We start from the raw sequence: 72,089 nt of genomic DNA on the forward strand, positions 1-72,089 counted from the left end.
ACTGAACTGTAATTCCAATCAGTTTTAATTTTATGTATCAATAAATAATACAACCAAACTGATGACTATTAATGTCTTAATTGCGGTTAGAAATGGGAAGTCGTTAGGATTATTATTATACTTACTGAGGAACCTGACAGTTCTGACCCTCAAATAACTGTGGGGGATAGTGGCAAAAAGGTGGGGTGGCTGCTTAAAGCCAAACACAGATGAATCCCTTTTTATTTTCCACTAACATTAAAACTCAGTCATAGCTCCTATGTAACATGTACTAGGTCTGCCAACAAAGAGATGTAGAATTTTTTGGGGTGGGGGGTGGGGGGAGGCAACTAGTTTGAGTCAAGCCACTGCTGGTACAGTGAGCCCAATGACTGGCCAGAGCCTAACTGTCCAGTTGGGGCGCTCCCCTATGTTTCAAACTACAACCTCCATCATCCCCAACTAATATGAAGAAACAGGTTATAAGGTCAAGAAGCTCAGTTGCATTTCTAATGGCTTCTTTTAGTTATATTGCTTTCTGCACAACTGGTTTAATGCTTAAACACCAAACTGGAAGTCTGACAGGACCATGTCCCAGCCTTTGAAAAAATTACATCAGGAAACATGGGTGGGGGTGGCGCTAAAGCACTAGGTGAATGACAAAATCCTCTTTGTTCTTATCAAGGCTAGTCAAACCCAAGGCTGTAATTCCGCTCTGCAATGATCCATTTTGCTTTAAGCAAGTCCCATGGGAAAGAAGAAACGGCAGAGCCCACTTTCTATGTGCGAAGCTGAGATTTCAAAATGGCAATGCCGTTTGGGGCATATGGCTTGTTGAGCTATGTTTAATAGAGCCACATTTTCTGTAAACTGGACTGTCTCTTTCAAGGACATGCTTCACAGCATCCAAAATTGAAACATGGGAAAAACATTCTCATAATAAGTTCACATCTTTTCTGTTCATGATGGAAGGTGTCTCCTAACCTTTTCATACCTAATTAGCTCCGTCTACATGTGGCCATTGGAGAACTATGTGACTTAGCATGAATACATGCTTGTGTTTGGCTTCTGGGCTCTCGTTAATATTCTGCAGTGGTTCAAAGGGCTTGTGTCTCTAAAAGAGGCAGCAAGAGAGACCCCATTTTAGATTATTGACTTTCCATTTAAATGCTGCCTCAGCTGCAAGACTATTGTGAATATGGGAAGGGAGACAATAAGAATGCCATGCTCAAGATCACCACCTCATAAATCAGGCTTGCCACAAGAAAGTTGAGCTATTTTTTAAAAAATTGTTGTCATGATTATTTTTATTTCTGCTCTCTAGCAATCCAAGGACTTTTATGTATTTCTGAAAGCAAGAAATAATTATAAAAAATAGATGCAGTCACCTTCTTGACTTTTTTGACCCCCAATGCCCCTCACCTGGAAATTCTAAATATCAGAATACTAAAGTTCTGTGTCAAACCATACAATTAGTGTTTTAAGCCACCATAGGTTTAACATACCATAAAGTGTTTTTTTAAGTGTAGGGGAAAATCAGGAAAAAAACATCACAGTGACATAATAAATCATTTCTAATTGCTCCATTCTTGCAGCCTTTCTCTGCATAAAAGTTGTCTGCCTCTGATTTGTTTTCAAGTTCTAAACTTCGGTTGCTTGTTCCTTAGAGAACTGACAAATCTATCCAAGTTGGTTTCTCCCACGTTTTGTTCTCCATTTCATTTAGTTTTTTGCTGATGCTGATTGACTAATGTTAGTAAATTCTGTCATAAACAGTTGAAGTTATTCTTCCAGCACAGGGAGAAGTGCATTATCCTCCTCTAGCTGTTAGGGATGAAGAACCTGTCAGGGGAAAAAAGTGGTAACTTTGACTCAATACCATTACTATAGCTGAATCAAGAGAAGTTCAACCTATGCCCCTTAAGCGTTTAAGGCAGCCTTCCTGGTGCCCTCTAAAGTACACTGGGCTACAACTGCCCTAACTGGCTAGGAATCTATGGGAGTTGAAGGTCCAACACAGGGAATGGTTGGCAAAGACCAGTTGAAGCATTTATGGCACTGAGCGGGGATGGGCTAATCCAGCCATCCCAATCTGATACCGTTTGACTGCGATGGGACTACAATTCTTAAGGTAAAACTACTTGGAACACCAGGAACTGAAGATAGGAACTTCTTCCTGCCACTAGCAATAATTGTGTTTCTACCAATAATAAATCCTCAAGCTATGCACCTCATATTTTAGAGCAGGGATAGGGAACCTGTAGTTCTCTACTTGTTCAACTGTAACTCCTAATATTTAGGACCACCATGTCCAATAGTGAGAGATGGTGGCAATTACAGTCAACATCTGGAAATTCCCAATCCCAGCTGTAGGGGAAATTCAACTTCCTCCAGAACAGAATTAGTACTATTCAACTAATAGATGAACCACCCAGAAATGGTTTCATATGGATCTAGTACCATAGAGAGGGAAGGCCTCACATTCAAATAAATGGGTGTTACAATATAGAGATTATTAAATAGGAGGATGTAATTCTGTACTCTACTATATATTGGTGGAGTAGAAATTGTAGCTTGATGTGTACAGTGTATCAAAAGTTCTGTTAGAGAAACAGCTGTGTGCATATGCTGTTAGAAATCCTAGACTTATTCTAAAAATAGCAGTTTCCAGAATCACTTGCAGAGATGTGCACAGGGGAGTCAAAAAAGTCAAGAGGGCAGCCACAACCATGCAATCAACCATGCCCAGCCCCTTTTTGACATGTCATGATACATGTTAAAAGACAGTGTGGCTTTGATTCCATCTTGATTTTTTTGATCACCACCCTGCAGATATCCCTGATCACTTGGAACTAAAAGTGGCTTAAAGTGGTCATTCCAAATCTTCATGGCAACCCTTGATATCAAGTGAAAAAATCCTAAAAGAGGACCCTAACTGCATTAGTTGGCATTAGGAACAGATGAGTCTATTCATATTCGAGACAAATAAGCAACAGAGACAAGCTAAATAGGAAAAAATCCTTTTGACACATTGACAGCTCATTTGTAGACACCCACCCACCCACTCTCCCTTCACACCACCATTCCATCATAAGGATTCAATATGCCTCTATAGGCAGTAGAAAGACAGCTGGCTTAAATTCAGATGCTTCCAAAGAGACCCCTTTACAGGCTGGATGGGAATGAGCCCCAGATCTATTGGGTGGGCTGCATTTGCTCCAGCTGCCCCTGGGGAACTTTACATCCTACGTAGACTGATATGTTGCTCTGCAACAGCTACTTGACATATCTGAAATAAGTAGAATAATTACGCAAGGATGGATACTTTTGATGTATCGAATTTAGAGGACAGTTTTTCAGGGCAGTTGCCTTCCAGGTTATTTGCTGTCTCAGCTTTACTTCTTCACAGTTGGCCCAAACTATCCAAAGCAGTCTCTGGGCAGCTGTTACAAAACATGAAAAATGCATTCTAACCAATTGTGTAATTCTTAAAAAAAAAATGCTTGTGGTCCAATTTACTTATCAAATAATTTTTTTAATGATTTAACTGCACACCACTCCCCAATATTTGGAATGGAAATTACCAGTCATAAATTGCAATTTATATTGCTTGTATGTATTTGGTTATATTTGGCATCTGTCTGTATTCCTAGAGAAAGGTAGATTTTATTAGGATTATATAGATGTAAAAAAGCATCTACAATTAACATGAAACAGATCATTTAAAAGTTGAATTTTAGAAACCAGATGATTTTAAAAATTTAAATAGCAATTTTATTAAAAATTACAATTACAAAGATAAAAATACAAACTAAAAAAGGAAAAGAATAAAAATAAAAAATAGTGCAGAAAAGACAAAAATAGAAAAATAGAAAGAAAAAATAATAAAGAAAAATATATAAAGAAATCCCCCTTCATCACAAGTATAAACAATTTTAGTAACTTATCACCTACTTTTAAAATGCAATAATGATCTTTTGTTCCCATATCCCATCTCTTATCTGTAAACAAATTCTTAAAGCCTCATTGTTTCAGTCCTGATCAGCAAAAGTCCATTAAGGGTTACCAGAGATAACAACATACCTATTTTAACCTCACTCAAATAAGCTTTATATTCCTTCCTTTTACTTTCAGCAATTTTGATCTTTTGTCCATTCAAATCATGTCCTAAAACCTGATTTCTTTTCATTTTTTCTTTATCCCTTTGCACAAAATTCTTCAAAACTTTAACAAGCCTCTCTTGTAAATCCAATATAGGAAAATTATCCAGGTCACTCTCTTAGTTTATTTGTATAACCATTTTAATTATTAAGACATCAGCCAGTTTCTTTTGTATGTACAGTGTAGCATGTTTTTCCGTATCATTCCTGTAGCGTGTCATTTTTAAATCCACTTTCAGATCAGTCTGTCTTGTCAGGTAAAACTTGTTCCTCTTTCTTACCATCTTTTAGACACAGTCTATCTATAGAGGAAGACACTCTTAAAATTAACTTCTGGGTCCATTGTTCGAAAATATTCTTCAATATGTGTAATGTTAGAATATTTTGCTTCATTCTGTATTATTAAGTCAGACTTAAGTGCTCTTCTCCTTTAATTGAAATCTTTTGTTTCCTCTGGCTCCCTCTAGTATCCAACATCAAAGTCTCATCCTATCATTTTTTTTTTTAAGACAATTCAAAACAAAAGCATTTTCCCATGGGAAAGATTCTTATAATTAATTCCAAAATCTTATTTCAAATCCATCTGGACCCTTAGTCCATTTGTAACTTTCCAAAATCAAAGTTCTAATCACCCTTTTGCTGTTTATTCAAAATAATATATTTCTTAAGTCCTTGAAGTTGTATTTAAAGCTTATTTCACTAAGGATTGAAGGAAACTCACATAGTGCTGTAAAACTTGATTCAAAGGTTCCTAATAGCTGAAAAGCAGTTAATTAGCAATTTCCAAAAGTGATTAGAAAAGGATGTGAACCCAGTGACCTTTTGAAGGTGCTTACGATGGTTTGAGCAAAAAGATGGCTATTCCCTCATCTCCCAGAGCTCTAAACCCACTGGTGACTGCTGTCTTGCAGTCTCCTCATGAGAAGCAACTGTGTGGAACAGTTGTGGGCAATCTCAAGCCCTCTCCTTGTCCAGAGAGGAATACAAAGAGCCAGTCTACTCGCTGGCTCATTCTGCCATGGTTGTCGGCACTGCTTTTAGTGGAGCCATCTTCAGTTTGCCATTTCTTCACCAGAAGTCCAAGTCCCTGGAAATCCAAGTGTAAGTCTAAGACAAATTCAAATGTGAATAAAATGGTGATAGAAGTGGGGAAAGCCTGCATTATGCAAAGAGGTTAAGTATACTCTGCTTAGAGAATTGGAAGATAGTTATTTATAAACAAAAGGCATTAAAAGATGTACACTTGGATAGGCAAAGAGTTTACATATACTCTTTGCTTACAGAATGATTATGTACAACCTCACAGGATTAAAAAATGTGGATGTCACTGCTAAGCTCCGGGAGAGAACAGCACTGTTTTTGAAAGGTATCAATATAAAGCGCAGAAGATGATAACCAGAATGAACCAGGGAGGTTGAACCCCTTTGCTACCAGAAAAGGCTAGAATGTTTGGGATTCCTATCTCTGAAAAGAACGCTAAGGGAGGACTGTTATCTGCATGTATAAGATATTGCTTACCATGGAAAGGGTGGACAGGGAGAATTTTACCTTTTCTCAAATACTCAGACCAGGAGTCATCCAGTCAGCTTGACTGGAAAATTTAGAAACAACAGAACCACTTGTTCACACAGTGCATAGGTAGGTTGTGAAATCTGTCACTACAAGATGTTGTGATCGTCAGTAACTTGGATGCTGTACAAGGGAATTGGAAAAATTCATAGAAATCAGTTTTCTAGAAAGAGAGTATATTATATAAATGGTATTATGCTGTATTACTGTGTTCAGTATTAAAAAATATATGATTGCATAAGTTCTCAGTGCTATCGTGCCTCCAGATCAATCTTTTCTTTCTCCCTCCTGCAACCGAGCTCTCCATGAATCAAGCAAAACAATCTTTATCTCCCTCCTTCCATTCCATCTTGCACTTTCCCTACTTTAAAACCTCCCCAGAGCATTCATGCATACCCACATGCCAAACAGGCAAGATTCCTGGCTGACAGAGCTATCCATATCCTTGGAGTTTGATATTCCAGTGTCAAGAGAAAAAGACCAGATACTTATTTATAGAATGTGTAAGACTGCCTGACCTACAATTTATAGCTCTGGGCAGTGCACAGCAATAAAATAAAAAGCCCAATCAAAATCAAACAAAAGAATATAAAACCAATATTATAAATCACAGTCCCATCTCACTGATAGTTCAAACCAAAATGGGATAGAGGCAAAGGGATCAACAACCAGATGGGGAGGGGTATTTCTGCAGCCAACTTGCCAAGCCACTGCCTCTAACTGCATCATCCCCAAGCTTAGCTTCAGGGCACTTGAGATTGTCCACATAGGTAGTTTTGTGTTGTGAGAAGAAAGGAAACACCATTTCCAAACTGGCAACAGGCTCAGCAATGGGCAGAGGATGAGATGGAAGGACATGTTCCTCAAAAACTGTTAGTAAAGTGTTTTTGTGTCTTGACAAGTAGGACATAAAGATGAGCTCTTAAACTGGAAAAACATCCTGGAAGAAGGCAACACCACATAATTTCCATATTGTTACCAAGAAAATTAAGGGATAGGTCCATGATCTCCTCTGGAGCTGAGCTCAACAGTGTAAATTTTACTTGGCAATATTTTGTGAAAGGTAGTTTCAAAATTCAATAAGAACAATTATAAATGTATATTTGAATTCAGTGTTTTATTGAAAGTGATTGCTTAATTACACTTAAATTTAACATTACTTCTTGCCAAAATGTTATCTACTTCATAATTCAAAAACAGTGTAACATATTTGTGATACTTTAGCAGTTTTAAAGATTCTTAAAAAAATAAACCTAAGAGATTAAAAATGATAAAATGTTCACATCCTTTATTGTTTGACAGGTAAGCTTCCTTTGTGTGAGGCCCTTAAAACTGTGAATAGAAAATAACTTATGCAATCCCATATGTAACAGTTCTAGGCCAAATGTAGTTTGTCATCCCCAAGTCCTTTAGGTTTTGGCACATTTTCTCTACTTTTATAGAAAAATCCTCTTACAAGGAAGAAATGCTGCCAACTTGATAAGCTATGGGGGTACTACAAGAATTCAGAATACTCCCCAGCTTTTATTTACCTGTTTTTTTCTACATTTTTAATAGAAACAGATGTTCCTTCAGACATATCCCCTCAAGCATTTAGCAACCAGTGCTCTAGCACTTGCCCACAAATATTTCTATAAAGGCAAATAATTAAATAAGCTCAAATTTCTTTTCTGAGCATTCTTATTCAGTAAGCAATGCCACAATAGAAGTGATTACCTATTAAAATTACCTACTCCAAGATAGTATCTTTGTGAAAATCCCTGAATGTAGCTTCATAAATTCTGGCCCTCTAAATGAAGAGGTAATACTTCTCAAAGAGAAGACGGCAACATAAGAACGTATTTGTGAAATCTGCTCTTTTGAAACGGGGCTAAGTGTGCCACCTTGCGTTAGTTCATGATATCAAGACACACATTTTTCACATCTCTCCAGCAACTGGCTCCTCAGCGTAAGAGACACAGAGGATATCTTCCCGCATTGTGCCTGATCCTGATGTAGCTCCATAGGACATATGCTCTACAGAAGATAAAACAGTTCTTTCAGTAGCAACGCAGTGCAGAACATGCGGAACATACATCTGGAATGGTAAGAGGTTTTCACATAATTAAAAAACAAGACAATTATTATTCCAAGTTATCTATGATCTTTAATCTTAACTCACTCCATGCTTTATTTCCAAGCACTTTCTACAGGAATAAAACACACACACGCAAACTCCATTACTACAGTTCCACAGGCTAAATTACATTTAGGTCTCACAAATCTTGCACTCCAAACATATTTATAAAAATAATAAAGGCGGGATAATAAATAAATAAATGTATGTATGTATGCAAATAAATATATAAATATTTGACTCCTGTTCCTATTCTTGTCTCAGTTGCCCACAAAACCTTATCTGCAGAGAAATGTTTTGCCAACAGGTCAGAATTCAAAATACAAATTCTTAGTATTGAAATCATTAACGCAAATGTTTTGCAACTTCAGAACTTGCTAATGGACACAAGCCCTTTCTTAGAATATTTATTTTCCCATGTAATAATATTTATACTCTGATAAATGCTTACAGAAGATTTTGGACCTGATGTGGAATCAGTTTTATTTTCTCTATCCCTGGACACATATTTTTCTTCCTGTAAGTATCAACGAAGAATGTTAAACCTAAATAATTTTCAAAATATGTGAACAGTATAACATAAAATTCTACAACTACAAATAACTATCATATTTATCAACATATAGGGGGTTCCTTCCTTTAACACATCATTTATGTGTTTAAAACAAGAATACTAATATCTAAAATATGGCTTTTCTAAAATTAAATGTTTGATTCATTTACCTTATAATTCATGGGGGTCAGATACCAGAACAAGCGAAAGCAGGTGTATCCTATGCAAACAACAATTGTTATACATACAACTAAGAATGTAAGTAATGTCGTAGGTGCATTAAATCCTAAAAGAGAGAGAAAAAAATCTGTCAACATCAAGTCATGATGCAGGATAGGATAGGCAGTGGTACAATCGTAGCAGTGACACAGGTGGCTGAAGACAGTAAATGCCAGCAGCAATATTTACATTTGGTTGGCCCCAACCCTAGTGGCATTTCGGAAAGCTTTACAGACATGGCTGTTTTCTTGGGCATAAGGGTAGGGAGTTTAATTGAGTCTGTGAGAATGATGTGTTATCTGCTGATGATTTAATGACATACTAGGTTGCCATTACATATATTACTGTTTATTTTATGTTTAACCCAATATAAACTGCCAAGCATCACTACTGCAGGATGGGCCACCGTATAAATTGATTAAACAAATAAACAAATCAGACTTGAAAGTCAATTATGTTAATAGCTCTGCATTTCCCTTTAGTTTCAACTGTTGAAGGCACAAACACTCACTTTGCAGAAGGTACTGGGAAGCCACTTCTGAAAAATGTTGCCACAAAAATTACATGGGCTTGCTCTTGGACTGACTCAAAGGACCGCAGCATCAATCACCCCTTTAGTTGTTCCTCTGTCCTTATATTTTAGGGTATTGTTCTCTTATAGGTAAAGGTAAAGGTTTCCCTTGATGTTAAGTCCAGTTGTGTCCGACTCTAGGGGGCGGTGCTCATCTCCGTTTCAAAGCCGAAGAGCCAGCGTTTGTCCGTAGACACTTCCTTGGTCATGTGGCCGGCATGACTACACGGAACGCCGTTACCTGCCTGCCGAAGCGGTACCTGATAATCTACTCATGTTTGCATGTTTTCGAACTGCTAGGTTGGCAGGAGCTGGGACTAGCAACGGGAGCTCACCCTGTCATGCGGATTGAACCGCCGACCTTCCGATCGGCAAGCTCAGCTCAGCGGTTTAACCCACAGCGCCACCGCGTCCCTTTGTTCTCCTATGCTCTCATCCAAATATATATCAACAGATTAACAGAACATCCATGACAAATAATGTAAAATATTTATCTGCTGCAATGTCTTCATTCTTTTTCAGAGAACCACAGATATTTACCTAATCTCAAAAACGAGAAAAAAAACAGCCAAAAAAGGCAGAGGATTGGAGCTGCTAGTGCCTGACTCACAGCTCCGATATGAATCTGCTTCTCTAGTTTGGTAGGAAGGAATTCGTAATAGAGGTTGTGGCGATCAACTGTATGTTTCAGCAACATATAAATTAACCCTGAAAAATAAGAAAAAGATGGCAGAATTAGTAAGAAGGGCTATAAAAAGTTTTAACAAAAATTTCTACCAACACCCAAAAGACTCTCTCAAGTCACACTCAACTCCATGATAAATTAAGTCGCAAAATGAACACAAAAGATTTCCAGGGTTCCTTTTGCTTTGTATAAATCAAGACATCAAAAAATGTATCTTCTAGTTCTATTTTATTTATTTATATTTCAAATTTCGTCACCACCCATCTCCCTCAAAGAGTGACTCTGGGCTCTACACACTAGAACTAGCAAAAAAAAAAAAAATTGAAACATAGATTGCATATATAACTGCAAAACCCATATTCTGACTAGGATGTGCTTTGATTTCATCAAAGTTCTCACTCATAGGATGGCATAGTATGGTACAAGAAAAAACCTGTGTGTGATCTTTCCATTTCATATTTGCTTGATATTAAGATGGCAGTTTTGTTTTAAATCCCAACCAAGTAGTAACTTCCCTTCCCTTCAAAGACCAACTCTGGGCAGTTTACAATAAAACCCAGATAAAACCAGAATAGTCATTAAAATGCAATACAATAAAACGATATTCTTAAACAAAAATATAATCCAAGATAGGGGTGTTAAAATGGTCTTAATTTATGGGAGTGCCTTCAGGGTGCTAACCACACCCAGGATTGGTTGCTCCTCCTCACGTCCCATGTGAGATGGCAGAGCCAGGTCTTCATTCCTTTCCGGAAGGCCAGGAGAGAGGGGGCTAACCTCTCCTCTGGGGGAAAAATGTTCCACAGGGCAGGAGCAATGGCAGAGAAGGCTCTCTTCCCGGACCCTGCCATCAACACTCTTTTATGGACGAGGTCCATTACATGCCCTCTGCCTGACCAGGTGGGATGGGCTGATGTAGTGGGGGTGAGACAGTCCCTCAGATAACATTTTTCATTGTTATTTATGAGTTTAATTATTTAATTATTTATTTATTTTTATTTATTATTTTATTTATCTAATTTATCCCTGCCCATCTCCTCCCGTCAAAGGACTCTGGGTGGTTTACAACAATCAATTAAAACCATCACAATAATACAAAAAGTAAAATACAGTAAAAAATAATATAAATATAAATAAAAAATAAAAAAAATAAAAAATCCAAGTGGTGAAGCGGGAGGAGGAGGTCTATAACAACCATCCCCATGTAACTTTATTCCCCTCTCCACCCCAAGCGAGGCGGCAGAACCAGGTCTTCAGACCCCGCCGAAAGGCCAGGAACGATGGGGCCAATCTCACCTCCGGGGGCAGCATGTTCCACAGGGTGGGAGCATTATGTTTTTGTTCATTGAGAATAAGCAATGTTCCTATCAACATTCTATACTAGTATGTGCTGATCACTTTTCATTGTTTAGAATTTGTAAACTATCCTTTTTGTGACATGATTCATTCAAATTTTCTTGCCAAACACTACCTTGGTCTTTAATGCATCTATAATCTGCATTGCACCACACAATCTACACATTTGCTGTAAATTTTCAACCAAACAACACTGCATTTTCTGTATACAAAAATACACATAAATTCATGTCCTTGACTGATGCATTATCTAATATCACCATAAGCTGTCCTGACTCCCAGGAAACACTCTGAGACAGGGAACTGGTCTCTAATGTTTTATTGCTAATACATAACAGTAATCCTAACAAACTGAACAAGCGTGGGAAAAACCCAGCCATATAAACCCCGCAGGTTAAGGCGGTCCCAATCTGTGCCTCTTGGAATGGCTCACCAATTCCTCAGTGCTACGCATGCGCTTAACAGTCTGGGAGCCCCCTGCTCGCCATCCTTACTCATGACATCACCCTCCCCTCCAGATTCACATTCCATTTCAGCCCCCTCCCCTCCAGAGTCTTGATAAGATTCGCCGTCTGCTTCTAAAGTCCCATAGGAACTGGGCAACGATGGAAAGTCTTCAAAGGAAAACTCCTCCAAGGATGAAGCAGTACTGCACTCCAAGTCAGATAATGCCTCTGGGCCAGGTGGCTGCTGCTGGAAAACATCTAGAGAGTTAGAAAGGTCAGCCCCCCTCCCCCCGGGAACTGTAAGCCCGAGGTGGAAGGCTGTGGTTCCCCCACCTCCTCTGTAACTGGAGTCCAGGCTTCAGGCGGGGGGGGGGGGGGGGAAATACACACTCACAAACTCCTCAGCTTGGGCTTCTTTGGCCTGCTCAGGCGAAAGAGGAATCTCGGGTAAAATGCGAGGCTTGGGTTTGTGAGGGAAAAGCTGATGAAAACGATGAACCAGTGCTGGAGCATGTACATCCCTGGCATTCTCCCACGTGCGCTCTTCCTCGGGGTACCCTTTCCAGTGTATGAAATATTGGATGCCCCTTCCCCTCCTCCTAGAGTCCAGAATCTCCTCAACCTCGTATTCTTCCTCCCCCTGCACAATTACTGGTGGTGGGGGGGGCAGTTGCGATCGTAAGGCACTTGGGGGAGGGTCCTTGGCTAGCAATGATCTGTGAAAGACTGGATGGACTTTCATGGATGCTGGCAGCTGTAAACGATAAGCCACTGGATTTATCTGCTGTAGTACAGTGAAAGGCCCCACAAACTTAGAGTCCAATTTCTTGGATGGTCGGGTAGATTTCAAAAATTTGGTAGAGAGTCACACCTTGTCTCCTACCGCAATCGCTGGCCCTTCCTGTCTGTGAGCATCTGCATTTCTCTTGTAAACACTCTTTGGCCTGTTCAGCTGCTCCTTTAACAACTCCTGTGCGGCTTGTTGCTCTTTAAGAAAATCAGCCGTGGCTGGGACAGTTCCCTGCTGGGAGGAGGTGGGCAAGACCTGAGGGTTAACCCCGTAGAGTGCTTGGAACGGAGACATCTGGGTAGATGACTGTACAGAGTTGTTATAAGTAAATTCTGCCATGGGGAGCAGGGCTGGCCAATTGTCTTGCCGATAAGTGGTGTAACACCTGAGATACTGCTGTAACCATTGGTTAATTTTCTCTGCTTGCCCATTACTGGCAGGATGATGCACTGATGACAGGTGGATCTGGACCCCTAATGACTGGAAAAGGGCCCTCCAGAACCTGGAAGAGAACTGTGGGCCTAGGTCGCTCACCACATGATTAACCATGCCTCTATACCTGAAGACATGGTCCATAAACAACTGTGCTGTGGCTGGTGCAGACGGGAGGCCCTTGCAAGGAATAAAATGTGCCATCTTTGTGAAAAGGTCCACTACCACCAGTATGGAAGTCAGCCCTTGGACCGGTGGTAAATCAGTGATGAAATCCATGGAGACAGTATCCCAAGGCTGACTGGGGGTGGGTAGGGGTTGCAACAGGCCTGTGGGCCTCCCTGGGAGAGGTTTGGCTCATCTGCAAGTGTGACAAGAGGCAACATAACCCTTTATGTCTGCAACCATCTTGGGCCACCAGTAGTCTCTCAGAACTCTATGGAGAGTCTTGAAAACGCCTCCATGGCCGGCCATTTGGTGGTCATGGCAAAGTGTCAGTACTTCTTCCCTTAATGAAGGGGGGATATACAACCGCCCACTATGCCAGAGTATTCCTGCCTCCACATTGAATGGTGAGGCATTGTCTTGCGGGGCCCTCTGGAGGTCATCCATCCGGGCCCTGGCGTATGGGTCCTGTTGCTGCTGAGCTCTGGCTCTTGTAAATAGGTCCTCTGCTTGTCTGCCTGCTGCTAAAATCTCTGTCTGGCTCCCCCTCATAGACTGATCAAAGTTGTGAGGCTGTAATATAGTAGCCTGTACCTCCTGGTGAGCGGTGGGGCTTGCCTGAAAGGATCGAGACAGGGCGTCTGCCAAGCAGTTTTGCGACCCGGGCACATAAGAAATAACAAAATTGAAATGGGAGAAAAACTGGCTCCATCTGATTTGGCGTGGGGTGAGGGACCTGGTGTTTTGTAGAAGCTGTAAATTTTTGTGATCAGTACAAACTTTCACAGGAAAGGTCGCCCCTTCGAGCCAGTGCCTCCACTCTTGGAATGCTGCTTTAATTGCCAGCAACTCCTTGTTGAAAACATCATAGTTTCTCTCTGCTGGTAAGAGCAGGCGTGAAAAAAAGACACAAGGCAGCAATGTATTCTCGTCTTTGTTTGTATACTGCAATAACACTGCCCCAATGGCAATATCTGAAGCATCTGAATACATTATGAATTGCTTCGTGGGATCAGGGTGCCTTAAGAACGGCTGGGATGCAAAGAGCTGCTTAAATTCCTGGAAGGCTGCTTGCTGTCTCTCCCCCCAGATGAATTTTGAGCCTTTCTTCAAAAGCTGTATGAGGGGTCTAGTACGGTCACTATAATTTTTTATAAAACGGTGATAAAAATTAGAAAATCCTAACAGTCTTTGGACCTCTTTAACCTTTCGGGGGGGTGGCCAAGAGAGAATTGCCTGGACCTTAGCAGGATCCATGGATATGCCTTCTGTTGATACTATATAGCCCAGGAAATGTACTTCAGTTAAATCAAAGGCACACTTCTCTAGCTTGGCGAACAACCTGTTCTCTCTCAGCCTTTGCAAAACATTACGTACATGGGTTACGTGAGTTGTGGCATCCTCAGAGAAAATTAATATGTCATCTAGATAAACGACCAGATACTTATCTAATAAATCAGCAAAAACGTGATTCATAAATCTGGAAAATATGGCTCCTGCATTAGACAAGCCAAAGGGCATAACAAGGTACTCAAATTTGCCAAACCTGGTGTCGAAGGCTGTCAGGTATTCATGGCCCTCTTTCACCTGGATGAGATTGTACGCACTCCTGAGATCCAACTTGGTAAAAATGCGTGCTCTCTGTAAGCGATCTAGCAGATCCGAGATTAATGGCAGAGGATAGGATTCTCTTTTTATTACCTTATTGAGGGGACTGAAATCGTGTACTACTCTCATGGGTGTCTCCTGGGGTGCAGGTGCCAACGGGTCAGGCTTCTTTGGTACGAAGAAGGTCGGAGCAGACGTTGGGGAAGCAGATGGTCGGATAAATCCCTTTTGGAGATTAGAGTCTAAGTAATCCTTTAAGGTGGCAAGTTCCCTGGGAGACATAGAATATTGTTTCTTTGCTGGAACTTTGGCTCCTGGTAGTAACTCAATGGTACAGTCACAGTCCCTATGGAGGGGTAGTGCTATGGCCTCCTGTTCGCTGAAAACGTCTGCAAAATCCACATACTTGGCTGGCAACTGGACCCCCCCTGCTTCAGTGACTGTGTTGGTTGCTGGAGAGCGTGGGGCGGCTTGAATCTTGTGGTGCTGGCATTCCTCAGCTGGGAAGGAGATTGCTCCTGTAGTCCAGTTCAGCAAGGGGTTGTGGATCCTCAGCCAAGGTGTGCCTAGGATTACCGGCACATTAAGCGATGCAGTAACATAAAGCTGGATCCACTCAGTGTGGTCTCCCGTTGTCAGTTGCACCGGTTCTGTGAGCCTTCTGATCGGCCCTGCCTTGAGGGGCTGGCCGTCAATGGTCTCCACTTCTACGGGGCACGGTAATTCTCTGGTTGGGATGTTGCAGTCTTGTACGGTCTGCGCATCAATAAAATTAGTTGAAGCTCCAGAATCCACGAGGGCCTCTAGCTTGACCTGGTGCTCTGGGTTGACATGGATTATTACTGGTAAGTAGTAAAAGGCTTGTCTGGAATCCTCGGAATGAGCCCTTCTTAATTGATTGATGGTCTCCCTGCTGAGCTCTGTGGAGGGAGACCGACGGAGTTTCCCTGATTGGAAACAGAGATGGGGATGGGTCTTGTTTCTGCTGCCTGCCCTGGGGGTCTTACTAAGGCTGCTTGGCCTCTCGCTGGGCAAGCTCTCACCATGTGCCCCTGGGCTCCGCAGTAGAAACAAAGGGCTCTATCTCTCCTTCTCTGCCTCTCAGCTTCGGAAATCAGTCTCCTGCTTGCCCCAATCTGCATTGGCTCCTCTTGTGTTGAGTGAGCGGCTGCTACGGGGAGGGTTGGAATTCCTGAAAACGCTCTGAGGGTCCCGTTTCTCCCCGGTTGCATCTGCCTAAGCTCCTCTAGTCTGGCATCTATGACCACCGATAACTGATATAGGGCTTCTAACGTAGCTGGTGTTCCCTGGCGTACTAATTCATTCTTAATCTCTTCATCCAGCCCGTTTGAATTGGTCTTTTAATGCACTCTCACTCCAGTCCAGATCTCCTGCTAATAACTTGAAATCCGCAATGTAGATTCCCATCCTCGTTACCTTGCTTGAGCTTCCGAATTTCCCGGCTGGCCGTGGCTTCTCTGATCGGGTCGTCAAAGTGTGCTCGGAACCCTGCCAAAAAGTTCTGGTAGTCGTTGAGAATCGGGTCGTTGTTCTCCACCATGGGAATAGCCCATTTGGCAGCTGGTCCCTTTAGCAGGCCTAGGATGAAAGTGACTCTGGTTCTGTCGGTGGGAAACTCTGCGGGTCTGCTATCGAAGAACATAGTACACTGTGTGAGAAAGATTCTCAGCTGTCCTGCTTCTCCTCCAAATTTCTCTGGTAGACTGCCCTGGGATCTCAAGACTATTGGTGGGGCTGCTGCTGCTGCTGCTGCTGGTGCCGGTTGTGGGTTAATCGGAACTGGTTGTTGTAACTGCTGTAGCATGGCAGCTTGTAATGTGTTGATCTGGAGATCTACTTGTTGTTGGTGTTGTTGTAGGGCTGCTGCCAATTGCTGGATGGCGAGCCGCATTTCTTGGTTTTCTGCAGACATTTCTAAAAATCTCTCCTTAATTCCTTGTTCCTCCCTCTTTTGATGGGAGTAGGAGTTTGTTAGGATTGATGTCCTGACTCCCAGGAAACACTCTGAGACAGGGAACTGGTCTCTAATGTTTTATTGCTAATACATAACAGTAATCCTAACAAACTGAACAAGCGTGGGAAAAACCCAGCCATATAAACCCCGCAGGTTAAGGCGGTCCCAATCTGTGCCTCTTGGAATGGCTCACCAATTCCTCAGTGCTACGCATGCGCTTAACAGTCTGGAAGGGAGCCCCCTGCTCGCCATCCTTACTCATGACATAAGCATTGTTTATACTTTATCCAAAAATATTTTGAGAACCACAGTACCATGACCTCCTAAAATGGTAAATGAATTTTTGTGATTCCCCATCTTCACAATGAAAGGGCAAATATTCACTTCAACTATAACAAAAGAATAAAAGTATCACATAACTAATGCATTCATCTCAACATTATTCCCAAGCGAACTATCTGGCACTTCAGTCAGCCCAACTCATTATCAACTTACCGAATGGGACAATAATAGGACAAGTAATGCTGTATGCCATGACGACCGTGAATACACATAACATCCCAGCATACATTGCTCCAAATTCAAATTGATAAGCTTGTTGCTACAAAGAAATCAAAACACATTAAACATGAAAATAATCCATATAAATTTCTAAGGACACTGATTTTTGCAAATGTGCATCAACATCAGAAACATTCAACTCCTCATCTGGCCATTTTTTGAGACCTGGGAGGATAACTAAAGCGTACTTGTTTAATTTAGTGTAATATAATACAATTACATGTAAAATCTAGACTTGTAATGAAATTTTCAGGTCCTTAGATGGGAAAATTTAGTACATACTGCAACACTGGCCAGACTTCACAGGCTAAACATTACTTGCAGAGATACCATTCCATGGGCAAAGGCCCACTCCCTCATTCCCTAAACTTTTTAGGCCACCATTGCTCAGGAAAATCCCAATGGTGGTGAAGGCATCTCTTTGAAGGCGGCTATCCTCAGCTCTTAGGGTGATGAGGCTCATGTAGAACCTGTTAAACATTCTAAAGGTAACAGCTCTTATAGCTAGGAAGCTTATTGTCCAAGCAGAATGGCACATAGCATCTGGAATATACCGGAATCCAAGCATAGTATAAATTTCATTTACCTAGAATGGACTGATTTCAGCAGCATCCTCATTCCCAACGTGTACTGATTTTTTGGGACAACTCAGACAAATACAAAATTAAGCCTGCTCATGAAGAAAGCTCCTGGCTCTTATCACCGGCAGATATTCACTTGTCATCTTTCACTGTAAAGCTTGACAATGGAACCGTGGATTGGTTCAGCTATATTCCCTATTTTCAGGTAGATTAGCATATCTTTGGCATATGAATCTCAGTTGGCTGCTGTTCCAGACATGGCCACTGCTCACTCTACTAGGAGGGTGGCCATTCTGCCCACCAACACGTCCTTGGGAGATAATGAACGTATTGTCTGTATATTTCTTAATCTTTATTTACGATGTAGTTATTTTAGCTTTGGCTGAAGCCTTTTTCTGTGGGAAGGTGTTTGATAGGATGGCTCCTTCCTTTGCTCCTTCCTTCTAGCTGCATGTCGCACTCAGCATGTTCCTCTCCTATGGTAAATATGGAGAGCACTCTGGTTTGCTCCCAGTGAAGAATACCATCCACCACTATAGGAAAATGAAATGTTAGCACTTATCATACGATTTCCTTTCTACAGTGGATGGAAGGTATCCAGCTGTCCTTAAGATAAGTATTGCTTATGGGATGGAATAAGTATTGCTTATGGGATGGAAGGGAAGGGAGGATATACCAGGATACTTTTCTTTCTTTGAGTAGGTTACTGTTTCTGTTATTCATTTTTCTGACCATAACTGGAGGCTGGTGCATCCTACCATAGCTATATCTAAAGCTCTGTCTACTGGGATAAGTGTAAAGAGTAAATTCAGCATCCTACCATAGCTATATCTAAAGCTCTGTCTACTGGGATAAGTGTAAAGAGTAAATTCAGTAAAGGATACCTTCTATGCAGATAGAAAAGAAGCTTTCATGGTAAGTATCAATGGTTCATGCACTACTAAGAGGCCAAAGAGCCTTGGGATGAAGGGCAGCAATCCAATAGGCAGAGATGTAAAACACTCCAATGCAAGAATTAGATGTAAAATGCTTTATCTGATAGAAATATTTGATACCTGCTTAACATTTTTTCTCTCAGCAGAAGATTTGGCCAGCATCATGCGAATGGTGTACAGCATAAGGCCTGGCAAACGCAATAGTTCCATGCCATTGCCAATAAAAGACGAGGCAATCACATAGTTCACAAAGAAAGCTCCCTGATCAGGCAGAAAGACACACCTGCAATGAAAAAAATAGGCATACAATCTATCTCAGAGTTTTCACTCATCTGGATACCATAGTGAACAATCAATACTTTCACTTCCTCTCCCTGAGTGACAGCAGCGAAAACAGGGACCAGTATTGTCTTAGATGTCCACTCATAATACATGAAATCAATCCAGCAATGATTTGCAAATATGGCCATGATTTTCCTATAAACTCTTTTATTTTAAGAGGTGGAAGAATTTTGAAATAGGAAAAAGTGATTTGCAAATATTGCAAACTCCTCTGAGGACAAAGGAAGTTCTGAGTCAAACTTGAAAAAACAAAGCATTTTTTTTTTCAATCTGGGGATGTACTTTGTGCTGTGAATGAGGCTTAAGGTACCTGTTTTGCTTTTGTAAGGCTTAAAGCTAACAATTTTTCTCCTTACTCTTCATGCCTCCCCAGAAAAGCTGGTCCCACTAATTCAGAGGAGTCAGTAGCTGCTCATGGCCTATGGAATATATTCTAGAGGTACAGTCAAGGATGGATAACATAGAAAAGGAGGAAAGAAGTTTTCCAAAAATAAAATTTATTATTTTATTAGATGTATGTCCCATCTTCCCTCTAAACCTAAGGGTGGTATACTTAGCGACCCCTTCTCCAATTTTCCCCACAGCAACAACCCTGTAAGATAGACCAGCCCAAAGTCACTCAGTGAATCTCCATGTCTGAGGCTGGACTTAAACCTGGACCTCCCCAGTCCTAGTCCCAACACTTTAACCATCACACCACATGCATTAGTTCTCAGGGGAATCTTGTTGAATAGATTGCCCCAGGGCATTCTTTTGGTGGAATGCTTTTAAAATCCCCATTAACTAGAGAATTATATCTAAAAAGTATCTGCTAACTCTGATTCTGTTTCTCTTAATGCATGAAATAATTCGCAACCTTCACTTTTGGCTGACAGTTTCAAGCAACTATTTCATTTTTCTCATTTAAATCCATTGTCAGGGCTTTGATAGTTTGAGCTTTGAACATAGGTCATTGAGAGCAACGTATCTGTGGCCAGTGGCTGTTCAGGCTCCCCGATTAAATGTTCACAGAACATCTTATCAGACTCGCATCCATCTTCCAGCAACCCATGTCAACTTGCGAGTTGACCAGCAGGGAGGGGGAGCATGGCTGGAGTGGGAATCATCTTGGTTGGGCTAGCTGCGCCTTGCACCAAGGTCATCTAGGAAGAACTGTTACAGCCAGATGCTGGCACAAGAAGGAGGGGCACATACCTAAGAGGGCGGGGGGGGGGAATTTGAAGTTACTGTGAGTTTAAAATGTAGAAACACGTGGGAAATTCCATTCACAACTTTTTCTCTGTACCGAACACTTTGCTTCATTAAATAGATGTATAGCAAAAGCTTATGAGTCATAACTAAGTGAATGCTCGAGTGTTCCAGTCATCACAGGCTGCACCAAAGCAAAAAGGCTGTAGTGGCTGGAGCAGTGGTTCCAAGTAGAAGAGAGATCCTACGTGTATGGAAGGCTCCGGTTTTTCCTGGGTTTTCGGGTGAGTTTAAGAGGCATTTTAATTAAAAAAAAAGATACTGTATATGAAACCACCTTCAGCGATTGTTGTTAAAGAGGGTTCTGATGCTGCATAAAAGGCATACAAGGGCATGTGCTGCTCTTTGACCTCACGATGCCTCCCTCTGCAGTAGAAGAATAACGTTAGACCCTGCTCTCTTTGGGAGCGACCTTTCTGAAGAGCAACGTTTCCTAGTTATTCAGAATCACTTGCCAAGACAAATTATTACATAAGAATCTATGGCTCAATGTACAATTCTTCTCACTGGGTGGTATAAATTTATGATTATAAATAAAATAGTAACTAAGGATATCTTTGCATATCCTGGGCTACTTACTCTAATCTAATTCTAGATTCAGATGCTTTGTCGAACACCCAGCGAAAGAAGAAATCCAAACTGAAAGAAATATGTGGTATTAATTTCTCCAATTTACTACAGCATCAAACAGAAGAGAAAAATTAAGTTAAACGAATTTAATAGTTTCAAAAGTTTTTAAAAAGTCTATAATTTCACTGTCACCTGTTACTATCACCACACATATAATGAAAGTATAAAAGTTATTTAAAAAGCAAGCTACAGGTGGTCCTTGTATAAGAACCACTTGTTCAGCCACTGTTCAAACTTATGACAGTGCTGAGCGAGTCGTAGTTACAATCGATCCTCGGAGTTCCAGCCGTCCCAGAGTCCTGTGGTCACATGGTCGCCACTTGCAACCTTCTTTGCTGGCTTCTGACAAGCAAAGTCAGTGGGGAAGCTGGCAGGAGGTCGCAAATGGTGACCATGTGAGGTCCTCACTTAATGACCCACGGTGATTAACAACGTCAACCGGGACGGCTGGAATTGCTGTCACTGAATGCCACAGTGACATCACGCTTTACGACTCTGTCACTTAGCAACAGCAATTCTGGTCTCAATTGCTGTCGTAAACCAAGGACTGCCTGTATCATGTTTGTTTTGAACTTTCTATCCTATTAAAGTGAGTTATAATGTATTTAATTTCAAAATGAAATAACATTAGAGAAAGCTTTTGGATAAAATCCACTGAAACTTTGTTCTTGATAGAATTATTCAAATGGAGTAAAAAGTAAAAATAACATCACCAACCCACCCCCCTCCCCAAGATGGACATGACAAAAAATCAGTTCTGCATCTCAAACACTTAAATGTAGAGAGATGCTGATTATTTCTACACAGTTTATGTAAATTTTGAACTGGCAAATAGGAAATAAAAATATGGAAGAAAAATAACTAATTAAAAAAAAAACAAATTATTTCTTTTGCACAACAAGGAGTGTTTCAGATATTTCAATGCTGCATATTTCATAAAGAAAAAGAAAAAGAAAGAAAAGTAAACCTCTCATACTCAGAAAGCTAGAATTTTAAGGTAGCCTTTACCTAGTCAAACCAAGTGAAGGCAGGATTAGCACCATGAAGATCAAAAATGTATAAATCTTGTGCATCATTATTCTGTTTTCATTAGACCTATTAAAAAAAGAAAATGACTGATCAACAGGCATGTTGTCAAACATGGTCTATAATTTTTTCTATCCCATTAGGTTTGACAGTTACAAATGGAAATGTTTAAAATTTGGAAATAAATTGCTTCTGGGTTGTTGTGGGGTTGTAGGGTTGTTGGTTTTTTTTTTGCTATATATGATGCTGTTTTCACACTGGTTTCCATCAGCTCCACCTTAAAAAAAATCCCTCAGTGCAAGCATTCATAAGTCAGATACTGAACCTGATCAGAGTATTTACCAAAGAAAAGCTATACGCTGAATATTTGCAGAATCATTTCGTTGACTGCTTTCAGTTAAAAGGCAGCATGTTAAAATAAATTATTTGTTTATTTACGGTCCAAGGCCAAGTCACAAAATTTAAAATACAGCACACCTCCTGGACTGGGAGGCTCTGCTCATGGTCACTCATGCCCTGGTCACCTCCCAGGCAGACTACTGTAATGCTCTCTACATGGGGCTGCATTTGAAGAGTACCCAGAAGCTTCAGCTGATACAGAATGCAGCAGCACAGGCAGTTATGTGCCCGTAGAACGGCATGTTACACCTCTGCTCTGCAAGCTGCACTGGTTACCAGTTTACTTCTGGGTCCAATTCAAGGTGCTGTTTTTGACTTTTAAAGCCCTTCATGGCATGTGGCCAGATTATCCAAGGGACCACCTCTTCCTGATTACATCTGCCCATCTCATCAGGTCCAGCGGAAGAGGTATGTTTTGGGTCCAATTTGCTAAGAAGTTACATCTGATGAGATGCAGGAGATGGGCCTTTTCTGCTGTGCCACCCACCCTGTGGAACATCACCCCACCTGAAGTGAGGTTGGCTCCATCCCTGTTAACTTTCCATAAGTCCCTCAAAACTTGGTTATGTCAACAGGCCTGGGTCTCAAGGGAATGGTGAGTTGTTGAGGTGGCTCCATTGTTGTTACTATCTGTTGCTCTCTCCTTGCCTTTTAATCATAATATTAATGTTTTTTAATTGTTGATTGTTTTTATAGTACTATTTTATAGTTTTAATCATTATTTTATAGTTTTTTATTGTATGCTGCCCAGAGTCACGTTTTGTGAGATGGGCAACCATATAAATATGATACATACATACATACATATGTACGTAATAATACATACATATATAAAAGGAAGAAACCCCATAAAATTAACAATTCATTGAAGGCATCAAACAGTTTCTATAAGCTAAGGCTATAAATAAAAATTTGGCTATTGCCTTCAAAACACCTGGATACTGATAGTTTAGTGAGAAAACCTCAATCTCCTCCTCATGAGTGGAGTCTATCAGATTCAACAGTGGGTGTATTAGCTCTGATCACCACTGCAAGTACAGTGGGCACTTTAAAAGGATGTGTGAAACAGACTTAACCGCTAAGTTTGAGCAAATACATACTTGATCTTCATATGGAAGTTTGGCATATCAAATAGCTGTTACCCTAGTAGGGAGGGCATCTATATGAGCTAGGAAGAAGACCCTTCTATGTGTGGGGCATACAGAAACTTATAGAAGTAACTGGGGAGCGTCCAAGGGGAGAGAGCAATTTGTCTGTAAGAGAGATAGGAGAACTTGTCTCTGTCTTCCTGAATGTCAAGTCCCATACCCTCTGCTTAAGTTTTACCAGGGTCTTTTCTAGGACTAAAGCAACTATATATACAGTATGTATGTACTGTTATGCATGTATGTATTAATGGTGTGCTGTATTTTAATTTTAGTGACTTGGTTTTGGACCATAAATAAACAAATAACAACAACAACAATAATGTGGCTCTTGTTTTGTAATTTAGTTAAAGCTAAAATCAGTATTACACAGAAAAAGAATGCGGGAGAAATAGGTATTACTAATTCTGAATATTCTCCCTTGCCTTTCCTATCTTTTAAATCCTCCAATGCAATTTGATGAGCTAAAAGAAAAGAGTTCTCTTACTTTGTCCAGTGTGATTCAAACAGTGTTGAATAATAAACGACTGTTGGTAGCAAAGCTGAAAAGGACCACAAGAGGACTGTTGGGAAGAACTGGCTAATAACAGGATTCTGGGGAAAGAAAAGAGAGAAATATAACCTAGTTCTGCACATTTCCCTTGAATGCAGCCGAGCTGAATGTGTTTATTATATCAGCTTAGCAACCACTGAAATAAAATTGGTCTTGTGAAAAGAATACTGATAGCAGGTAGGATTTGGAAAGAGATCAACATAAGCATAGCAGCTTAACCCAAAAACAAAGATTATGATTTTTTAAAAGCATTTGGTAATTACCATTTCTAAGCAAGATCTTTTAAAACAGAATGAACAACTTTTGGTGGCTAGGAACTGACATAAATAATTCTTGAAGAGTCTAAGGCTGAAGATAGAATTTTATGTTTCCTATCTCAACATGGCAGAAGAATGAATTCTGGCAGTAAAACAGGAAGTGTACCAGGGAACACAAAAGTGTGACTTGAGGGATGAAGGTTGCTTGCCTATATTTGAGAAATACGTGTTAGTGTTTATTATATGTGGCTGCATTTTGTCTTATCTATATTTTCTTTGGTTTACATAAATTAGAATGATAGTTAAAGGCAAAAAAGCATCACAGGGCTAAATCTTTTGTGACAGCATAAAGAAGTACAGATGATCAAAATCAGACATAAGGCACTACTCACATTAAGATATTGAATAGGTTTGGTTACATTGAACTTGTCCATTGTTGTAATAATGATGGAAGGGGTTGTCAAGAAAAAGAGGACAAAAAAGAAGAGCAAATTGATAGAAAGCCATCTACTCCACCAATCCAGTCCTTGAACTGAGAGATTATTCCTGCCAAGCACGAATAGAGAAGACAGCAGTAACAATGTTTATTTTCCAAAACTGGCATTAAGATGACCTGTTTTGTTTAAAATAAAAGGATGTAAAATTGAGGAAGTTACATAAACATGATTTGAAGTGGGGATTATATAGGCAAAAGATTGCTTATGGCCTGCTGCTTCTCCCAATGCAACCCCATCATCTACACCCCCTCCCCATATACACACAGTTTCCTCTCAATGCAGCATTTGGTTGCCTTTATTAAAGAATCCACCAGGGTCCCCCCTGCAATACTTTTTACCAAGTGGAAGAGTTCTGATCAAAATTCCCACATCTCTGCAACACAGCATGTTTGAAATGAGAAGCTAAAGCTTAAGATTCATCTAGATTCATGAATAAAAACTGGCTAGATTTCTTTCATCTTAGGAGGGATTAGTTCTCACTCACATACTGTACCTTGAAATAGTTAATCAGCTAAGCAATAGCTTTTAAAACAAGGATTTGCGTGCTCAATCTTGACTGTAGAGCATAGGAGTCCTGCAAAATACAGTGTTGCTTAAAAATTTGCGAACCCTTTGAAATTTTCGGTATTTCTGCATAAATATGACCTAAAATGTGATCTGTTCTCCACACAAGTCCTAAAACTAGATAAAGAGAACCCAATTAAACAAATGAGTCAAAAACATGATGCTTGTTGAAGAAAATGATCCAAAGTCCCCTTTTCGGGAGAGATGGGCGGTGATAGGAATTTGATAAATAAAGCAAGCAAGCAAGCAAGCAACATATTTGTGTCTGGCAAAAGTATGTGAACCCCTACAATTATCAGTTTATTTGAAGGGGAAATTATCATGTGTTCCAATCAATGAAATGATAATCAGATGTGAGTATGGGAGGGCCTGCCTTATTTAAATAACAGAATTTGGGTATTCACTATCAAAGTCTGATCTTCACAATACAGGGATATGGAAGTGTGTCATGGCTCAAACAAAGGAGATTCCTGAGCACCTCTGAAAACAGTTGTTGATGCTCACCAGGCTAGGAAAGGTAACAAAATTATTTCCAAAGAGTTTGCACTCCACCAGTCCACTATCAGGCACATTGTGTACAACTGGAGGCAATTCAGCACTATTGTTACCCTTCCCAGGAATGGTCAACCAACCAAAGTCACACCAAGAGCAAGGTATATAATACTCCAGGAGGTCTCAAAGAAGCCCAGGGTAATGTCAAAGGAACTAAAGGACTCTCTTGCATTGGCAAATCTCAGTGTTCATGAGACCACCATCAGGAGAAGACTGAACAATAATGCATGGCAGGGTTGCAAGGAGAAAACCACTACTTTCCAAAAAAAAAAAAGCATGGCTGCCTGTCTACAGTTTGTGAAAGACCATGTGGCTAAGCCAGAATACTATTGAAAAAATGTTCTGTGGATAGATGAGACCAAATTAGAACGTATTGGCTTGAATGAAAAGCATTATGTTTGGTGAAAGGCAAACCCTGCATTACAGCATAAGAACCTTACCCCCATCCGTGAAACATGGTGGTGACAGTATCATGGTTTGGGCCTTGATTGCTGTCTCTGGAACAGGATGGCTTGCCATCATTGATGGAACTATGAATTATGAATCGTACTAGAAAATTCCACAGGAAAATCTCCAGGTATCTGTCCGTGAACTGAAGCTCAAGGGAAAGTGGGTCACGCAGCAAGACAATGACCCAAAACACAACAGTCATATGACCAAAGAATAGTTAAAGCAGAAGAAAGTTAATGTTTTGGAATGGCCAAGTCCAACCCCTGGCCTTAATCCTATAGAAATGTTGTGGAAGGACGTGAAGGGAATAGTTCTTGTGAGGAAGCCCACCAGCATCCCTGAGTTGAAGCTGTTCTGTAAGGAGGAATGGGCTAAAATTCCTCCAAGTCAACATGCAGGACTGATCAACAGTTATCAGAAATGTTTAGTTGCAGTTACTGCTGCCCAAAGGTGACACACCAGTTACTGAAGGCAAAGGTTCACATACTTTTGCCACACACAAATACATAGCTTTGAGTCATTTTCCTCAATAAATAAATGAACAAGTATCATGTTTCTGACTCATTTGTTTAATTCGGTTCCCTTTATCTAGTTTTAGGACTTGTGTGGAGAACAGATGTTTTAGGTCATATTTATGCAGAAATACTGAAAATTCAAAAGGGTTCATAAACTTTTAAGCATCACTGTACCTTAGCCATTTATAAACTATGCACTGAATTAGGTTATATTTTTAGTCTGGACATCAGTATAATTGTTTAGAGATTGTATTTTCAAGCTGCTGTACCAATTTCAGGCTTCATAGACAATAGCTAAGATAAATTTCATTCATCTTCTAGAAAAAACAACAGTATCCAATTTCATTTCTTTTACACATGAACTAAGAGAGAAAAGAGCAAGATACATTACCAACAAACATCCTGAGGATATGTAGCATATGCAATATTCCATTTGGAAGTTTGAAGATCTTTGCTGTAGGCTGATGGTTGAGGTTCTCCTTTGCACTTAAAGCCTTGGCATTTACAAGCATTGAAATCTTTAAGAATGCTACAGTAAAGTTAAGCATTTTAGCTTTTATGCTTGACTAGAGCATAGTATATACACACAAATAAAGCATATTCTAAGAAAATAATTAAAATACTATCTGAAAGATGTAATGACTCATCTATTCAAAACAGTGTAGTTCAATCCAGAGGTCCATTTCACTAATCAACTGATCAAATTCTATCCTTTGCCTTCCAATAGGATTTAATAGAACTGCTTTGGGTTGGAGATATAAGTAGGGATAGACTATGTTTCATTTCATTTAAAATAATTAACAGCAGTAATGAATAAAAAAATACGCACTCACAGTGAGGCCATAGTTATCCTCTGGAATGTTACAAAAGCCATTCCCAATGGCTTATCATAAATTAGCTCTTCTTCTTTCACATATTCTTCAATACATTTTTGGGTAACACCAGTATAGTAATCTATAGCATCTTCCTGTTGAAAAGCAGGTACAGTTACACGTTAATATTCAAGTGTTTATACTTAGTCCTATTTCAGTGTTCTACTTATTTCTTTTTATTTATTTTAATCTGCTATTGGGGATTCAACAGAGCTCTTTATACTAGTTCTGGCTGGAAATTAATTATCGAAATTATTCCTTCTTAACAGAAAGAAAAAGCAGATGTCACTGCTGTTGTGTTTCAAGAAAATATTTTAACATCATTATACTACACAGTACTAGAAGTCAAAACAGAAGCTATGAAATTAATAGAAGCCACAAAATCAAAAAAATTGAGAGCTCACGGTAAATAATAGTAATAGAAGAAATGCAACATAGTTGAACCATTCACTTAGGCTTTTTCTCTTCAAAAGGACATTGCAAATAATGCATTCATGTTTAAGCACCAAAGATTTAATATATTTAATTTAATATATTCCTGAAACCAGACTATTTAAGTTCATCATAATAGTCTCTTTTTGTACACACAGGAATATACAGGCAATGTAAATGCTTATTTCCAAAAAATAACCCCATCTCTTCTCCAAAATTCTTAAAGAAATGAAATTCATGATGTAGAAAAATTCTTAGATTTTCCTTAACCTAGATGATTAGTAGTTTCACACTCATTTATTTCAATAGTAATAAATCAAACTTCTGAAAAGTTAGCACTCTAAATGTAATTAAAAAATAAAAAGCCTGATAAGTAGTCAGGAATATGAGTCACTATTGGAAAGCTGATCCTGCATCTGTCCAGTAACTGCTGGGGAGCTTTCTATCATTCAGGTTTGTTAAATAAAAAATTTGCCAATACTATTTGATTGCAGAGATCCAGATTAGCACAGGAAATTTTAAACTGAGTGAACTTTGAAAGCAGTACTGTTTTAAATTCTTATTAGTTTTTTCCTAAAATGCAAGCATGGCAAACCTTATATAATTTTATATACTGCAATCATTCAACATTTTAGCCAAGAAACGCAGCAGCTTCTTACCCTTTCACATCCTCTGATGTCACAGCAACAGAATTGACCACATGGCTTTGTATGTATGCGATATCTTTTACCAAGACGCTCAAATGCTTGGGTATAATAAGCCACATTCTTCTCTGCCTTTTTTCTGGTATAAATACATACATGCATGTGATATGGCAAGGAATGGTATTAAAATCAAGTGTGTATCTAAAATACATACACTCATGTTCACAAATAATATTCACATGACAGGTAATATAGCTAAGTGGATAACACACATATAATAGGTACTCCAAATATTTCTACATCTTCTTTGAATTAATCATATAGCAGATAGTCCTCAACTTAAGACCACAATTGGAACTGGAACTTCCATTGCTAAGCAAGGCGGTTTTTAAGTGAATCACACCTGATTTTACAACCTTTTTTGCTGCAGTTCCCCCATTGACTTTTCTTGTCAGAAGCTGGCTGGGAAGGTTGCAAAGGTGATCACATGACCCTGGAATGCTGCAACCATCTAAATGTGAGCCGATTGCCAAGGGCCTGAATTTTGATCATGTGACCGCAGGGATGCTGTGACAGTCATAAGTGCAAGGACCAGTTATCACTTTTTTCAGCACTGTCATAACTTCAAATGGTCACTAAACAAATGGTCATAAGTTGAGGACTACCAGTAGATATTATTTATATAAGCTTCACTTTTAAGCCTTGCAGTTGATTCTGGTAACCAGCGGAACCTAATTAGGAACTCCCTCAGAGACATTACATTAATAGCTTTTGAAAGGCTGTCCACTTTTATTGTATTAGAAATTATTATCATCTGTCATATTATTAAAAAATTAAGTATGCTTCAACGTTTTGTAGTTCTACACAGAGTCTTTCATGGGAGAGCAATGGAAGCAACTCTCTTCAAAGCTCTGGATTCAAAATGATCAGATAATAATAAATTAAAATAGAACCCCACATTCTTGTTTAACAGACCACTGGTTTCAATGGACAAAAACAATAGAGAAAAAAATTACATTGACATAGGTGGGGTAGGGTAGGGTAGGGTGTGAAATGGATATTCTGCTCCAGACCTCACATAATGTTTAAAAAGACTCCACCCTAATGGCATTCCTTGTATTATCATCTCAGACACACCGTAACAACAGCATCTCAGTTTAGAAGCCCTGCTTAGGAAGGTATAACATCTAATTGTTCCAGCAGCCATTTCTGGACCAGAGTGATTGCCCTCTGAGTGCCCAGAGACCCAGGACAACAGTGGCATTTAGTACAATTGAAAACTATAAACACCCTTCTTTCATCCCCATCTCTGCTGCATCTGCCACCTAGAGCTATATCTGTAAGAAGTATCAGCCACAGCAGCCTAGATGAGGAATTTCTGCCTTCTGGCAAAATCTTGAGAGTAACACCTGCCTACCGCTATGCCATTTCCTCAGAAATGCAGAGTAGTAGGCAACATCTGAAACCTGGGAGGAAGTCTATATAAGTGTTATGACCTTCTCAAATAATTTGCTTATTTTTGTTACATTTGAAACACATTGTACTGCACCTCGGTCAGTAGGCAGAATATAAACCCTCCAAATAAATAAGCTAAGTCCCAATTGTGGTCATAAGTTGAGGACTACCTATATGATTAATTCAAAGAAGAAAGAATTTAGCAAGATTACTCAGCACGCTCCTTTACTGATCAGACCATCCTATATCTAAATAAACCTAATACATGCAATACAGTGTATTCCACAATAGTTATACTCCATTTTGACTTCTCAGAACAAGAACCAAATTGATTCAACAGAAAATGGGTGAATTATTTCATTGTGAGGAACAGACATTTAACAAATGAAATCACTCTGTGAGCATTACTGTGACATCCTCCCAAATTCTTCTCTATATATAGTGTGTGTGTGTGTAGTATTTAAAAAATATTTACAGCTCAGGTATGATTCTACAAGTCTGGTGGCAGGTTAATAATGACAACCAGCATTTATGATTATCATCCCTGGCACAGGAAGCATCCTGTAGTTAATGTATTTTACAATTAAACTAAGATGCTTTCTCCAGAATACAGGTACCTTTCATTGGACAGGTAAATGAGTTTGGCTACATCGTAACATAACTGCACCTCCTGCACAGTACAAGTTGGATATGCCTCTCTGCAAAATGAAAAATAGTTAAGTTGCCACAGATTAATTATAGGAGGATAAGCAAACAGTTTCAAAAGAATATGCTTACAATACAAAATCAGGTAGTTCAGGCCCAAGCCCATTTTGAACTGGACCAAATCTGACATATTTCAGAATGGATTTACTGTCATTAGTATCTTCTGCTACCACTGCCAGCTCTGTGAAGCCTTACCTGGTGGCAGCAACAATACGAGCTAACATTCCTTTGATGCCCTAAAATTCAGCAAACCTTAGAAACCAAATTACCTTATCTATCTACCTAGTAAACACTCTAAGCCAGTGTTTCTCAACGTTGGCCACCTGAAGATGTGTAGACTTCAACTCTCAGAATTCCCCAGCCAGAATGGCTGGCTGGGGAATTCTGGGAGTTGAAGTCCACACATCTTCAAGTGGCCAAGGTGAGAAACACTGCTCTAAACATTTTGGGAGCATTTTAGGGAAGGGTGGACAATCCCTTACAGCATTTCACAGGCTTACCTCACCATCCAAAACACCTTCTGAAATCTTGCAAAATCCCTGACACTCATGAAATTTTGGCAATTTCCTCTCAAGATCATGAATGATTTTGGAGTTCTGAAGTTAAATTGGCAATATTTTAAATAAGGTCGAGTTAGTGATATGACATATACTCTGGCATGCTTGATTGTGAACCTTTGTTCTAGGAAAAAAATGAACCTTACCTTTTGATGAAAAAAAAGAAATATTAGAGGACAGTGCACCTCAGGAATTGCAACTGTGCCATGGATTATATTACTAAAGATGAGATTTAGGATTGATTTTCTAGGGCAGCATTTTCCAACCTGATGTCTTCCAGCTGCACTGCACTACATTTCCCAGAATTTCCAATCAGTCCAGTCAAAAGCAATACCAATTGTGAGTTATGGGAATTGCAACCCACAAATGTGGAGGACCATAGGTTAAGGAAAACTTGTAGAATTATTTTAAACCATTTTACCAAAACCAATTCTAAAATTGAAAAAGGAAGGCTTGGTCCACCAGTAATATTCAAATATTACTGCACAGTTCAAACACTGAGAACTATATCCTTCCTTACAGCAACCGTATCTACACCATCAATAAGCATAAAGCTTGCAGAAAAGACGACAGGTCAGAATCATCTGCAGAATTGATGGTTTGGGTCAAAATGATGAAAGCAGAGTCACGCATAAACTGTGCTTCTTTCATACCTTTGTGCAACATCACGGCATCCTTACGAAAGAGGAAGAGCTTGCATTGCCATGACATGACCTGCTTCCAAACACAGGCATAACTTTTAAAATAACCATAGAGCTGCACAGAGCTATGCACCAATTTCCTGAGCGAATGTCATAGAGGTCCACTTTGGGGTACAGAAGACAGCTCCTTCCCATGGATTGTGTAATGATTGCCCTAGCCCCAACTACTCAGACTCACAAGAGGCTGCTAAATGAAATCTGATTTATTAGAGTACTAAAGACAAATACAGAGAAAGCTGAGAATGAGCAAAAGCGCGCCAAATACAAACTTAAACCCTTGGTGCAAACGTATCCCGCCTCCCTCGTAACAGCCCCGCCCGGCACAGGTGCTAGCAAACGTCAGAGTTGCTAGCCTGGGAAAGTAACCTTGAGCGCAGTAGATAATACAAATACATTCCAAAGCAAAGCCAAAAGATAACCGTTCCCATCCTCCCCAGAAAGATGAAACACGCATCCAATTAATGACATGCGAAACGTTACGATGCATCAAAGACATTGAAACGGCGAACATGACATACCGCCTCCCTAAAAATACACTTAGGGACCCGGTTTTGTGGGATAAGCAGAGTGGAAGCGGGCCACCAAAACAGGGGAAGCTACATCTGGTGCAGCGACCCACTCTGGATGAGGGAAATGTTTCCAACGAACTAAATATTGCAAAGTATTGCGAAGGCGTCTAGAGTCCAGAATTTCTTTAACTTCGAAGTGTTGCTGACCATCAATCATGATGGGGGTGGGAGGTGGAGGTTGACGATGCCAGCGGTCAGAAGGAATAGTCGGTTTGAGTAAGCTGCAATGAAAAACAGGGTGTAAGCGTTTAAGGTTATGAGGCAAGTCAAGTTTAAAAGTCACAGGGTTAATCTGAGCGATAATCGGGAAAGGACCCACAAACTTAGGCGCAAGTTTCTTTGAAGGCTGTGATGACTTGATAAACTTGGTAGAAAGGTACACCGAGTCCCCAACTTGGAATGCAGGTTGGGGGGCCCGCTTCCGATCAGCATACAATTTATAATCCCCTTGAGCATCAGCCAATGCCTTTTGAATCATTGGCCAGGAGTCAGCCAGTTGTGTTGTCCAATCATCTGGAGTGACTGCAGCTGTTGGAGGTTGTGGTAGATCAGAGATAGGTACAAAGTCTTTACCCTGAGCTACCCGAAATGGGGTTTGGCCAGTGCTTTGATGCACTGCATTGTTGTAAGCCACTTCAGCAAACGGTAGGAGGTCTACCCAATTGTCCTGCTGATAATTCACAAAAGCTCGAAGGTACTGCTCTAAAGTAGAGTTAACCGCCTCAGTGGCCCCGTCCGTCTGAGGATGCCAAGCCGTGGACAGGGCTTGTTTCGTGCCTAACAGCTTGAGAAACGCCCGCCAAAATTGCGAGGTAAATTGTGTACCTCTGTCCGAAATCAAGCGGGAGGGACATCCGTGTAACCTGTACACGTGTACAAGGAATAAGCGAGCCAATTGACGTGCCGACGGAATGGACACGCAAGGGATGAAGTGAGCCTGTTTGGAGAAATAGTCTTTGACCACCCAAATGACCGTTTTGCGTTGGCTGGGCGGTAGCTCGACAATAAAGTCCATGGAGATTTCCTCCCAAGGGGAAGAAGGGGCTGCCACTGGTTGCAGCAGTCCTTGGGGCTTGCCCGCCTTGCGCTTGGACATTGCACAAACAGTGCAGGAGGCAATGTAGTCTTTAACATCTTTACGTAATGTGGGCCACCAGAATTGCCTCCGAACGAGGTGCAAGGTTTTTACAAACCCGAAATGACCTGCGAGTTTGTCATCGTGTGAACGTAGTAACACATCTTTTCTGAGGGTTTCAGGAACGTAGAGGCGGTCGGATTTCCAAGCGAAGCCTCTGTCAAAAGTAACATTGTCTTTATTCGCAAGCAACCAAGTATCCGTTTTTAGTTCTTTGAGAAACTTTTGTTGCAACTGGGAGGGAATTGACAAAGCACTTGGCTGAACAGCGCTTGTGGTGGGCGGCTGCTGCGCGCGCGTTTGGCTTCGCGTCACAGCCTGCATGCCCAATTGGGGCGCCGTCCATAGGGTGCTTACCACATCTGGCGCTGCCCCAGAGTCCTGAGGTTGCCTTGACAAGGCATCAGCCAAGAAGTTCTTTTTCCCTGGAATAAATTTGAACTGAAAATTGAATCGATTGAAAAATTGAGCCCAACGAACCTGTTTGGGGCTCAGTTTTCGAGGGGTACTAAGAGCCTCCAGGTTTTTATGGTCAGTCCATACTTCAAAGGGATGATTTGCCCCTTCCAACAGATGCCGCCAAGCTTCCAATGCAGCTTTTACGGCAAATGCCTCCTTCTCCCAAACATGCCAACGCCTCTCAGTCTCGGAAAATTTGCGGGATAAGTAGGCACAGGGCTTGAGGCATCCTGCCTCGTCCTTTTGCATCAACAATGCCCCAATAGAATAATCGGAGGCATCTGCCTGTACAACAAACGGCTTTGAGGGATCAGGATGCTGTAAAATGGGCTCTTTGACGAAAGCTGCTTTCAGCTGCTCAAACGCCGTCTGACAAGCAGGCGTCCACCTCAACAGCGCTCCGGGATTCTTGACTCTCCTAGTATCTCCCACCCCTTTGGTTCGCAGTAGCTCAGTTAGGGGCAAGGCAATCTCAGCGAACCCCCTTATGAACAATCTGTAGTAGTTGCTGAACCCCAGGAAACTTTGAAGTTGCCTGCGGGTGCGGGGACTCTCCCAGTCCATGATAGCCTGCACCTTGGCAGGGTCCATTTCTATGCCTTTAGCTGAAATCCTATACCCCAAGTAGTCAATTTGGGTTTGATGAAAGGCACATTTCGACAGCTTGGCATACAATTCAGCAGATCTGAGTTTACACAATACTTGCTTTACCAGAGCTACATGCTCTTTCATGGTTTCAGTATAAATCAACACATCATCCAAATACACTAGTACCCCTTTGAACAGATGTTCATGCAAAACTTCATTGATTAATTGCATAAATACCCCAGGGGCCCCAGCCAACCCAAACGGCAACACCTTATACTGGAAAGCTCCCAACGGGCAATTGAATGCAGTTTTCCACTCATCCCCCTCCTTGATTCGTACACGATAGTAGGCTTCTCTTAAATCAAGCTTAGAGAAGATCTTGCCCTTGGCCAGATGTGACAACATGTCCTTTATCAATGGCAAGGGATATTTGTTGGAAATTGAGACGGCATTTAATCCGCGGAAATCCGTACAAAGTCTCAATGTCCCGTCCTTTTTTGGGCGAAAAAGAACCGGCGCCCCCACGGGTGAATTCGCCGGCTCAATAAATCCGCGCGCCAGATTTTTGTCCACAAATTCCCTCAACAGAGTCAGTTCCTTCTGCGTCATGGAATAAATTTTTGGTTTAGGCAATTGGGTGTTGGGCAACAGTTCTATGGCACAGTCCGTCTTTCGATGGGGGGGCAACTGATCGGCTTCCTTTTCACCGAATACATCAGCAAACATCCAGTACTCGGCCGGCAAGCCTTCCAGAGGAGAGGCCGGGTAAGGCAGAGTCGCAGCTGCCGCAACCCCCACCATCTCCTCTGGGGCACCCTTACCCTCTGCCGCTTGATAAAACCCATCCCTAAACGTGATAGTTCGGTAGACCCAGTTTATTTGGGGGTTTTGCTGCACCAACCAGGGTACCCCCAACACCACCAATGGTCCCCCAACAGGAGCCACGACAAAAGACAACCCTTCCTGGTGACTGCCCAGTTGCAAGGCTACACGCCCTGTAAAATGGGTGACCGGTTTGCCCCCTGCCATGGACCCATCCAATTGAGTAAAAGCGATGGGTCGCTGTAAAGGGAACGTGGGGAGCTCCAAAGCCGCCACCACGTCGGGGTGCATAAGACACCGGGAACACCCCGAATCAATCATGGCCCATACTTCCACAGTCTTGGATTGGGAGCCCAATTTCAATTTCACCATGAGTATGCGGTAAGTGCCACTCACCGATGGAGGCTCGCGCCCGTCCTCTACCACCTGCCCAGCGGCGCCCTTTAGAGCAGGTGGCTGGCGTTTCCCGCCGGCTGCGGGATTTCGGTCTCCCCCTCAATTTCGAAGAACATCACATCGTCTACCTCGGTTTCAGCCACCGCAGCTTTCTGTTTCCTCGGCAATGCAGGGGACTTTGCTGGCGGTTTTCCGGGCCGTTCCTCTACCTTCGCCTTCGGGCATGCTGCCACTCGATGCCCCTCCTTACCACATCTCAGACACAAGCCTTTTGCGTATCGCTTCTCCCGCTCCTCGTCCCAGGGTCGTTGTCCCGGTTTCCCCCCGGTGGTCGATGGGCGGCTGGGCTTCACCTCCCGCCCCGACTTGGCGGTCTTCCGCTGGGCAAAGATCTCCTGGGCATGTTCAGCCCTCCCCGCCAGCAGGATCCACTCATACAGCGTGTATGGGTCGTCCCTCCCCAGGGACCAGCGTAGCACTTCTGTATTCAAGCCATCCTTGAAGAGCTCGATAATGGTTGCTTGGGACCAGTCATCCACCTTCCCAGCTAGCGCTTTAAACTCCAAAGCATAATCGGCCACTGATCTGAACCCCTGCTTGAGTTCCTTCAGGGCTCGCTTTGCTCTCTCCTTTGCTAAGGGGTCCTCGAAGTGTTGCTTCAACGCCCCGAGGAACTCCTCGAGACTTTCCAGTTCAGGCGCCTCCGACTGGCACATCTGGACATACCAGTCTGCCGCCCTCCCTTTCAGTTTGGTGGCAATGGTGATGATCCTTGCCTTTTCCGATTGGAAAAACGCCCCCCATTCTTCCATATAGGCTTTCGCGTTCGTCAGGAAGAACGAGAGTTTGGTCGGGTCCCCATCAAACTTGACAGGGAAGTCTCGCATGCCGCCTCCCGCCGCGCTGCGCCCCACCACCGGTGCTGCCGCGGCTTGTGTTTCCCTGGCTCGGGGCGGCACGGGGCCCCGGGGCGATCGCCCTGGCGATGCTGCGATTTCCATCTGGACCGACTGGTCCCCTTCGCGCCTCCGCACCACCCGTCGCCGTTCCGGGGACAGCCCCTGGGAAGAGGGGGTTGAATGCCTTTGGCTTGATTCTTCCCGGACCTCTCGCAACGAGGTCACATCCAAGCTCAGCTGTTTCAATATAGCCTCCAACGAATCCATTTTGGACTCCAACACTCGGATCCGATCCGGAGTGGGTGAGCCCTCCGTTGGCTGCACCTGCACCACGTTGGGGGATAATGGGTATCTCTGCCTCCAGGAGGGACCCCCCGCCGCCGTGGCATCTCCTTGGGTCTCATCCCAGGTGAGCAGCTCGCCCGGAGAATTTACGGTGGTCTCTGGGGCCGTTTTCAGCCCCCCGGCTTCACTCTCCGACTCGGAGCTCGCCTCCTCTCGGATGGCTGACAGCTCCCCACCTTGGGACGGTCGGCCGGACTGCCTCACGGTCGAGTCCGGTTCCCCTTCCTCCATCATCATGATGTCGGGTTCAGTCATCGCGGGCTCTCTCCCTCACAGGGTTAGACGCTTGTCTTTCCTGGACAGGGGCCAGCGGAGTTAGGAACTTAGATTCTCAGCTTTATGTAATGATTGCCCTAGCCCCAACTACTCAGACTCACAAGAGGCTGCTAAATGAAATCTGATTTATTAGAGTACTAAAGACAAATACAGAGAAAGCTGAGAATGAGCAAAAGCGCGCCAAATACAAACTTAAACCCTTGGTGCAAACGTATCCCGCCTCCCTCGTAACAGCCCCGCCCGGCACAGGTGCTAGCAAACGTCAGAGTTGCTAGCCTGGGAAAGTAACCTTGAGCGCAGTAGATAATACAAATACATTCCAAAGCAAAGCCAAAAGATAACCGTTCCCATCCTCCCCAGAAAGATGAAACACGCATCCAATTAATGACATGCGAAACGTTACGATGCATCAAAGACATTGAAACGGCGAACATGACAGATTGCACCTGCCTGCTGCCCACAGAGACTAATCCAGTTACTGGAATATCCTCAAGGAAAATAGAAGAATTACAATACTCATTTCTCAATATACATGGCAGAACTATTACAACTAAGAAAACTTAAATTTGCATGCATGCATGCATGCATGCATGCATGCATGCATATATATATATATATATATATATATATATGAAATTTAGTATTTTTTAAAAAAAACTTACCTGAAGTGATTTTCGATGATTGTTGGGCTGGCATTTTTGGGAAGGCCAGTTATGAACAATGTGCGCTTTACCTACATATCAAAAAATATTAGTTTCTCAAAGAACTGACCACAGAGAAAGATTAAAAGGAAAACTGACAGCTACATGACATCCAAGGTTGCTTCTAACTCTTCCATTGTATGAGTCTATGACTGATTTCTATTCAGTTGCCTCTTTAACCTACTCACATTTATAAATTACATTAAATTTAGCTTTTTTTTAAAAAAATTTACTAGCAACATGTATCAGATTTGATTGCATGTTATATCTATGTAGACTGAATTGAATTCAAGAGATAACTCAATCAAAGTGGTGTCCCTTCTAAGCAGACCAGATCTGAATCTGACCCTGCCCCAAATGATTTGGAGGGATACAGATAACATGCTACTGTGTGTGCAAAGAACGATGTATTTCTTCAGAAGTACTTCAGCCCATATATGGCTCTCAGCCCCCATTTTGCAGTTTCTGGGGAACACACAGAGTTAACATTACTAAACAAAAACCCAACATACTCCAACACTGCAAATCTGTCCTTTTGACAATTTAAAGCTTGGAAACAGGTGAGTTAAGCCTTAATGCAGCTATTTTTGAGCTTTAAACTCCATGTTAAACAAAAGAAAAAACACATATGAAAATATTTCCCTCTACATATAGTGACGTTATTGTACTATCAAATATATCCCATGTGACACCCAGAAGCCGATTGATGAAGGTGATGATGATAAGTATGATGCCCAAGGAAAAAAATTGCTCAGCCTTGTCATGTAAGGACACTTCCAACATATATAAAGGGAAAAAAGCAGTAGCAATTTAATTTTATGTCTGATAGGTCTACATTCTAATCACAGTAAATGGTTTTGGTAGGGTTTTCTCATCATGGGGCTTTGGGGAAGAGATGTTGAAGTACTCCTTCACTGGATTGTGCCCTTTAATTGCTTTTTGCTAGTTCTCTCTCCAGAAAAAGAAGCAAGAGCACTTCAAAATAATTTTGGTAGAATCCAGATGTCCACAAATTTGACTGGGACTAGGCAGGCTATAGCTGGCTATGAACCCCATTACTAGGTCCTACTAAAAACCATATGCTTGTTGATTAAAGTGCTGGATGTTCATGTCCTGTTACTGTTGACTACATATTCATCCTCCTACTCCTGCATATTATGAATTCAGTGCCAACTAAGAAAAACTAAAAAAAAAAACCCCAACTTATTTAATATCCTGATCTCTGTATCTGTTCTTGTAAAATTTTGTAGACTTCTAGGTCAGTATCATCTCTATGCAGTATGTTATTCATACACTACTCTTGTAGTAACTGTACATTAAAAACATAGGGAGGCATGCACTTTTGGCAGTACCCAAATGGGAAAGGATGGTTTTGCACAAAAAAGCTCTAAACTCATTCATATTGGACTCAGCATGCTTCATTCCTTGGAAGTGTCAACTTGGGATGAAAATTTCATTATTTTTTACTAAAAAATAAAACATAACAGAATTTGTTTTTCTTGAAAAAAAAAAAGTAGCACTCCTACATCTAATATCTGAAATTCAGGGAAATTCATCCTGTTATGAGGTTTTACTGTTATTTAAAATGTAGTTCAATCCTGTCTGTCTTCCTTTCCTTTCCTTGTGCATGGATTTGCAATAATAGTGAATAATTTAGAATATTTGAAAACTCAGATTTTATAATCAGCCTGAACCCCTTATTTTACCTTACTTTTCTGCTTGTGGATATACAAGGCAACTACATAATTCAACACAAAAACATTAATATTGTAAAAACCCACACTAACATATATCCAAATAAAATCCAACTAATTATCCTCAATCTAAGCTCACTTTTATTATGGTTATTTTTATGTTCTTTTAATTGACAACATTTTTAATGTCATAATTTTAAAATTAATCCCTCATCAGAAGTATAGATTAATCCAGTTAAAACTTCAGTATAAAAGGGGGTGGTGATGGGGATTGTGACCTCTCTGTCCTCTGTCCTCCACACATATGCATTTTTGCATTCCTTCAATTACATTTCCTTTTAAAAAGCAACATTTTTATGAAACAGTGGTATCTGAAAGAAAACGTAGGTGACCATTAATGAGAAAAAGTGGAGTGAGAGCAAGAAACATTATCCTCACTTTGAACAGACCTTCTATAACACCGAAAGACTCTACAAAGCCGAATCAGTGAACAGGCAATTATTTTGTCCCAGACCCCTCCCCCCATCAGCCCCCTCTCAATGAAGAAACAGGTGCACAAGTCCAATTTGCCAGGAAGCAATTTTTCACAAAAAATCAAAAATCCTGATTTTGATTTCACTCTGCAAATATTAAGCTTTTTTTTTAATTTATAGAAACTTACTATGCTTTCTTTTTTGTATCTAATGGCACCCGCATGATGTTTCATAAAGATAGCTGTCAAAATCAAGTAAATCACAGCAAAAATTGAATGCAGCCAGAGAAGATTATTCCTGTGAAATAGAATGTTTCAGAAAAATTAGAAATGAAATAACTGGAGCATAATATCTGCGTTGATCACGCTTATCATGGCCTCATTTGTTTGCCTGGGTTTCTACTTAGGGATTGCCTCCACGTGACTTTTTCAGGTTTGCCTGTTTGCCCTTAAGTTACTTTCAGCAAGCGCCCTTATGTATGTTTTAATTTGCATTCAGGTCACCATCTGGGTTTTCAACCTAACTGCTGATTACTAGCTTAAGTCATTGAGAAAGGTCAGGATTCAAGGAGCCTTGAAACTAATCCATTGACCATGACTCACTGAGCTTCCTCATCTTTGAATAGCAGCCTGCCTCAGTCATTTCCAGTTTGATCTAAGCTTTCAAATGAACTAAGTTTGGATTCTGGGTTTACAAGAGCACACGACTTATTTATATAAACAGTATCTCTTCTCATTTTACAATTTATATTTATTAATTCATACACAAATGTGTGTTTCAATTACGCCAGTAATTATACTATAACAAATAAATGGATTGTTATTTAAATAAACATTTCAGTGGCAAGTACATTCTTTTAAAGCACTCTAGACTTTTATAAAGTTTAATCTGAGACATTTATGTTTTATTTTTAGTAACATCTACAGTTAGCAATGTCCCCAAATGTAAGAATACAGGGTTCAGAACACATTTTATATATTTGGTTCCTTAGTTTATTCTAAAAGTGCTAAGCCCAGATCCAAAATATTACCCCTCCACTAGTAGCCACACTCTTCATACCTAGACAAAGCTGCCTAGAGAAGCAACTATTGGGAAGGGATAGAAATATGGTCTCCATTTTACTCTTAGGCTTTGGGAACTGCATTTCCCAAGTTTCATGACACTTGTATCACATACTAAGACTCAAAGAAAGAGCTTGATCATGCTTGAAATATTCCACTGACAATGGGAAAGGCATCAGGAACACACAGATACACACACACGCACTGTATGTGTGTATGTATGTGTACACACACACACACACACACACCATATATATATATATATATAGAGAGAGAGAGAGAGCACGCGAGCGAAGGTTTAATGAGCATACATATTTATTTTTAGGTCTCTGTATTAAGATACAAACAGAAAATACAGGAAATATTTACACAAAATTTAAACAAACACAATTTTCAGAACAAAATGGCTTCTTCAGGCAAAAGTCAGTATTTAGTGTGACCTCCCTTGGTTCTAAGCACATCCTGAACTCTTTTGGGGAGACTGTCCTGAAGTTTTCTGAAGTAATCTTCTGGTATATTATACCAGGCTTCTTTCAGCACTTCCCAGAGTTCTTTAGTTGTAGGTTGTCTTTTATTTCTTTCTCTGTCCAGGTGATCCCATACTGCCCCTATAATATTCAGGTCTGGACTCTGTGGAGGCCAGTCCATGACTGTCAGTGTCTTATCAGCTGTTTTTCTTGCTAAATATGATTTCACTGCATTAGCAGCATGCTTGGGATTGTTACCATGCTTAAAAACGAAACCATTCCCAGTCAGGCGCTTTCCAGAAGGAATGGCACGATGAATTAAAACCTGTCTGTACTTTTCAGCATTCATGATCCCATCAATACGGACAATATCGCCAACACCACAGGCAGAAATGTAGCCCCAAACCAGGACAGACCCTCCGTGTTTCACTGAAGGCCACAAGCACTCATTCGTCCATCTCTCTCCAACTGTTCTTCTCACGTATTGTCGATGATTGGACCCCAAAATTTCAAACTTGGATTCATCACTCCATAATACTCTTTTCCACTGATCCTCATTCCAATCTTTGTGGGCTTTAGCATATCTTAGCCTTTGCACCCTGTTCCCCTTCTGCAAAAGTGGTTTCTTGGCTGCTACCCTTCCATGAAGACCATACCTGATCAAGCTTCTTCAGACTGTAGAAGGGTCAACGTGGCATCCCGATGCAGCTGCCAGATGCTGAGCCAGGTCCCTGCTGGACTTCCTCTGGTCTCTCAAAGAAGAAACTATGAGGAACTTCTCACCAGACTTTGAAAGTTTTCTTGGCCTTCCAGTCCTTTTCTTGTCCTTGACCTCTCCTGATTCTTTAAATTTCTTTATAACAGCTTGAAAACCACATCTTGAGTATACAGTTTGTTTGTTGATTTCCCTTTGAGAGTGGCCTTGCTGATGCAAAAGTATGATTTTGTGTCTGTCCAATTCTGTGATCTTTGGCATTTTGACTGGAATGATGTGATTGAAAGTTGGTCTTCTTAGCAAGCTTCCAATGAATTACACTCATACAACATGTGTATATACTGTATGTAATGCTCAAGCATGTCTTGCACAAACCTGGTGTACAAGACCTTTTCCTCAGCAGTCATTTTGGCATGAAATAGTAGGACATATACAGGTGTTAGCAATGACAGTATTTAGGGTTCCATTCCATTTAGGTTTACAGGAGCCAGGTGCCTGCTGTTGCTCTAGTGTAAGGGGAGGTCACACTAAATACTTGCCACTTTAGCCTATGGAAGCTGTTTTTTTCTGATTTTTTTTCTGTTTTTAAATACTTCATACAAATTTCCTGTATTTTCTAATTGTATTCTAAGAAAGAGACTGAGAAATAATTATATATGGTCATTATACCATTGCTAAAACAACAAATCTAATGGTGGCCTAAGACTTTTGCACAGTACTGTGTGTGTGTGTATTGTGTGTTATTATGTGTGTATAATAACATTATATAAGCAATTCAAATGTCTATTGCAAATCAGGCTATTGGTAACAGTGGGTTACATTTTGGTCTCCAGAGCCTGTCTAGCACATCTTATTTTCTTCTACTACATGATTAAAAAATATTGTCCAAATTGAAAAGTAAAGTATATGCGAGGAAAGTATAATGTGTACAAATGATGCAAACCCGATGACTACTTACCCTGTTCGTAAGTTTGCTATAGTTGTTCTTCCAAAGCTATATGGATCTTTATCTAAGAGGCAGAAGATCATATTTTAAGTATGTTTCATTCAATTATTTGCAAATAACTAAATATTATACAAATACAGCGGCTTGAACTTATCCTATTACTGCTGCTTGCTTAAGAACATAACATAAAGTAGCTCTGCCAAATCAAATCAAGGGCCATCTTAGTCCAGTACTGAGGCTAACGAGATCCCTCTAAAATAGAGATAATGGAAATATGCCCTTCTTTTGCCCTTGTTCCCTTGTAACTGGTACTTGGAAGCATGTTGCCTCCAACACAGAGACTATTAGCCCATGATAGATCTATCCTCTATGAACTTATCTAATCCCTTTTTAGTTAATGGTGTCTTGTGCTAATGAATTCCACAGGTTAATTATGCTCTGTATAAGTAAGTGCTTTATTTTGTTTGTTCTAAATCTCTTTCCAGTCAACTTCATCAGATGGTCCCTAGTCTTAATGTTTTGAGAGAGAGAGGGAGGGAGAGAGAGAGAAAATATCTCAATTTCTCCATAATTTTATACATCTCAAAAATGCCCACCTGTCATCTTTTTTCCAAAGTGTACCCAGATATTCTAGCCTTTTCTCATAAGGAAGGTATTCAAAGTCCCAGGCATACCGGTTGGCCTTTTCTACATTTTGCTCCAGCTCTATTACAGCATTGCTCAAACAAGGTGATCAGAACTGTAGATAGTATTCCAGACACAATTATACACTAGATTTCTGTAACGGGATTATAACGTTAGCAGTTCTATTTTTAATCCCTTTCTTAATGATTCCTAGGATGGAATTTGCCTTTCACAACTAACCCCACCCCCTGCCAGTATCTTCATTGAATTGTGACTACCAGATTTTCTTTCTGGTTAATTCCATGCAGCTCAGCCCCATCCATGTATATACACAAAGATTAGGATTTTTTGTTCCAGTATGCCTCACTTTTACATTTAATGAAATTGAACCCTGCCCATCCACCCTATTTAAAGTGATATTTCACAAGCTCTTCACAATATTTTTTGGTTTTAAGTACACAAAATAGTTTGGTATCATTTACCAAGTTGGACAGCTCATTGTTTATCTCTAAGCAAAGGTCACTTATGATCAAGATCAAGCACTGATCCTTGCAAAGATGTGGAGGTACTCTACTTTTTCCTACTCCCCACTGAGAAAACTGACCATTCTTCACTTTCTGGTTTTTAACCAGTAAGCAATCCAGAAAAAGGACAGGTCCTATTAGCTTATGATCACTAGATTAGTCAAGTTTCTGATGAAGAACTTTGCTAACGCATTTTGGAAAATCCATGTACAGTATACTGTGTTGACAGGATGACCTCCATCCAGGTGCCTGTTGACTTTCTCAAAAAAACTCTAGAAAGTTGATAAAGCAAGATAACCTTTGCAGAATCCATGCCATAATTACTCTATGTGCTATTTTTTTTGGTTACCCATTTCTATCAATTTGATAGGAGAGACTAAGTTGATTGGCCTATAATTTGCCCTAGGTTTCTTTTTAAAAACTGGTATCACATTGGCTACTTATTAGTCCTCTGGCTGTAAGTCTGATTTGAGAGACAAGTTACATATTTATACAATTGCTTATTTGAGTTTTTAAAGATCTTGGCTGGATGCCATAAGGACTTATTATTTGTCAACGTGTAGTCTCTCAAATGTCTTAAATATAATATCTTAGTCAACTTTAGTTGTTCCAATTCTCTCCTTGAGAAAGTAAATACAGGCTTGGGTATCTGTCCTATGCCTTCTGTAGTAGAAAAGATAAAAAGAATTCTGGTTTGGTTTTGTTTTTAAAGCCCATATCCTCTGTAAGCATACTTTCACTTCTTTATTGCCCAGTGGCCAAACTGCTTCCCTGGCTGGTTTTCTATTTCAAATATAGTATATTTCAAGAATTTTGTATTGTTTGCCATACTTTTTTTTTTTGCCATCTGCCTCTCAAAACAAAAATATTTTTTATGGTCCTTATTATCACTTCATAATTTTTTTGCCAGCATGTGTCCTCTTTTTTGTTCTTGTTGTTAGGACAGGCTTTCTCCTTTCTGAGGGAACTTTTTAATTTTCCTGGATACTCCTGAAAGCTAGGACGTCATGCTGGCCTTTCCTGGACTTGACCAATCTTTCTTACTCTGTAAAATACAGTCCAGCTGAGACTTGTTTACTGTGGTTTTAAATAAACTTCTAGCATGAAAAACATTTGGTTCTCTTTTGCATGGTCTAAGATAGAAAAAGCACACACTAGCAGTTCCTAGACTAAAGGAAACTATTGTGTGAACAATAGTTACACATAATTCCCAAGTCCATTACAAGATCAGCCAAACAGCTGTTAATTTGGAACGGGAGGAAAATGCCTTCAGTTTAAATTCTGGAACATTTATAGGCTCTAGCCACTGCCATGCATAGAAAGTCAATCAACTGTTGAGGCTAAGGCTTCAAAAAGTTATTTTCTAGCTGAGTCAAGTCTGAGAGTTTTCTGCCAAGTCAAGTCTTGAATAAGGGGCTGAGTGTCTGGAATGTCATTTACTGCCAAGACCTGGTGTTTCTTGACTTTTCCTTTCAAACACTTGGTCACCAGTACTCTCGTTTTTTTGGATATTACCCCTTTCTAGTAGGTATGTCTGCATTAATACTTGTTACATTACTGTAACAAGTCTAAATTTAGTGCCTGTCCTCACTTGCTTCTAATCACAACACAGACATTCAATGGCAACATCTTTTTTCTGACATGTGTCTGTCACATTATTTTCATCTCATCTTCAGCCATGATCAAGGCAGAGTCAAGTCATCCTTAGCTATATCAGCATTCAAGTAGCATTTTTTCCTTATTTCTACCCTGTGCAAGGGCAGCCACAAGTTATTGAAAATATGTTAGGTTTTGACACCCATTACTTTGGAGAGAAGTCAGGTGAATGCAATAGACAATCTAGGCAGAATAAAGGTCAACAATGAAGATAGCAAACGTCATGCCGGTATAGTTTTTGCTGACTCAAAGAGGGGTGAAGAGTGCTTCACAATAGAAAAGGCAATTCATGACTATAATTATTGATGACTATAATTATTGATGTACTGTATACAACAGAAAAGTGCTGGTGCCAAGTACAGCAACCAAAGCTAATGTTCTACAACTAGTAAAAATCTAGATATATAGAAAACAAAATGGAACTAAGTAGAAGACATCCACTGTATCATCTCCATCTAAAATGTCCTTCTGGCCATTAACATTTGTACTTTAGCATAAAGTTTTCAGGATTCCTCTAACAAGCAACATAATAGTGCAAGCTCATGTTGAAGAAGGCATGGAATTGAACAGAAGGAAGCTTCTTGCTACCCATTCTCTTCCCTTAAGATTTACAGACATCATTAGCCCTCCATTTCTGGGCTCTTTCCTTGGAAGGGAAAGAGTACAAATAACTGAATTTATACCAGCTGGGTCTTCCTTTCGTGTACTGTACAGTAGTTGGAAGGATCATATCTGTGTAGTGGAAAAAATAAACCCAACACACTAAATTGAGATTGCACCCCTTCCATATCCCCAGGCAGGTCTTTTGGACATGACCAAGGTCAAACCCAGTTCGTCTTTTGCCTAATCCCATCAAACCCAAATTGACCCTCCCTGCACCAGTCAAAGCCACCCTGCAATTCCATCTAGACCAAAGAATAGAAGCCTCCCCACCATCTCACAGCACGGCCCAAGGGCAACACTTACAAGGAAGTTGCAACCTAGAAAAACCCCAACTTTCCATCTTCTTATCAGCTGATGACCTCAACATTCCATCTCCTTAACAATGAACTTTATCAGCTCTGCTGCCCACCTGAAAGGCCCACTTTGCCTAACAACAAAGAGACAAAGGCCTGCCCAGCTTCCCCAAACTGGCCAGCCAATCAAATCCCTAGGATTTCCCACCCTGTAGCCCTCAAATTCTACAAAAAATCTTTGCTTTTCCATTGTTCAGTGTCCCTCATTCTTGTAAAGCAGGCACCAAATGATCATTGCAATAAACATGGTTCTTCTCAGTGTTGTGCTCCTTACTTTGGCAAAAGTCGATGACAATCTGAAATTCTGAAGCTGACAGGGTAATCGGCGAAGAAAACCACCCTGAGCCAGATGCAAACGCCAGTTCCTTTATTGTTCTCTAACATATACAGAATCTTGCCGGACTAAAGGTTCCTTAACTGAGCTAAAGGGAAAAATATTCTTGGAGAATCTAGGGCAGGGCTAGTCTAACTTTCTTCCTCAGCCCCCTCCACACTCTCCAAGGAGTGCAAACTGTGAGAACGCTTATCAGCCTGGAATGTGCTCTCCTTGCCCCCTGCTCCTATCTCCATCACAGAAACTGAATAATTTTGCAACAACCATATCACATATTTTAAAACTTGGAAACAACATGGGGAGGGAGAAAAGACTTTTTCTCTTTACTCTGCCACTCTGTTCACAAAAGTATCAGGAAAAGATGGAACACAAGGTCTCTAATAGTTTTATGGCTCTCCTTGAGAGGCAGGAACTGTGGATGGAAAGACAATCTTTTTTTCTCTGTCCATTAAGAATTACATGGACCATTCACCCAGATATATCACAAAATAACATTCTGCAAATATCTCAATTCCTGTGATGCTATCTCAGGAACTGTAAGCAGAAATACTGAAAAGCTTTGTTTTTTCACAAAATCCAGTCTAGAACATTATATTGTTAACCAAACTATCTTCTTATACTTACTGATTTCTTTCTTACAACCTTCACAATCCTTACGCATTGCAAGAAAACAGAAACATATATTTTAACTTCAGCAGTTTGTTTCCCTGAACTGTTAGAAGAGTAGCAAGTATAACATTTTGCCAAGAAAATATAATCCCTTAATCCCAGACCTGTCTATATACTGAAAAAGTTAAATACAGGTTGTTCTAAATTCAAAGTTATTCCATTTTAGTATTGTCCTAAAATAAACAGTCTGCTACAATTACTATATTTGGTATGAACAAATTGACAGAGTTCACTTACTTTTAATTATCAATAGTTAGCCTACAGCCTTGTTTTTGTTCTTTCAAATGAGTGATGAGAACTGAGCATTTCAAATAATGAAAAACTTAGTGTATTATCAAAATCTAACTTCTGAAATACAGAAGAACATTCCAGTCACTGAATATCAGTGTAAATGTCCACTTGCCTCTAAGCACTGCTTGGTACAAAAGTAGTATGTCATCACGAAAAAAGATGTACCATGCAATACAAAAGCATTCACTTTGTACTTAAGTAACTGTTTATTAGATGCCCAAGTCATTTCAGGAGATCAAAATATACCAAATTAAATTACAGAATAGGGCATTTTGATTATTAAAGATATAATTCTCATTAGATAATTTTTCCATAATCTCATATGAATCATAAAGCTCGATCTTCAAGGCACTCTAGGTGACAGAGAACACTCCAAGTTACAGATATACCACTTCTACACCAAGCCATTGCTGTTTTCCACATATGCATTCCAAATTATAAAAACATTTCTTACCAAGTAAGTCACCTGACAGATTTACCGGAAGTATAATGCACAAAGATAACATGCTGACCACAATCAAGAGACAGATGAGATGGCGCTGAAAGGCGAGATAAGTAATGGCATCATGCCCACATTTTTCGTAAATCTCATCATCACTGCACCACAAATAAAATGACAAGTTAGTCATCAAGATTTCCAAGTCACTTAACCAATAAGGGAATTACTACATAGGGACAAACCAAAAATGCTTGTGATATTTAGTAAAAAGGTACCATAAAAATAACAGAACATTAAAAATGATCAGTCAGATACTATTGAAATTATTGCCTCTGAAGTTATAATGACTTACACCCTTATTTTAGCAAGCTTCTACTCTACACTCCTTCTGTGTCCCAGCTAGTTAGAAGCATGTCTGACAGAAAAGGTATTAATAACAGCTGTATTCAGTTTATGGAATGGTTTGTCCCAAGAATGCAATAGATCCCCCCTCCATCAATTTTTCTCTAAATACCATGTTATTCCAATAGACTTTTCTCCTACGTGCCAGAAGTTTTAAATATTGTGGTCTTTACTTCTGAGTGTTCCTTGTTTAAAACTGCAGCGTTGTTTCCCTCAAACTGTAATTATAAATCTTTTAAGAGACTCGAAGTAGTACTACTGCATCACATAAAAATTAATAACCAAGTCTATAAAAAGGTGCAAGTAAAAGTGCATCTAAAAGATGAGCCTACTCTGCTCCTGTTTTTTTTTAATTATGCCTGATTGTCCTCCATTATTCCATAGAAAATGAAAGGCGTCTTAAAATGCTGTTCTAGGTTAAAGTGATCTCACATGCAGAAGTAAAATAAAATTCCTACTTAAAACTGAACCAGCTAATAGAAAGATTAGGCTTTATCCTGCAAATTCCAAAAACTGTATTGGATGCTATAAAAACAGAAATGTCACCAAAATTTTAAAATACAGCATTTTTAATAGTTATTTTTCCTTAATGCAAAATGCAGCAATATTGATCACAGAAAAATTGTTAGAGCAGTTTCATCTTAATTTCCAGCTGATTCAGAAATTATACAAAAAGTCCTGGATACAGATTGCATTTCTGTATAAGAATATTAACCAAAGCACTCAACCATGAGACAGCACTTTTTGCTACAAAATACAAAGCCCCACCTAAGTTTTATTTTAGTCAAGTAATCTAGTGTATGTATATTACTGGATCAATAATTATGATAAGTAATTTTCTCAAGTGAGAGGAATCATATTTTTAAGGGAAAAACCAGTCTAAAATACAGTACTTTTAAAATTAGCACCAAAACTGTATGAGCAACAGTATGAATAGCAATATGGTTTTTTAATACAGTTTAATAGTTACAGTTCTTATTTACTGAATGTATAAGGTTTACCTTAACATTAATGCATAAAAAATCAGTGAACAGGACAATGTAATAGAGAAAAATACAAATAGTTTTTCATTTTCTTAACAATATTAAGCAAAACATTCAGATCACTTTAGTGCATACTCACTGCATGCGAAAAGCAAAGATCATCCAAGAACAAAACCCCTAGAAATAAACAAATATTTATGGAACATTTATTCTGAAAATAAACCAGTCTTTTAGATGGAATTATTAGCAGAGGTCCCATTGCAAAATGTGGCTCTCACTTCCTCTTTCCAGCTAGAACTGCGTATGCCCTCTGAAAAACTGCTGCTGAAATGACAGCATATTGGAGCAAATCATGCTTCAGTGGGGAATGTATTCCAAAGACAGAAGGCCCTGGCTCTAGTCATAAAGCTCGATCTTCAAGGCACTCTGGGTGACAGAGAACACTCCAAGTTACAGATATACCACTTCTACACTAAGCCATTGCTGTTTTCCACATATGCATTCCAAATTATAAAAACATTTCTTACCAAGTAAGTCACGTGATAGATTTACCGGAAGTATAATGCACAAAGATAACATGCTGACCACAGTCAAGAGACAGATGAGATGGCGCTACATATGAGTTCCCTTGTAAATTGAATTCAGAGAAGACCCTTTCTTAAACATATATATATTAGTAATTTTACTATTCAAGAACAGATAATTCTGGGTTGGAGCCAGAACTCCTAATAATGTCAATCAAGTTGTTACAATGGGTATTTAGTGTGGCTTGAAATGTCTAAAAAATATTGAGGGAACATGGTAATTTTATAAATATTATTCTAGACTTCTATTTATTCTGCAGGGAGAAGCCAAGGATAGGCAATTTAAATTCTGCATTTCTCAAGCAAAGGGGCTGAATTAATCCAAGCAGGTATGAGGTAACTCAAAAAACAAACTCTATGAATTGGTGGCACCAAGGATCCCTAACAGTAATTTGATTCTGTCTTCTGTGACCATTCAGGAGCACATCCAAGGAGTGTTCCTGTATCATTCTTAACTGCCACAATATTTAAGAGAAGTTGCCAGATGGAAGCTGCACGGATAATCCCATTTCCTCAAACAGCTGTTCTCCTTTCCTGGAAGCCTGGCACTCAGACAAAGCAGCCATCAACAGACACACAGAGGTAAATAACATTTACATACCATTCAAAAGAGACAATAGAAAAGCCAAAAGACCAGGACACTCCCTTGCCAGCAATCAACACCCAGATATGCAAAAATCAACACTAGGATTAACACCAGATGAACCATCAAACAGCACAATACACCTTAATCAAGGAACTATTAACTCAGGCAATCAACCAAGCAGCAAACAACAGCCCAATCAAAGAACTCCCAAGGAGAGAACAACACCCCTACCAACACAAGCAGGGCAAGCCACAGTATATAAACTGAGAGCAAGGCCCACTCCCTCTTTGCACTGAAGATGTTGCCTAGTCTGGCAATGAAACGTCTGCAAGAAAACAACAAGGCTCAGAGAGCACCAAGGACTCCACAAAAGAGTGTATGGCAGAGTCTGGGAATAGGCATGGATGGTAACCATAAGATGCTTGAAATGAAAATGAAAGAATAAGCTGAGCTATTATATGCAAACTCTACCATAGGTTAGGCCACTTGTTTTGTTGATAGGTCACATTACAGCAAAGATATTGCTCAATGGTAGCATTTATCCTCTCTGAATCATCATCAGACTATGGATGATGTGCTGAAAAAGAAAAGTTAAAAAAGAGCTCTTCAAGCATGGGCTGTGAATTGAATAACTCTATCTGAAATAAGTCTGGGCATGCCTCAGTACTGGAAATCATGAGCAATAAATTAGCAGCCTCTGGTGCAGAAAGACCTTTCAGGAAAAGGTCAATGAAAACCAGTATAGCATTCAGACCTGTGGCAGGTGGTAGGTCAATAATCAAGTCCAATGAAACCATGTCCCAGGACCCCAGATGGGAGGAAAGGGAGTGCAACAGACTGGCTAGTTTGGCTGTTAAAGGCTTGACACAGTGGTTGGTATGACAAGAAGACACTCAGGCTTTGACACCTAGTTGGTCACAAGCTACCAAAAGTCTCTAATCAGAAGGTGGGTAGTCTTACATAAGCCAATTTGTACAACTGGCTTGCAGTAATGGCAGAGTTTCAACATCACTTCCTTTGCGGAAGGAAAAATATGTTGTAGTGCACTTCTCTTCATTCCCAGGAAAAGGGACAGGATGAATCAGGAGGGGTTATCCTGAAGGTCATCTATCATCCGAGCCTGCACCTAACAGGGCTGCTATGTACAAATTTGCTATTGGAAGTATGCCTTCTGGCTGCCAGAGTCTTATCAGTTGAAGCCAGTGGTAGAATTCATCCTGTTCCCCCAAAACATCAGCATAATCAGAGAATTTAGCTGGCAAAACAGGGCCAATGTTCTGCTGACGTTTGAGGGGGAGAAAAAGGGAACTTTAGGCCCTGCAAAGAAAGAATCTATGTGTTGTTAATCTGAAGCCAATCCATTCCAAATACTATGGGAACATGGAGAGATTAGGGTTCTAATGTTTCTTGATGGTCAAAAATAATCAGATGAAAAAAAATTGGACATTAAGAAAATAGTCCACATTGCAGGAGTCTGCCATCAGTGCCTTCCACTCTGTTAGATGAATCTGTAATCTGAGTGAATAAGTCGTTCTCACACCAAAGGAGGCTCAGTGTGATTCAGAGAACAAACAGAACACTCTAGATGCTCCATTCCTAAAATAGTGAGTCCTGTATATGTTAAAGTACTACATAACTGTACAATGACATTTCTTTACCACACTGATTCCCTATTGGTAAAATATTAAGGTTTAAAGAAAAGCACCCTATTACTGCAAGATAGTCTATAAAGTATTGGAAGAAGATGGGAGCTACAAAAATATAACATCACATTTTAAAATATTTTTAAGAATACTAAGTGGTATTATTTCATGGATAGTAAAATATGATATGCTTAATCCAATAGGCAACTGACCTCATTAGAATCAGGTTCTTCAATAATGGAGGACGACTCGGATAATTCATGAACCCTGGATTCAGTAGAAAACAAAACAAGGACTTCAATGTTAGAATTTTATACTAATAGTTGCTGAAAACTTCAAATACTTATTTAAAAAGACATTCAGTTACAAAAACAGCTGAAGTGAAAAATTATGTTTATAATAAAACATGCTAAGACTCAGAAAAAGACAAAAATAAGCAGCATATACAGGTACTCCAGTACATGAAAGCACCAGAGTAAGATTTCAAAATTATTTATCTCTGTATCATTTCTCAAATTCCTCTTACTTGTTAGCCTTAAGAGATCTAGGAAGTGGACCATCCCTTCTTGTTTCAGACCCTTCCCATGCCAAATATGCTCTATAGCAGAGGTTAAAGCTTTTTAGGCAGCGGGCACTGCTGCATGATTGCGTGCAATGAAATAGATGCCTATTTATTTTTTAAAAAATAATAAATGAACAAATGAATTATTTAAAAAAAAAGCTTCAAAAGCATTAATAAAAAGAACAGTCTCCTGGAAGAGATACGGCAAGCTGATGATGGCACTGCAAAAGCAGAGCCAACGATCGTGGCAAAGACCAAGGAACCGGTGAGTAGACCAGTTTCTTGGAACCTCTCCAGTCAAGGAGAAGATGAGAGATTGCCCACATGTGCTCTGGATGGCTGCTCCTTGCAAGGGACAATAGGACAGCGGTTTTCCGCACTGGGAGACAACGGGATTAGCCATCTTGCTCACAACCACAGCAGTTTTAAAGGACACTAAGTTTGCAAACCTCACTTTCTAATTACTTTCAGAAATTGCTCATTAACTACTTCTAAGCTATTAGAGACCTTTGGAATGACAAGTTTGAAATCTGGGTGAATCTGCCTTCAATCCTGAATGAAAGAAAATTTTAATCATAAGCTTAAGAATTTAAAGAATCTGAAATAAACAGCAAAAAGCTAAACAAGATTTTGATCTTAGAAAGTCACAAACAAGCTAAGGGTCCAGATAAAATTGAAATATTGAAACTTTTACAATAAGATTTTGGAGTTAATTATAAAGAATAAACAGCTTCTCATGGGAAATAGATTCTGTTTTGATTTATATAAGACATAACAAAAATAAGAATGTCATGATTTCAAAATCTGGACACTAGAGGGAAAGTTTTTAGATAGAGGAAAAATTTACAAGCCTGTAAAATGTTACAAAACCTTATAACAGTGAAAATATCCAAGGAGACTTTTGAAGAATGGAATCAGAAAATAGTAGCCACAATATCATCAATGTCAGTAATGATGTTTGCTTCTATGGATAGACTACAGTATGTCCAAAAGATGTTACTGAAGAATGACAGATGCAGAACCATTTTATCTAACAAGATAGAGATGGTACAAAAGAGGCTTTACAACTGACAGGCCAAGGGAATGACTCAGAAGAGGATGTTTCACTGGATCTACAAAAGAAACTGGCTGAGGTTTTAAAATTTAAAAGGGAAATACAAATGATAAACCAAGAGAGTGACCTGGATAAGTTTTCCCTATTGGATTTACAAAAGAGGCTTGTTAAGACCTTGCAGAATTCTGTGATGGATTTCAAGGCTGCCGCTGGTTCTCAGGAAGGAGAGAACACATTCCAGGGAGATAAGAGGACTCGTAGTTTGAAACGCCTTGGAAGAGAGACAAAGAAAGTTAAAGTAGCCCCACCCTAGTCACTTAGGTTATTTCCCCTTAGGTTAGTTAGGATAGCTTTAGTCTGGCAAGATTCTGTCTATTCAATGTAAACAATAAAGAACTAGAGTTGGAATACACTGACTCAGTGTCGTTTCGTGGTCCATTCCCGACAAATTCTCTGTGATGGGACAAAGAAGATATAAAGAAAAATCAAATCCTACAACAATATTTGAATGAACTAAAGATTAAGACTGTTAGAAGTAAAAGGAAAGAATATAAAGTTGGTTCATTTGATCAAGGTTAAAACAAGATATGTTGTTACTTTTGGCAACCCTTCATGGACTTTCTGCTGACATCAGGACTGAAAAGATGATGGATTTGTTTATAGATAAGAGATGGTATATGGGTTGAAGAATGAATGTTTGTAACTTTAAAGGGGGTGAGGTAAAGGTAAAGGTAAAGGTTTCCCTTGACGTAAAGTCCAGTCGTGTCCGACTCTAGGGGGCGGTGCTCATCTCTGTTTCTAAGCCTTAGAGCCGGCGTTGTCCGTAGACACTTCCGGGTCATGTGGCCAGCATGACGACACGGAACGCCGTTACCTTCCCGCCAAAGCGGTACCTATTGATCTACTCACATTTGCATGTTTTCGAACTGCTAGGTGAGCAGGAGCTGGGACTAGCAATGGGAGCTCACCCCGCCGCGCGGTTTCGAACCGCCAACCTTCCGATTGGCAGCTCAGCGGTTTAACCCGCAGCGCCACCGCGTCCCCTAAAGGGGGTGAAGAGTCATCAAATTTGTTTATACTTCTGATGAATGTTGGAAGTCACTTCTTTATATATTTCTTTTCCCTTTATTATATTCTTACTTTCCTCTTACTCTCTTTTTTCGTGCACTTTTTATTTCTTCTATTCTTTTTTAAAGTTTATATCAGAGTTTACTATTATAATCAAAATTCATACACACCCACACCCATTAATGAGAAAACATGTGAGAACATAATCTTTAGAAATTTGGCTCACATTTTGCCCAAATTTTTAAAAATAGTATTTTATTTCATTTTAAATGTCAGCAGGCACCACTGAGGGGTTATGAGCATTACAGCACTTACAGGTTCCACATGGCCTATCTTTCTGAATGACACAATTTATTTTGATTCATTCCTGTATATTCCTTCTTTTTCTTTATCCCAACACACCTTGCAATAATAAATAAGGACTATCAATCATCATTATTTATTTTATTTTAGATCCCGCCTTTATTATTTTTATAAATAACTCAAGGTGATGAACATACCAAATACTTGTTCCTCCTCCTATTTTCCCCACAACAACAACCTGTGAGTTGAGTTGGACTGAGAGAGAGTGATATGACAAGATACACAAGACTCCTTCCAGTTATGAGCATATTAACCTTCCCTCCAAGCTTAATTCTTTAGTAAAAGCTTCAGCAGGGATAAATTTGTTTTCATTAATACTGATATATTCATAATAACTAAAACTTTTTTATGGTACCTGATCAAATTCTACACAGTCAAAAAGTATTATCATTATGTCCTATAGCACCCACCAGGATATAAGGCACCAACATCTTATTTTTACCTTTCTGATACTAATGCAATGCGACCATAATCCCAAAATCTTCTTCTAATAAAGGAAAATATCAACATCAACATCTAGGAAGTAAATAAAAGGAGTATCAATCAAAGGTTTAATATTTATGTTGAATTATAAGTTTTCTCCACTTCATGTTAACCCATTTTTAGTTTAGACAATAGAAAAGCTTCAAGATCAAGTAGAACACCAACACAAGGTAGCCTAATATTTGGTAATGAAAATGCATTAAAGGGTGAAAGAATGCCCTTATGTAATACTATAGTTGCTGGACGTATAATTATATAATAAATACATGAATAGTATTAAATGACGTTAGAAAAAAAATCAAACAAACAGATGCTACCTTTAGCTTGGCAGATACCACAGTGGATGTTTTCAGATTCAAGAGAATTAAGTAGAATTGCTACCAACATGGCAAACCCTATTTTCCAGCACAGTCTTCTAGCAAAGCAGGAAGAGGGGAATATTGCAGCCCTTCTTCATCAAAGCTAGATATATTTCAGCTAAATGAAATGAACTGCTTATTCACTTTTCAAATTGCCATGAGACAACAATGTGGAAGAAAAAAAATCAGCCAGCTACAAAAAATAGAAACAAACCTACCAAAAAGCAAGTTACATCAAGCAGCAGGACAGTAGGGACCCCACCAAATGTCACTCCTTGAAGTACAGTACTTCCTCGTGCAGAGCTGTAACAGTAGGTCCCATTTGGAGAGTAATTATCATTTCTTCTATTTAAAAAGTTAACCAGACGTGAATGTCCAACATCGAAAGTCAGAAATGGAATCATGTTGTCCTACTTTGAAAAAGAAATTGTAAAGCAGATAGAGCAGGAAAAAAATACATTTTACAGATTATACAGTTCAGGGAAAAGAAAACAAGATTACCTTGAGCAAAAGCTATTTAACCATAAACAAAACTTAAAACAACTACTAGTTCCCATTATGTATTTAAAAAAACATTTAGCAGATCCAAACATAAACATCCTACATCATGGCAAAATATTTTAATACTAGATTTCTGCATGTGAATCCTAATCTGTCTGTGGACAAATACATAAAGAATAAGAAATTATTATTGAAAGAAGGCACAAGTACAGACCCTCTTATTTTACTTTTAATATTTTCAAAGATACCTAGCATTCATGATGAGAGAGGCTGGATAAGTCAATCTCTATGTTTTAGCTATACAGCCCTACAGCTTTAATCCAGTGTACTTTCTGACATCTAGATGATGGAACTACCTAATCTATTGAACTGAAGTGCTAAACATTTTGACATAATAGCTTTTGCCTATTGGTAGTCAGTCTCCATAGTCCTTCAAGCATGGAAAAAACTTGCTCATTTCCAACCACCTACAAGTATCCAATTGTCTTTAAAGCTGTAAGAGAAAGACCACTTCCAGAAAAAGACTGGTCCACTTAAAAATTTGAGCATTATGTTTGATGAGCAGGTAGCAGCTGTGGCCAGAAGAGCCTTCACCCAGCTTCATTTTATGTGCTAGTTATGACCCCTCTTGGAACAGGAGGCTCTACTCCCAGTCACTTAGGCCTTTGTCATCACCTGACAGGACTACTGCAACATAATCTATGTGGTACTACCCTTGGAAAGCATTCAGAATCTACATCTGGTCCAGAATGCAGAGACTTGAAAGGTACATTTTAGTTTGCCCATATAGCACTACTACTTTGAGTGCTGTATTGATTGCCAATTGGCTCTTTGGTATAATGCAACGTCCTGGTTGTCACATTTAAAGTCCTTTATGGCTCAGGACCAGGATATCTGGGGGACTTACTCCCAATAGCTTCTGCCTACCCCACAAGTGGTCTCTCTCTGTGTCCCTTCACTTATGGAATGTCATCTCCAGGAATCATAGAAGTGAACCTTTTTAGTTGTTGCCATCCCTCTGTAAAACAGCATCCCGCTGATACGCAAATAGGCCCTTCCCTACTGCGTTTCAGAAAGGCCATTAAAGCATGGTTGTTTTCGGAGGCCTTGGGGGCTAGAATTTTGTTCCTTCTTTTTTCTCCCTATTTTTTGGTTTAATTGGTTGATGTTGCTGATGACAGAGATATTCAACTTATGATGTTAATAATTTGCTTTTTATATATAGTTTTTAGCCCAGCTAGGATGTACTCTATGCAGATGTACACCGTTTGCAACTGGACTGGCATATAAGCCCAATAAAATAAATGAACATTTCTAAGAAGTACAGAGTATCATTCCTTTAGTCCAATTTTACAGTTGCAATTACAATTCAGTATTTACCTCAGCTTGTTTTTTTTGTCCAGCCCTGGTGATGCCAAAGAAAGAATACACCAGAAGGTATCCAAATAAGACATTCATGCAGTGAATTCTTAAAGAGTCCATAAGATCAGGCTGGAGAAAGGCTGTTCACCCATAATAAATTGTAGGCAAATTGATGGGTGATGTGATTAGAAAATGCAGTTCTTCCCTGTCATGAAATACAACAAGATTCTAACTGCTCCATCAGGAACTTGGAATCCATAAAGCAAAATAATTTATTTTAGCCATTACAGTTCCACAAAAGAGAAAACACAGCTTAATACTTTTCCTTGTCTGAAATTTCAAATTGTTTTTCAAAAACAATTTCAAAAATTCCTGCAAATGGCAGAATGGAGTCATTTTCACCACCTGTCGCCAATAATTGCTGAGGTTATGTTTAATTGCGACCTTTTTCCAGTCTTTCTTTAAAGGCAGAATAAACATATTTATGTATTTACAGATGACAGCTTATACAACTAAAGTTTCCCTAATGCCTGTGCTCACTTTGGAAGGACTAAAAAAACTAAAGATCACTGCACCAAATGTCTCAGTGCTAAAACAACATTATTCTGCCTCACTAAATAGAAGTAGGAATTAGAGGCCTAACCTTGCTTTGCATTTCCTCTTTCCTTAACAACATTTTTCACTAAACAGAAGTTCAAGAAGTGTAGTCTTCCGCTTCAATGAATCTCCTTTCTGAACTTCAAGCAACTGTTAAACTGTGTTTGGGGAACAGGGAGTAACAGGAGAAGCTGCAGCCACCAAAAACAGAGCTACCAGATCTAGCGTCCAAAAACCCGGCCGACTATTAAGGCGACAGAGAAGAGGCAGGATTTCCTTTTTGCTGCCATCTACTGGTCATCCGGATGTTGCAGCCCCGATCGGGGAGCTCTCAGCAAAAACAACTCTTAGCTCTAAAGGATGGCCAGGGCAAGATGAGTCAGGAGGGTGAAGCAAAGCGATACACAACAACCCCCCTCTGAACAGAACAACTATAACAGGTTGGGATGACTACGGGAGTTGCTGGAGGCCACTGAAATGAGGGTGCAGGAGGCCGGGAGGGTTCGAAGGCCCAGGATCAAGCCCTCCGCCCCTTCTTCCGAAAGAGAGGAAGCAGCTGGATGGTCGAGAGACGCGGCAGCCAAGGGGGAGAGGTAACAGCTGCTCTCGCTCTCTCCCAGCTTTCGAAGATACAGAGCTCTCGCTTTCCCTCGCGCAGCTCCTAATTGCGGGGCACTCCGGCTCTCCCACTTCCCACGGTTGGCCCAGCGCGGCCGACCGGGAACTTGAACAAGAACGTTTCTCGCCCCCGCTGCGGCCAGAAGCAGCCCAGCCCGCTACCTACCGCGCTACGGAAAACCAGGAGGGCGCGGCGCGTCTGCCGTCGCTCGCAAAGAAAACAGGAGGCGACTCGGAAAGCCGCGCATGCGCCACCGTTCCAGGGGCTCGAGTAGATGGAACTGGCTCCCTGCCTTCCTCAGTAGCTCGGGGAGGCTGGTTCGTGCGTCGGAAGGTGTTTCCACAATGGTGCAACCTGCTTGTCATGTGCGGATATTTTCTTCCCCTCCCCCGACGTATCTGTGAGATTACATCCGTAAAATTTACGCTTTTCAAGAGAAAGCGTGGCCTTAGCTCGCTTTGAATCCTAAAGTATGTAATAGAGCCGTCCAAGGGGATGCCAAAACTCTAGTAACTCGAGTTCAGTTCCGGCGTGAGAAGCACAGTTTCAGACAGGCTTCTTTTAATACAGTACAGCTTAGCCGAGTAGGATCTCTGTAGCGGTTAGGGAAAGCCAGTGGACAGATGCCCATTTTCTAAGGCAAGGTGGAGAACACGGGTTTCTCCAAATTCCCAGCTTCCCTGTTTGGCTATCCTGGCTTGGACTTGGAAGTTAAGCCAGTGTTTCTCAACCTTGGCCATTTTAAGACCTGTAGACTTCAACTCTCAGAATTACCCAGCCAGACGATGGATGAGGAATTCTGGGAGTCAAAGTCCACAAGTCTTAAAATGACTAAGGTTGAGAAACAGTGTTAAGCAAAGACTGGAGAGGTTCCCCCCCACTGACCCATCCTAGTATTAAGGATCCTGGCTTAAGCCAAGAGGCTGTGATGTTAAAATAATGGAGGGTGTTTTGCCTAAAAGTTGTAACTGAGCAGAGACAACAATATTTAAAGTAATTTATCTCATGCTTAAGTGTAATAATTTTTTGTGACATAGGCTTTTGTGAAGACACCTTCATCTGGTGCATGAACCTTCAAAAAGAGTTTTCTTCCCAGCAGCATGGGCAGTTTGTCAACAGTTTTTTCACACTGAAGATATTGCCTAGTCTGGCAATGAAACGTCTGCAAGAAAACAACAAGGTTTAGAGAACACCAAGGACTCTACGGTTCAACCCTGAGCTACAAATATTCTCTTTGATTGTCAACAGTTTGCTAAGATACTAACACAACATTGGATTTTGTTTCTCAAGTCAGGCTTCCTTTAAATATAGCCAAAGGTATTTTTTTTTCTGTAGCATATTTGAATATTAGTGCTTTATTCTTTCTAGCCTGCCCACTCATTTTGAGCATATCCACATAAATGATTTATAGTGTTACCCAGCCATTCCTGTGGCAACATAAAGCCTGTTTTACTAGACTCTCCAGTCCAGACCTGCCTTGTTTCCAGACCTCAGCATTGCCTAGACTCTCCAGTCCAGTCCAGCCATGCTTCCAGATCTCAGTCTTGCCTAGACTCTCCAGTCCAGCCCAGCTTAGCCTCTAGTTCCAAGCCTTGCCTAGAGGTTCCAGTCCAGTCTTGTCTAGCCTCCACATTTCAGCCCGATCCTATCTGCATGCCAGTCCACAGAACCTTGCCTCCAGCTTCTGCCTTTCCACGCACTCTAGCTTCACCAAGCCTGAGAGCTTCGATCAGAAAGTTAGCTGAATTCTGCCTTGTGGTTCTGCCACAAGGTTCTGCCTTGCGGTTCTGCAGCCTTGTCTGTTCATCCATTATTGCCTGGGTGGTCTTGATTGAAATTGCTTTGCTTATTTATTCGCCAGGACTTTTACTGTTGTAAATAGTTGTTTTAAATGAAGAGTTTGATAGTAGTTCTGTCTGGCCGCCTCATAGTCTGAACAGGACAGCCTCCTTCCTAGGACTGAGAGAAAGTGACTGGCCCAAGGTCACCCAGCTGGCTTTGTCCCTAAGGTGAAGCATGCTCATCTTCTTCAAGTTAATTGGAGAACTACCTTTGATGACTGAGAATTATGATGTTGCTGTTCAAGAGGAAGCCAGTTTGGGGAAGACTGCTCTAGCAATCAAAGGATTATGTTGTCTGGTGCTTCCAATTTAGACTTCTGTTGTGCAACCAGCCTAACCCATTTGCAGAATGTTATAGTGGGGGTGTGAGCTAGGATTATGAGTCAGATGGTATGTTCTGATTGTAATTGTAATTAACTTATGTTTTCCCAAATATTTTCTGCAATGAACAAGTATAATTCTTTGACTGACTTGTTTAATTGGGTTCTCTTAATCTAGTTTTAGGACTTGTGTGGAGAACAGATCACATTTTAGGTCATGTTTATGCAGAAATAGTGAAAATTCAGAAGGGTTTACAAACTTTTAAGCACCACTATAGATTCAAAAAACACAGTTTTCAAACACTGAACATTCTAATGTATGAACTCAAAGCTTAGAAACACATAGAAATATAAGCTTAGCATGGTAATTCGTAGAGAATCTACATAGATTTTGCTTAGGTATTTTAGTGTTGCATTAATTTACTAGCTGTTTATTAAGGTGAAAGTTAACATTTTGGTTAGGGTTAGTTTTGGATTCTTCCCACTAATGTGCATCAGAAGCTTTTAAACTAAACGCTACCAACACATCTGTCTTTCCTCCATTCCTGACCTTATAAATTGGAGTCTGAACTGAATTACCTGTTATTCTGTTGGCAAAATCAGCATCTGTTTATAGCTAAAAGATAAAGTCTCCCTTGAGTCTGAATCAACTCCTGGTGACTTCATATCCATATCCATACAGTTCTCCTGACATGATTTGGAAATGATTTGACTTATTCCCATTGCCTCAACTTCTCAGTAAAGGCTACAAGCTTGGGATAGCCAAGTTGCCTGTGTCTGCCATCCAAGTGTAACCAGTTCTGGCCCTTATATCTTTCCAGAATTGGCCAAAGTCAGCTCAGTGCTGCCATATAGGTGGTTCAGTAGTTACCAAACATTTATTTTTCAGTCGTAGGGATAAATGGAAACCTAAAGGGAAAATCTATTATACGGATAAAATATTCAAATCTTTCATTTTATTTTGGATAATCCACTTATCACTTGACTAATCTTAATACCCAAGGCCTAAGTGTGCAATGACTTACATTTACACGTGTGATTCTGTCCACATGTGGCTTCAATTACTGATCCACAGAATTCTTCTACTTCAGAGTAACTCAACTTCTTACTATGCTTCCCAGCAGGATTTTCCTTTATGGATAATCTCCCCCTGAAGAGCACATATATCCTTAGATTTTAGACAGCAGGTGGTATGAGGTGTTATCCCATAACATCTCCCTGTGGTGGTGATATTTCCATTATAGACTTCTCAGTGGGGAAAGTGAAACAAAGACTAGATTATCTGTTAAATGCCTCCTTGTTAAAATCCTAATTAATATGACTAATTCACTTTCCTAACAGTGGCTTTCTTTTAAATCTTTCTCCTCTGAAAATTCCTTTATATGTAATGCTTTTTAGATGTAAATAATCTGTAAGATGGTTTTTAAGTGTCTGGTTTGAAAATATTTTTTCTCCTGTTCTTAATTTTTCTGCTTAAAGATGCTAAATTGTTTTAAACTGTAATTTGCTTTGAGACTTCCTTCTGTACTCAAAAGTAACACAGATATTAATTATCTATACCTCCCAGATCACCCAATAGGAACTCAGCTTATCCCTGTAGTGCATTTTAAACATGCAGAAGTCTGATCCTACACTGAGCAGATACATCTGGAAGCCTAACTCCACCTTCCAGAACTCTGCACTGCTCTGTTTATGATCCGGATTGAAAGTACTTTTGTAGTGTAAAAGGATTTCATTCTCTTGCTCTCACCCCTTCTCTGTCCCCCAAAACCTCCTGGGATAAGAGGGCTCAAGATTATCATCAATGGGACCTTATTCTAGATTTTCAAGTGAACAAAGGAAGGAGAAGAAGGAGATTTGAGATAGATAAGGAAGTCTTATTCATCTGTATGTGCAATGTGCTTATACATTTTAAAAAGTTGTTACATGAAATATACTGTATTGATAAGGTATAGAAAAGTTCCTTTTTTCAAAAGAAAAGATAGCAGACCAAAATCAATCCAACTGTACCCCCCAAAGAATCTGATTATAATCTCACATAGCCCCTGAATAAAATAAGATGAGATTCCATGAATACTTCAGTCAATTTGAATGGCACTGTCTATCTTTCAGAATTATATGATAATTAAAGTACTATTGCCGCAAAAATTACAAAATGAAAATGTGCTAAACTTCTCATGAATTCTGTCACTCTCTTCTAGTTTTGTTTGAGTATTCAGAAGTATTAAATATTTCAGGGACTCATTTTCATATTCCTGTTTTTCTTGCGGCCTTACTTCTTTTGAATGTTTTTGCTGTTACTTCCTCCACTTCCTTCAGATAAGTCCTTTATTCTTGTCTTCCTTTTTTTGTAGTGTTTCCAAGCCTTTTTTAATCATAACATGAAAAATAGATTGGTTGGGTTGGGTTATATCTGTTTACAGACTTCGGCCACAAGGAGGGGAAGAAGGAAAATAAAGATTATGTTTTTCAACCAGCAACTTGTGCATTAATACATAAGCAACATATTCAGATCCTTGGAGTATTTGTTTTCCTGTGAATTGATACCAGGAACTATTTTTACTGTACAAAAACATTTTCGTTTAGATTAAGAAGTTGTACACCACTCTGGGTACTTACTTTTCAGCCAAGTTTTATTTCCAAATTCTGGCACATTGGGCTGAGTTCCACTGGGTATGTGCAGAATTTCTTTTTCATAATGTATTTTTTTAAAATGTGGGATCTAGAGGCAATGATCCTTGAACATGTATACTCTACTCTTTTTTAATTGAATGGATCTTCCTGCATCCAGAATCTGCCTCCAACCTAAATAAGATGGCCATGTGTCACATATTATAGAGAAAAGTACCATTTCAGCCATTTTCATCTGTGAGTGTGAATAAGAATGACAAGACAGAAAGGTCATGATCTTCCCTATTATAGTATTGTATTTCTTTTAAATTCTAGCATTATCTTAGTCTTTGCATTCATAAGTTAACAAATACTGTACACATTTCATGCAGATTTCCCTCCTCCTCCCTTCCGTATTAAGTGGCTACTGTGGCCTTTAAGAAATAGGAAAACCTGGTACCAATATGCTTAGTAAGTGGGATATTGTACATTGATGCCTGTAACCAACCATGATGGCATCAAGATGATAACTGGTACATCATTACATCACTATGCAAAGGTACAGCTTAGTATTTGCACTGTGATATCTGCCTCAAGTGTGTAAGTTGTGCCATTTGCAACATGATCTCATGACACATGTGTCTTCATGGCCCCACCTTCCATAACAAATATTACTGCTAATACATGACACAGTATAAATGCTACTGTTATCTTTGTGGTAGATGTTCCTCTGCCATTGATTTTCACCAAGATCACTACAAATACTACCTCTTCCCTAACTGACAGTCTTTGAGGGGAAGTTTGAGCTGCTTTTGCAATAATACTTCACAGATCTTTAGCAGGAAGCATTTTCTGCCATTCTTCTTCTGACTGAACTTTTTCTCAAGAGTGATTGAGAAATCACCTTCTAGTGATTGCAAATTACTTGTGCTTATTAGCATGTAGTTTATGGCAATTTCCTTTGAAGGTCTTTATTAATGCATTCAAATAACACCTCGTAGAAGCTTCTGTTTTATTTGCAGGACCTTTAAAGTATAGCTGCTCTTACTTTCCCATTGTTGAAATAAGAAAAACTGGGGAGAAATCAAATGTCAACAGAGTTAGAATTATAGGGAGAAGCTGTTGGTTGTTTTTTAACACACTGCATAATTAATTGTGCAAATTGAAGCTACAAAATGCAATAGGAAACTAAGAGCTTAGTCAAATTGGTAGAAGAAAAGCTACTTGGATTCCACTGAAGATTGGAAGTGCAGCTCATTAGAAACCATAACAAACCTCACTGATCGTAGTGGAATTTAAAACTATTTTACCTTTTCCTGGTGGGTGTTTTATTTGACTGTGTTATTAACTTTTCAAAAATTTCAGTGCTTATGAGGTCTATGATTGAGCTAGAAATTCTAAAATATGTAAGTGTATGGTGGCACCTCTGTCCTGTAGTGGGAGATAGAGCCTGCTGTGGTAGAGAGATAAGAAGCAGATGTATGAAAGGAGATCCAAATTTTTCAGTATCTCCTATCTCATGCTTCCTACCACTGTTTCCTCCTCCTTGCAGGACTGACTACTCTCATGTACTCCACCCTGCATTCTTAGATCATCAGTGGACATCTTTTGTGGGTCTCACTTCAAATACATTGATACCTGCCATTAATTTTGCAGGGCCCCGTTGGAACTGAAGCAAGCCACTTCCTTATTACAGTTTAGGAGAGGATTTACTCAAGCCTCTTAACTGGTTTAATTTTAATTCTTTTAACTCTTTTAATATTGTTTCATAGTATTGTTTTATTGTTTTAATAACGTATTAAGATTCCACATTGTAGTTTGTATATTTGCCCTCCTGAATGGCTGTTCTTATCTGGTCTAATTGTGCACTGGAATCTCCAAGTCATAAAATTCAAGTTTTTTTACTGACCTAACCACATCCACTGAGCCAAACAATATCCAAAGGAAGCCAAAGAAACTTTGGAGGAGAATCTCTGTGTCAGATTAGTTGCAAAATGTATTTTTCACATAGGAATCATTTTAAATGTGATCCTTTTCCAGCAGTCTCAAATACTACTGTTTATCCTGTTGCTTCAGTTTTATTGCATTGGATGTTATATAGATTAAATTTGTATAGGCAAAAAAGTAGCAGTTTACCTTATAGATAGGGAGCCTGTTCAGGTGTAATATATTTCTGTGATGTGATCTGTTATGAGTTGTCTGATAACTATTTCATATTATGTTTATTCCATTAAAGAATCCTGTTATGGTGGGGTTTGGTAACTGATTTTTAGATGTCCCATTGATTGTTAGTATTGGGCTACCATCGTTTTATTCTGTAGATGCTGTATGTTTTATTTTTAACTCATAAACTGCCTAGAGCCTTAGGAGCTGGCAAGTATATACATCTTCGTAAATAAATAAATGCTAAAGGAATGTGAGTTTATGATAGTGTCTCAGTCAATCACAGAGCAATAATATGTTATTTAAATCATTCTGTATACTTTCTGGAAACAAAAGTTTGATGTGCTGTTTTTCATTGATACCAGTTGTTTTGAACTTTTCCCTTCCCTCCATCCAGCAGAAGTAAATAAAGCATCAATCTTTATATTGCAAGGAATTGTGAACACAATAATAGCAAAATAATGGAAAGCAGCTGAGTCTATCTTGGACCGCAAGATGAACAACTAATTCAATACTATGTGAAATTAAAACCAGACTGCTCATGAAGCTAAAGCTTAAATATTTTGGAACCATAATGCAAAGGTTAGAGATATTGGAGAAGATGCTTAGAAAAATCAGAGGCAATGAAAGAAAATGTGACTAGATACTTTCACTGAAGGCACAACCATGAATTCAAAATTTTTATAGAAGCAGTTACTGAGATGTAATCCTGGCAAAGTGATGTCCATCAGGCCATATAAGGATGGAAGCAACTGAACAACAGATGGAAGCAGGAAGGCTGAAAGCCACTTACCAGGAATGCTTTAATTGTCTTCCTGTAGGGATCAGGGGGAGTCACTGGCCTCATTGGCCCCTTTCTGTTCTATGATTCCATGTCATTAACCTTTTACCCTAAGCTAAAAACACCCAAATCTCATCATGGCTGAATTTTATGTGTGAACCAGATCATCCCACTGGGCCCCAGTGATCCTCCCATCTGAGTAAGAATCTGAGTGTACATTCTCCTGGCCCATGTCTGACAGTCGCTTGGATCATATATGGCCTTTTTAAAATTGTAAAAACTGAAAGAAGGGGGGGGGGTTGTATATGAATCTCAACCTTCAACAAAAGCAAACGAGTTAAAATAACAAAATAGCATGATTGTTTGTTTGTTTATTTAATTTCTTCAACTTCAGACGCCCATCTCACAATAACAACTCTAGGCAATTTTTGCAACATTTACAAACAATACCATAACATCACATGAAACACAACAAGAGTCAAGGAGCCAAACCCATCTAGACAAATAATAACCACATCATGAGCTCCACTAACACTTTGACCCCCATGCCTGGGAACACACCCACATCTTTCCAAAAAGCTAGCAGGGTCAGGGCCAATCTAATCTTGGGGGAACAGTGTTCCAAAGGGCAGATAGAGCAACAAAAAAGGCCCATTTCCTGTGCCCCACAATATGACATTCTTTGATCAACAGGACCTGCAGCATGCCTTTCCTCCAGATCTAATTTATTGTTTTAAATGAATAATACTTAATGTGTCCTATTTTACTATTACCTTATCTCTGTTCAGTTATATAATACATAACCAAAGCAACAGGCGCCAGAGTCAAAAGAGAGCTGAAAATACTACAAATCAAGTTAAAGCAGCAGAACCACAGATCCCCCATTGAAGATAGGTTGCTTTGCCTGAAAAGGAAGGCCCTCTTTCATTCTGTACTCAAAAGGCCACTACAGGCAGAGTCACTCAGAGAAAGATCTTTGAAGCAAAATCAATTGGAGAAGATGGTCCTATTGACTTCAAAAGTCATTGTTTTAATACATTTTTACATCTGCAAATAGGTCGATAGCCCTTGGAAGTGTTATGGGAAAATTGGAGCCACTGATATCTCAACTTATTTAATGTACAGCTTTACATGAATATTGGTGGTTAAATATGACTTTAAGAGAGAATAATAGTTTAATAATTATTTAAAAGCTCTAATAAATTATGTGTAAAACAATTCCTTTGCTCTTGTGGTTAGTGCTCTGGATTAATGGGATTGATTCAGGTATACCAGGGTTGGGGAACCTCCTCCAGGTGGTGCAGAACAACAGCTCCAAGCATTCCACACAATTAGCTGAGATGGCTGGGACTCTTGGGAGCTGTAATAGCACAAATGTCCTGAAGGTCTCCGGTTATCACCCGAGATATATGATAAGCCAGGGTCAGAGAATAAGAGGCAAGGGCAATCTGAAAAACAAATCATTTGCAGCCTCTATTTCCTCTAATAAGAGCTTTGAAGTTCCTGAACATGGTGATGAACCAAACAGCACCACACATTGTACATAGAGAAGCTTTTTCAAAAGGCTATTAGACTTGAAAAAAAAACATAATATTTAACCTTTCTAGTCACAGCATTGTATAATCTCAGCAGATATTGTTGCAGTTCATCTGATGTGTTATTTTGGAGCCACAACATCAGGTCCATGTAGGAGAAGAAGCCCATCTTCCAACATCCTCCTGAGTCATACAAACAATAAAAAAATAGGAACCTAAGTACGCGGATCTTTCATCAGCCCCACTCCTACTTTCTATTCAAATGTATGTAAAATGTCCACTATGCTTATCTTGCAATACCTTTACAATTAGACTTGAACCAATCACAATTCCTTATTAACGCATAGGTTTATTGATAAAAGAACATGCTGTTAATTATGCAGCAAACAGATAATCCTTATAGTTCAGTTACACAATCAAAGAATCTTTCATTTACTGGAATGGCCATGGTAAACTTTATCTGCAATTCTGGGCTGAAAATGAGATCATTCTCTCTCTCTCTCTCTCTCATATTTCATTCTAAGCAGACACTTTAAATCCTTTGTCTGACATTTTAAATCCACCATGTGGATTCCAATACACATCGCTCAGAAAGCAGTGCTTGCCTTTTCTTGTTTGCATGACAAAAAGAGAATAGTAAATCCCGCAACTGGAGCAGATAATCACCATTGTGTGAAGCCCTCTTCAATCCACATTTTATTTTTTCTAATTGAGTTCAGCTGTCTGTTTAATAATTTTATTTTACCTGTTGTGCTCATAAATCTGCTTCCAATACACATTTAACATTAAAGAGATTTCCGTCTATTAGATTGGACACCACACACAGGAGAAGACAATTTCTAATCTAGAGACCCCAGCTGCAAAATCACTCCCCAAAGGTTTGGCTTTACTTACCATTCAAGCCAATTAAAAAACAAACAAACAAACAAACAAACAAATAATTTAGAACTGTATTGGCACTTCAGGAAAGAGGTATAGTAGTAACAGTAGTTTAAGCAGACACTAGCTTTGGAGCCCAGCCTGTAGTACAACATGATCTATATTTTGCACATTTTCTGAAAAGGCTTCTATTGTACAATTTTCCTTCACTGAATGCAACATTTCACAAGGGATCATGCAGACATTATTGTCTTTCTGCTTGTAACCCTTTCCTCTTTTTTTCTGTTGCTTCTGTGTTTCTTAACAAAATCTGTTAAGAAAGGGAAATTGGAATGACTGTAATTGCCTTTTAATTATCAGTACTAAAAATAGGTTTGTTTATAATTTTTATTGATATACTGCTCTTCCTCCTAAAGAATTGTGTTTATAAACTTCAGAATTCACAAACATCTTTTTCCCCAGAATAAGTTACCAATTTTTGTATTAAATACTTTTCTTATATACATTTCAAAGATCGTTGGATAAGTCATTCAAGTCACTTTATAAAGATTCTCAAATGCAAATGAATTGATAACAGAAATTTACTTTTTGGAATATGCATTGTGATCTTCTCTGATTCTATAAGAAAGGTATGTTAGGCTTGATCTGAAGAAGATGTATTAGTACCTTGACTAGGTAAGGCAACAAGAAGAAAAATGGGCAGGCCTAGATAAAATGAAAGTGTATTGTAGAAAAAAGCCATGTTAATCTATGGTGGCTCAAAAAAGCTTATGCCTTTCATTTACATTTACATGAAAGGCATAAGCTTCAATAATATTTGTTAGTCTGAAGTGGTACTACTAGATTCCTCCAGATCTGTGGCAGAAGGCAAGATTTGGCTCTGAAGACTGAAAAGCAATAATGTCTTTGTGGAGTCCTTGGTGCTCTCTGAGCTTGGTTGTTTCCTTGCCATTGTTTCATTACCCAACTAGATAACATCATGACACTCACACTGATGATGCTACCTAGTTGGGTAATGAAACATCTGCAAGGAAACAACCAAGCACCAAGGACTCCACAGTTCAAGCCTGAGCTACATATATTCTCTTCTACTGGAAAAATATCTCTGTGCAGAAGTTAAACCATAGCTACAGAAAACATCAGGTCAAAATGCTTCTCTCATTTTAAACATCTCTGAATACCTTAAGTGTTTTCTATAATGATTTTTCACTGAAAATCCCCTGTGATCATCCCTCTGAAGGAACCTGTCAATGTTACCCTTCTAACATTGCTTGCTTTCTACTTGCAAAAATCAAAACACCAGAAAGATTTCAAAATATCAGGGTTTAATTTCTGTTGTGCTGTTGGTATGATCCAAATGAAATTCTGCTTCTTTCATATATGTGAAATCCTCCCATGGAAAGGGTTCACTATAGGAACAAAAATGTTCCACACATACATATAAGTTACA

At 39.7% G+C, this 72,089-nt stretch overlaps 1 protein-coding gene across 2 annotated transcripts; it reads right to left on the minus strand.

The window, feature by feature from the left end:
- Positions 1-6,801: 6,801 nt before the first annotated feature.
- On the minus strand, positions 6,802-57,841 carry TMEM63A (transmembrane protein 63A). Of its 2 annotated transcripts, XM_063304232.1 has the most exons (22): positions 57,650-57,841; positions 57,032-57,105; positions 53,755-53,809; positions 50,869-50,906; positions 49,360-49,502; positions 43,804-43,855; positions 40,791-40,899; positions 38,397-38,467; positions 30,900-30,980; positions 28,843-28,966; positions 27,713-27,846; positions 27,271-27,408; positions 24,694-24,847; positions 23,979-24,085; positions 21,930-22,016; positions 20,871-20,930; positions 18,822-18,984; positions 17,120-17,225; positions 9,708-9,875; positions 8,548-8,663; positions 8,276-8,341; positions 6,802-7,785 (listed from the first exon to the last, which is right to left on the minus strand). In XM_063304232.1, the coding sequence occupies exons 1-22, from the start codon at positions 57,833-57,835 to the stop codon at positions 7,627-7,629; spliced, it is 2,391 nt and encodes a 796-aa protein (XP_063160302.1). In that variant the 5' UTR covers positions 57,836-57,841; the 3' UTR covers positions 6,802-7,626. The 2 variants fall into 2 exon arrangements, with proteins under 2 accessions (XP_063160302.1, XP_063160312.1); XM_063304242.1 differs by lacking the exons at positions 49,360-49,502; positions 50,869-50,906; positions 53,755-53,809; positions 57,032-57,105; positions 57,650-57,841 and adding an exon at positions 51,257-51,337 and having other exon boundaries at positions 6,803-7,785.
- Positions 57,842-72,089: the final 14,248 nt, after the last annotated feature.

The sequence above is a fragment of the Candoia aspera genome, chromosome 1 (assembly GCF_035149785.1).
Source record: "Candoia aspera isolate rCanAsp1 chromosome 1, rCanAsp1.hap2, whole genome shotgun sequence".
In the NCBI taxonomy this organism is placed as follows: Eukaryota; Metazoa; Chordata; class Lepidosauria; order Squamata; family Boidae; genus Candoia; species Candoia aspera.

Coding starts and splice junctions, on each gene's coding strand:
- TMEM63A (XM_063304232.1), bottom strand. CDS start 57,835: ATGATTCCATTTCTGACTTTCGATGTTGGACATTCACGTCTGGTTAAC. Junction 22,017..23,978: donor TTTGAATCACACTGGACAAA/GTAAGAGAACTC, acceptor TTTTTTTAATAG/GTCTAATGAAAACAGAATAA. Junction 7,786..8,275: donor CATCAGGTCCAAAATCTTCT/GTAAGCATTTAT, acceptor TTACCATTCCAG/ATGTATGTTCCGCATGTTCT.